We start from the raw sequence: 60,948 nt of genomic DNA on the forward strand, positions 1-60,948 counted from the left end.
GTGTGTCCCAAGTTCCTTAAATAACAATTCAGGTGTCATGGGCAAGGGCACCCTGGCTCCTGCTCTTTTCTGCCCTTCTTGGCAGAGGGAGGCCGTTGGGAGGTGGCCTTGATCCTGTGCTGGGATATCTGTGTTCTCTGCAGCGGGAAAGGAGATCCTGACCGGTACCAAGTCCATTTCAGCAGAGGCTGCCAGGCGGCGCTCACGGGCTCTGGCCCTACAGGGGCGCCACCTGCTGGCAGCTGCTGCAGAGCGCAGCAGCCTGTCGCTGAACTCCCTGAGCGAGGCTGAGGATGCCAGGCCACCCAGCCCCACGCTGCAGCGTGCAGCCAGCGAGGACAACCTGTCCAGCAGCACGGGCCTACTCACGGGCCGCTCCCACCCCATGGTCAAGTGCCCACTAAAGATGGACCCTTCGGACATGATTTAGGAGCCCTACCTGGAACCAGCTATTCTGCCCTTGAGACTGAAGGGGGGGAAGTGGGAATGGGAAACAGAGGTAGGCAGATGGGAATCACGTGGGAACAGGAGCTCAGATGCTCAGGGCTCCTGAGACCCAGAAGCTGGGGCGGGGGTGCCAGACCCAGGCATGGTTTCATTGTCAGACGTGGGTAAGCCCGAGGCACAGCCTCCCACCCTGCACACAACACTATTGCCAAAAACCTGGCAGTGGGGTGTGGAGCCATAAGCAGAGCTCGCTCCTGGGCCACACCTGGGGCGAGGGTATGTTGGATCACTGGAGAGGGGCCAACGGGCCTTTACATCTGGGTTTGCCACTTTGCGATGGCTTTTCCCTCTTCTTTTTTAATAATAAAATCCCATTTGTGTTTCATGGTTGTGTTGGAAACTAGGCCTCATCTAAATGTGGGACAACAGCTGTGACTAATTCGGCCGGCTCCCTTCCGCCTCCCTGAGGTGCTCTGCTCTCCCCAGGCTGGGGACAGGGGTTCTGGCCAGATCCAAGGCCCCTCCCCAGGAAACGCAGGGCTAGAGCAAGGTTCAGTTTATGCCCCATCCCAGCCACCTTCACATTCGCCAAAGACCCCTTCCAGGGGAGAGGCCCCAGCCTGGGGGTGACACCCTCAGAAAACCTGCAGCACAGAGGAGGTAGCCAGACCCTGGAGATCAGGGCTCAGAAATGACCAGCTAAATCCCTCAGCTGCAAGCTGAGCAAACTCCTGCCAGAGGCAGGTACCCTGGTGCCCCAGTTAGTAGCCCACAGACCATTTGCTTTTACCTGTCCTGCTCCAAGTGGGGTGGGGGCTCTCAGGGAAAAACTCAGTGAAGGCCAGGGAACCCCCAAACTTGTGGGATGTCCTGGAGTCCTCTTCCGTGGAGGCTGGTTGGTTCATGCAACCGTTCACCTCTCTGAGCTTCTGCCAACAATGATGGTGCATGCTTGTGCATCCCAGTACTCTGGAAGGCTGAAGCAGGATGGGCACAAATTCATGATTAGCCTGGAAAAGTCAGCAATTTGGCAAGTTTTCATCTCAAAATAAAAATGGGATAGGGTGGGATTTAGCTTAGTGAGAGGGCTTTGAGCTCAACTCTGAGTATTGCAGAGTTTCTGTGTCTCCCTTTAAAAACTTTTTCCCATTGATTTAATTAGGGTGTGAATTTAGGTGCATGTGGTCTATAAATTCACTAATCTCTTTTAATACATAGAGGATATGCTTGGAGCTATATAAACTGTCTTCAAGCAGTAGTAGTTTCTACAGCTAGAGAGAAGAGCTCTGCTCAAACAATGATTATTCTGACATTGTTTTTGTTCTTTTTTGTGTGTGTGTACTAGGGATCAAACTCATGAACTCACACTTGTCAGGCAGGTGCTGTGCCACTGAGCTAAATCCCCAGCCCAAGACTTGAATATTCTTTTTTTGTCTTTTTCATTTTTATTGGTACTGGGGATCGAACTCATGACCGCCTGCTTGCAAGGCAGGTGCTTATGCCGCTGAGCTAAATCCCCAGCCCCAGATTTGAATATTCTTAAAGGATTTCACTACTCAGGAAATTAATGCAAGGAAGTCTCAGCTGATTGCTTACTATTGCATTCTTGTAGGATTAGAACAAGTCATACTGACAAAAATGACTTTTTATTTAAAAATATTGACAGTGGGGTTTTGCTTTTAGCTGTCTATACTTCAGTGGATTTTTCAGTACCTCTTCCTGTGATGGTATACATAGAAATATATAAGGAACCTTGTTTTCAGAGTTAAAAGCCATTTGTTCATGGTTGAAAATTAGCAAATTTCCAGATTCTAGAGTGTTGTGGTTTGGTTTGGCCTTCAATATTAAGTGGGCCATCGTCAAGAAAATAAGGAAAACTGTGACTTGTTTTAAGACTCCCAAATCAAAATAGTTTTGCTATAATACTGTTGAATGTTTCATAGATTATTTTCAGGTTGTACATGTGATACTTCTAATTGGTATCTTCTAATTTAATTTCCAATTGCTATGGATTCTAAATAAGCAGTATTCTTTGGAGTAACTGCTTTGTAGCTAAGTCTGGCTTTTACCTGACAAGATCCATTCAGCATGTATTACCCAGCTCTGACTTGACTCTCCTGCGGCGATGGGAGTGGGAACAGGAGACAGCCAGGGCCAGAGAATGTGAATCACTGTTGGGTAAGAATGGCCTGCCACCAAAAGCCGGTAGTCTGAGGATCTACTTGGAGGATAACAATATGCAACTATGGAGGATTTTCTTTTTGTCTTGTTTTTTTTTTAAAGAGTAGAATATATTTATTGAGAGAAAGAAAGCTTCTGTCTGAGAGAGATGGAAGGAGTCCCAAGTGGGTTGCCCTCTTCTGTCTTGTTTCTGAAATCCAATATTGTTCTCATTGTTTTGTTTTGCTCATTCCATTGTTTTGTTTTTATTCCACGTTCTGTTTTAATTCGTTTTATTTGGTTCTGTTTTGTTAAATTTTATGATGTCTGATGGTATGGGCAGCAATTTTGATTTCTACTGTGGTACTTTGGTAGCAGTTGTTGATATCCCATTATTCTGTTTTGAAGTACTGTATTACTTTCACTGTTTTGTTGGATTGGCTTTATTCTGTTTTATTTTGTTTGGTTTTATTCTCTTTATTTTTAAATTTTATTTATTTATTTTTGAGACAGGGTCTTGCTATGCAGTTCAGGCTGACCTTCACTTCACTTTGTAGCCCAGGCTGGTCTCAAATTTGCATTGATCCTCCTGCCCAGTGCAGCGATTACAAGCATGCGCCAGCACACCTGGGTTTATTCTGGAAAGGAGAGGAAAGGAAAGGAAAGGAAAGGAAAGGAAAGGAAAGGAAAGGAAGAAAGAAAGAAAAGAAAAGAAAAAGAAAGAAAGAAAGAAAGAAGGAAGGGAAGGAAGGAAGGAAGGAAGGAAGGAAGGCAGGCAGGCAGGCAGGCAGGCAGGCAGGCAGGCCTGCCTGCCAGCACTGTTTGGCCTAAGGCCAAGCCAAACCATTAACCCTATTTCCCTTTGTGAAATTGAGTATCTTTAATAAACTAATAAGCACACACACACACAAAAGCTGAGATGTTGTGGGGTGATGGTTGGCCGTCATTTCAGCTGGACACTGAAACAAGACCACTGAACAAGAAAGTTGCAGTCACTTTCCCCAAGCTTTGGGTATGGGATACGCAATAATTATGAATTCCCTACAACCTTCCAATATTAACAAATCTTTCAAGTCCCCGACCACGCCACGAATTGCCTTGAAGAGCCTAAGAGGAACTCTACGTCCCTACCCCATTCTCAGCAAGCCCAGTTACCCTGAGAGACGCTCAGGTAGCTCCAGGCAACGCGCCAGATGAGCGGGTGTCGCCGAGCTCGCCGGGAAGTGTGGCTTTTCCACCGACTCCCCAGAGTCTCTGACGGAGGGTGAGCGCGCCACGGACTACAGCTCCCAGAATACATCGCGCCACCTTCTCGAGAGGCCGCGACTACGAAGTGGGCGGTGGGGTCGACTACGAAGTGGGCGGTGGGGTCGGAGGAGTAGGATCTGCGGAGGAACGCAGAGAAACTCTTCGGCTTTGGGTGGTTGGTACCGATCTTGGCCACCAAGCCTCCCAGGGGACGGCGCATAATGGGAATTGGAAGAGCTGTAAGGACCACAGCCTGTGCTGCGGGCCAGATCGCTTAACGCGCGAGGTGCGATACACAGAGGGGCACAGTCTCGGAAAGACTGGGAATTCTGGGAAGGACGGTGGCCTAGGGCTGGGCTCGCGATTTTAAAAAACGACCGCCTGTAGTTGGGTGAGTAGATGGGGAGACTGAGGCGTCATTATCCTGGGGCCCCATGAGCTTTACTAACCGCTGCTAGAAAATGCCCATCGTATGGAAAGCCGAGACATGGTGGGAAGGAGATGGAGAAGTTCCTCGATGTACCTTAAGCCAGAACCCGTTTGCACTTGCGGGTCGCCGAAGTTGCCATTGCAGAGAAAGAGAAGCAAACATTTTGAGAGGCCTCTGTCTGTAACCCCCAGATAAACGTTGCATTCTAATAACAGGATAGGCCAAACCTTCGAGATAGAGATGACTGCATCTGGCTCCTTTCTTCCAAGGCTGGCAGAAGGTGGGTTTTGGTGTAAAGAGGAGAGAGCTAGTTTTGAGGAGTACTGTTCCAAGTGGAGGAAGCCCTGTTTATGGGCTACTGTGAAGGGAACGGTTTCCACCAGGGAAAGTTGTGTCAAGGAGTAACCAGAGGTCACACCCACTCCCGTAGGCTGAAACCTGTCCGAAAGTAGTCTTGAGTGCTGCCTGGGAAGGGTTTTGGCCACAGTGCCAGGTACCCAGCGTCTTTCTGAAAGGCCCGAAAGGAAATGCCCACCACTGCATTTGAATTACTGGAGAAGCTAGAGAAAGTCCATTAAATTATCCAGAGCTTTGACTTCTCATCAGAATCTCTCCCCTCTATGGAATTTTTAATTTATGGAAATAGATTTTGACTTCTTCAAACAGGTGAAGTGAGCGAAGGTTTGATAACCCTGGGAGCCAAGCATTGTTAAGATGCACCTTTGCCTTCTCCCTTCCCATCTCCCCATCTCTTAGTCTTTCTCTTCTCTTCGTTAGGGAAGATGAGCCTGCTGTGGTCAAAATTCGTATGATCCGGACAGTGCCGTGAAGGAAATGCGTGCAGCCCCAGCACTTTGAGATGGTAGGCAGAATAGGGAGTGATACGTGTGGAAATGTAAACACCGCCCTTCACCCTACTCCTGGTCCCCAGAGGTCTTGATTGCATGGAATACTTTGGGGACTTGGTGACAAGGACCAAGATGTGGTTCCCAGAGAAGACTGCATGGAAAGTAGCAGGGCTTTTTCTCAGCCTCCTAATGTACTGCTGGGAGTACATAAAGGACCTCGGTCTCTAAGTGCTATTGGTGCGCTATCTTGTGGTGACCTGGCAAGAGACAGTACAATTCATTCTGCATTTCCCATTTCAACACATGATCACCATTTGATTTTGTTAATGTGATTTATTTTTCCTATTTTAGGCATTAAAAACCAAGAAGAGCTTGAAAGGTGAGTGGAAGGATGAAACATTACCCTTAAGCCAAATATATATCTTTTTCTTCTTTGGTTCCAAAATAATTTAGACTTATCTTAAGTGTTTCTGTTGAGGAGCTGGTGTAGCCTCATGGGAGAGCACTTGGCTTTGAGAACTGGATTCCATTCCCAAAAAAAAAAAAAAATTCTTGTTGAGAGTCTTGCTGTTTCTCATAAATCTATGGGGAGCCTTCTCTCATAAATCTGAGGGACCTTGGTATGAGCTACCTTTTGATCTTCAGAAAAATTCAAAAATAAGTTAAAATGGAGTTTTAGAAAAACCTTTCTCTCTGGGTGTGGTGGCACATGGAGCTCCAGCACTTAGGAGGCTGAGGCAGGAGGATCATTGCAAGTTTGAGACCAGTCTGGGCTACAGAGTGAGCTCAAGGCCAGCCGGAACTACATAGCAAGACCTGTCTCAGAAAAAGACAAAAAAAAAAAGGGAAGGCCTTCTCATTGGATTCTGTATTATTTGGGGGGGGGTGTTTCTATATCTTGAAGTATATGATTGTGATTAATTAGCTTGGTAAAGACAGAAATGAGAGAACCATCTGTATCTATATTTAGGTTCCCCCAATGTGGCCAGTGAGGAGTCCATTCAGTGCAATGGTTTGGATTTCAGATGAATACAAAAAGGCTTCAGTATGGAAGCCTAGAAATCTTGGTCACTTTGTTGTTGTTGTTGTTCTGAGACAGGGTCTCACTGTGTAGTTCAGGCTGGCCTTGAACTCACTGTATCCGCTAAATGCTTTTGGTGCTCCATTTTATGATGACCTGGGAAGAGACAATACAATTCACTCTGCATTTTCCATTTCAATGCATGTTCACCATTTGATTTTGTTAATGTGATTTATTTTTCCTATTTTAGGCATTAAAAGCCTAAGGCATTTTAGGCATTAAAAACCCTAAGTAAGCACTGTATCCCCAGTCTGGCTTCTGACTCACAGCAGTCCTCCTGCCTCAGCCTCCCAAGTGCTGGACTTACAAGCATGTACCACTACACCCTGCGTGCATAGTTTTTTAAAGAACTACACTAGGCTCTTTCAGAGTCTGGAAAACTGGTTACTGGCTAGTGTGTTGTGGGGAAGGCAGGAAGAAAGGAGATTCCACTGAAACTTTGCTGTCATGTTGGGAGCATTGTTTTACATTTCTATCTTAGGTGGTTCATTTTTGTTTTTTTGTTTTACCTTAGATATTTCAACAGGGCTCATTGCCAGAGAGTTAGAAAACATCTCCTGGTCAATGAAGGCGTAGCTGAGCCTAAGGCTTAACATCTTTGAACTCTGAAGCCCTTAGGGTGTGTCAAGATTTGAGCTGTATAAGCGCTGTTTTCCTCCTGAGATTATGACAGCCCTTTCTGTTCCAGGCTCCATTGATAACGTCCTTGGTGACCTCCTAGGTGAAGACAGTAAGTGCTTCTTCTCCCATATCCCCTGATCTAGTCCTGTTCTTTAACAATTAATTAATTAATTAATTAAAGGCATGGTGGTGGACATTTGTAATCCCAGCACTCCGGCAGGAAGATCACAAATTCTAGCCCAATCTGGACAGTTTAGTGAGACCTTGTTTCAAAAAATTTTTAAAAAAGCTTGAGGATGTATCTCAGAGTAAAGGCCCTGAGTTCAATCCCCAATCCCACCACCACCAGGAAATTGAGGTATAATTCACATGTCAGTTGGTGGGCGTTGTCATGTGGTGGACATTGTCCAAAATCCTAGCACTCTTGAAGCTGACGTAGTGGGGATCACAAGTAGGATGCCAGCCAGGGCTGTGTGGTGAGTTCAAGCCTGAGCTCTACAGGAGGCTCCTTCTCAAAAACAAAAGGAAACAAAAAATTGTTTAAATTAGACCAGGTAAAGAATGGCTGTTATCAAGAAATCAACTAATAACAAATGCTGGAGGGGCTGTGGGGAAAAAGGAACCCTTCTCCACTGTTGGTGGGAGTGCACACTGGTACAACGATTGTGGAAATTCCTCAATAAACTAGGACTAGAGGTCCCATTTACCCCAGCTATTTCCCTTTTGGTTATCTTCCCAAAAGAATTAAAAATATCATACCACAGCGATATGTATGCACCCATGTTTATAGTAGAACAATTTGTAATAACTGGATCTTGGAAACAACCTCAATACCCATAGACTGAGGGATGGATCACATAAGGACAAACTGGAGACATAGGTAAATGGATACAACTTGAGACCATACTCATAAGTGAAATAAATTTGAAATGTATGGACATCATGTTGCTTTCCTAGTGGGAGAAGCTGAAAGAAACAACATATGTGTGTATGTATGTATATAAAAAATAGTTGAGATAGTTACGTTGCTGATTTTCTGAGTTCCCTGAAGAGAAAGATTTGTACTGGTACTCTGACAATCAAATGCAAATGTCTTGTGCTCTGGGTGAATGCTTTAGGGATGATAATCTGCAATGTGTGTACTGTTGTTGCCCCCTGATTATGTGTTTTGAAATTTTGTTTCAGTTTTTTTCTTCTCTTTGAAATAAAATGGATGGGGTTGGGGATTTAGCTCAGCGGCATAAGCACCTGCCTTGCAAGCAGGCGGTTGTGAGTTCGATCCCCGGTACCGATAAAAATGAAAAAGACAAAAAAAAAAAAAAAAAAAGAAAGAAAGAAATAAAATGGATTTGGAAAAAAAAAAACAAAAAAAAGCTGGGTGTGGCATCCCATGGCTATAATCTTAGCACTTGGGAGGCCAAGGCTGGTGGATTGCTGTATGTTTGAAGCCAACCTGGACTACAAAGTCAAGGCCGTTCTGAACTACATAGTGAAACTGCCTCAAAAAGACAGAAGAAAGAAAGGAAAAATAAAATTCACATATCTTAACATTTGCTCTTTTAAAGTGGTGTGCATTTCTTTTGGGAGTCTGAGGCAGGATTGTTGTGAACTTTAGGCAAGCCTGGATTCCATAATGAGTTCAAGGCCAGCCTGAACTACATTCAAGGCCTGTCTCAAAAGAACAAAATAAAGTGTGCAATCCAGTGAAATTTAGAATAAACACTATTCTCTGCATCTTTCCCCTAACCTCTAATCTCAAGCAACCATTTGTTTCCCGTCTGTTGTGGAATGGCCTATTATGAGCTTTTTTTGTCTTTTTGAGACAGGGTCTTGCTACACAGTTCAGGCTGGCCTTCAGCTCACTCTGTAGCCTAGGCTTGTCTCAAACTTGCAGCAGTCCTCCTGCCTCAGCCTCTCCAGTGCTGGAATTAGAGGCATACGGCACCATACCTGGCTCTAGGGCATTTTATTTTTTATTTTATTTTATTTTTTTATTTTTTGGTACTGGGGATCAGATCACAACCACATGCTTGTAAGGCAGACAGGTGTTTATGCCGCTGAGCTAAATCCCCGGTCCTAGGGCATTTTATATAACATGGAATCATACAGTATCTGATGTTTATATCTAGCTTCTTTCATGGAGCACAGTGTCACCAAAATTCATCGATACTCTAGCGTGAATCAGTGTCTCATTCTTTTTTGTGGCTAGGTAATATCCTGTTGTGTGGCTGTATCGTATTTTAACTTGTTCATTAAGTGATGGACATTTGAAGTACTTTTGGATTTTGGCTGTTATTAGTAATACTCTCAGGAAATTTTTTTTTTTTTTTTTGTCTTTTTCATTTTTATCGGTACCAGGGATCGAACTCACGACTGCCTGCTTGCAAGGCAGGCACTTATGCTGCTGAACTAAATCCCCAGCCCCTACTCTCAGGAAAATTTGTGTGGACATCTTTTCAGGTCTTTTGGATATGAGCTAGATGTAGAATATCTGGACCATACAGTTACTCTGTTTAACTTTTTTGAGAAACCTCCAAATTGTTCCTCACAGCAGCAATATCTTTAATGTCCCCACCAGTAATGCAAAATGTGTTGATTTCTCCACATTCTTGCTAATACTTCTCCATCTTTTTTTGGTACCAGGAATTGAACTCCGGACTTTGCCAGGCAGGCACCCTGCCACTGAGCTATATCCCTGCTCCACCCCCTTCTTTGCCCTGTCCATCTTTTTGGTTATGGCTGTCCGTATGAATGTGTCTCACTTGTTGTGCATTTGTCACAGTGACTGGATCCTTTTTTTTGGTTGTTGGGGATCAAGCTCACAATCTTACACTCGCCATTCGAACACTTAGGTAAATCCCCGACTTATTGGGCATTTCTTTAATGACTGACGGGATTGAGCATCTTTTCACATATTGATTTTGCATATATATAATACAAATGCTCTTTGGTTCTGAGACAGGGTCTTGCTCAGTTGCCCAGGCTGGACTCAGACTTGTAACTTTATTTTGTGGTACCAGGAATCAAAGTCAGGACCTTGGACTTGCAGGCAGACGCTCATGCCACTGAGCTACATCCCTGTCTCAAACTTGCAACTTTTACGGGTAGCTGAGTTAGATAGAATTAATATACAGTCAGAGAGAGATCAGGTCCTTGAGGAAGTCAGCACAGAAAAATAAAAACCTGAAAATTGTAGCAAGAGACAAATCAGAAGAGCGCCAGGCCTTAGAATGAAAAAGCAGCCATCAGGCAGGCAGGCAGGCAGGCAGGCAGGCAGTTGTGTGCCTGGAGATAAGCAGCAACTTGGGATTATACTGTAATTACCACCATCTGGCCCAGTAAGTCCAGATAGGTATCAGATGCCAGGCCGGTGACCAGGACACCTGGCTCCCTCCCTTGGTAGAAATGCTTTGTTCTCTCTGCGTAACTCACTGCCCTGTTGGATCGGTATTCGCTAAGTGGCTGTGTGTGTAACCCTGTAGGTAGGCTGTAGTTTGACCCCATTGTGCCTGCATTGTGACCCCTGACAAAGGGTCTCAGTGGCCACTCCTTTGAGGACCTCTCCTGGAAATCCGAAGCTATTCTCTCCTTTTTTCCAATAAAACCATCCTAACTTCTCCCTTGGTTTGCAACTTCATTCCTGGATGTTGTGGGACCACAAACTCGGCACATTTGACATCTAACCGGTCAGGAGTGCTATTTTTCCTGGGTAGTATCTTCAGGAATGCCTCAGATTCCCAGAATATTAAGATTACAGGCATGCGCTACCACACCCAGCTCTATTTGTATAGCTTTGGAGGAATATTTATTCAGACCCCTTGCCCGTCTTAACTGGGCTATTTGGCATTTTCTCATTGAATATTGTGGCTACTGCCCCTTGTCCTGCGTCCATGTTGCTGTACTGAGGAGCATGGCTCCAGGGTCAGGCCAAGCTCTCCAGGGACAGCCAGGCTTAGGTTTCTTCCTTATGCCAGTGAGAACCCACAAAGCATAGGCTCATAGATTCTACCCCACCTTCTTCATTTGGCATTCGTTGGCACCTGGGCTGACTTCCTGGCAATGCTCCAACTCCATCTTCATTCAGGCTTCTCAGGGGCTAATGTTGGAAACTCCTGGTGTCCCTAGAAGGTGAGGGGGACTGCTAGGTGGGGGACTCCATATCCCTTGCATCTCTACTGTGGTTGTCTGGAGTTAAGTGACACCTTTGGGCGGGGCATGGTGGTCATGCCTGTAATGCCAGCACTTAGGAGGCTGAGGCAGGAGGGTCATTGCAAGTTGCAGACCAGGCTGGGCTACAAAGTGAGCTCAAGGCCAGCCTGAACTGAATAGTGAAACCTCATCTCAAAAAGACAAAAAAAAAGTGACATCCTTGATTTTCTTTTTTCCAGCAGTACTCCCTGAGAAGCCTGTTGAACCAGTTCCTTACAATAGAGATGCCCCAGGTGTGCCTCAGAAGCTTGCTTCTTCAAAGCCTAGAGGAAGGTAAACATTGGTTGCCCTGAAGACCCAGGGCCATTTCAGTGCAATGTTCTGCCCCTCCCACTTGGTAGTGCCCACTAGCAATGTCAGGAATTTCCACACCTTCCCTCCATTTCCAGTTACTGAAGGGGTCCAGGAAAATGGAAGGAGATCCGACTTGGAGGTCAGAAGACTCTAGTCCTACATCTGTGACTTGGGCGATTACGTTCCTTTAACTTTAAGATAAGGAAGTCAAGTGGGACATGTCTGTGATCCTGGCACTCAGGAGACAGGAGGATAGCTGTGGGTTCAAGGCTAGCCTGGGCCCCATAGAGAGTTTGAGGTTAGCCTACACTGTGTAGCGAGAGACTGTCTCAGACCACATCTACACACACACACACACACACACACACACACACACACACACACACACACACACACACCAGTAAGGGAACCGGTCCAGATCTGGTAATTTTCAAATTATGTTTGTTCTCCCTATAGAAGATGATAAAGGAGGAGCTTTGTGATGTTTAGAGCAATTACTTGTCTTCTTATCTTTTAACAGTGATTGATTTTGTTTATTTGTTTTGAGACAGGGTCTTGCTATGTAATGCAGACTGGCCTTGAACTCACTGATGTGGCCCAGGCTGGCCTCAAACTCACAGCGATCCTTCTGCCTCAGCCTCCTGAGTGCTGGGATTACAGGCTTGCTCCCCCATGCCTAGCTTGCTAGGTTGATGTTTTGAGACAGGGCCTTGTTATGTCATCCAGGCTGACCTCAAATTTGAAATCCTCCTGGCTTAGTCTGCAAAGTCTGTTTTAGAGCAAAGCAGTACTCATTGGATGCCTTGCGGACTCAAAGCTAAGAACACTGGCCACTGTACTTGCTAAAATTTATCTATTTTAGATAATAGACTGGGGTTAACCCAGGATCTTCACGATAAACTACCTATGTTAACTATCGATCTACTTTGAGATACCTCACTAAATTACCTAGGTGGAACTCAAACTTGTGATCCTCCCACATTACTAGGATAGGCATGTGTCGCTGCTCCCAAATACCAGTGTATTTTTAGGCAGCCTGGGAAATTCTTTTTAGCATATCTGTCTTCCTGAAGAAGTACCTCTAGGGCTGGGGATTTAGCTCAGTAGCACAGGTGCCTGCCTGGCAAGTGCGAGGTCATGAGTTCAATCCCCAGTACCAAAAAAAAAAGTACCTCCAAGTTCCTTTCAACCCTTTAAGCCACTGTTTTTTAACAGTGGTGGTGCTGAAATGGAACACAGGACCTCGCACATGCTAAATATGTGCTCTGTTTCTGAGCTACACCCCTAGCCCCTTAGGTTTCATTTTCTAGGGTCATCCGGTACTCTCAGCATGAGGACTGGTCTCTGTTCTAATCCTTTACAGGTCCTTCCAGGAAGATGAAGACGTCAACACTCTGGGAGGCGTGGCAGGAGGTGACGCTGAGGTGAGTCCAACCCATTTCCCGATTCTCAGCTTTTGGACTTAACCTCAGGAAAATCAAGATTGGTGTGGTGGCCAATAGGCTGCTCACAGAAGTGTTTAGAAGCCTGCAAAGTCCTTTTATTCTTGAAGCAAAGCAGTGCTAAGGGATGCCACATAGACACAAGGCAGTATCTGCCTCCTTTTCCCAGAATGATGAGCTAGACAGTAGAATATTGTCCCTTCCCATGAGAAATTCCACACCATCTGCTCCTGTGATTGGAAAATAGCCTAACATGGGTTCTGTGGTGAACGTCATCTCTCCATTTGGGAGGGATGGGTCTCCATAACTGGGTGGATGTGACTTTGTACCACAGCTCCTGGGTAGAGATGGGGAGAGGTCCTGTTATGGCCATTGGCTGAGCTCTGCCTCTCTGGCCACATGCTCTTACAGAAGCAAGGTGATGGGGCTGGAGTGGTGAGCAATACTGGGCCTGACTACTGTGCCTCTTATCTCTCGCCTCTGTGTCCAACCGCCTGTGGACTTAGGTTTCCGACATCTCAGATCCAGACCCACAGGACTTGCTACAGGCCATAAAGGTAGGGAGAGAGCTTTGTAATTCTCAGGACTAGGGCTGGATGAACCTTTGATATTTTTATTAAGACTTCATCTTCCTGTAAATCTTCCTTTTCATCTTGGGTTTCTGAGGTCTTCCTATAATGAGCACAGAGCTCACCCTGAGCTGTTTCCCTTCTACCCACTCTAGGTATAAATCTTTTTTCCTGCTACCTGGAGACAGAAAGTCTTGCTATAGTCCTCTGGTGAAATGGGACCAGTCCCCTCCTAGGGAATTACCTAGTTGGTCCCCGCTACCCCTGCACCATCTAAAGGGACAGAATGAGATGCCTTCCCTTCTTAGCTCCAGCTTCAGGCTCTTTAACCTCAGTCTGAAATCTTTCTCCCGCAGGCCACCCAGCCATGACCCAAGGCACGCATGACCCACACAATTGCTTTGACACAATTTTGGAAGCCAGTTTTGAGTCTCTCATTCTAGAATCATGAGCCAAGCCTGGACTGGCCTCAGACTCACAGTGACCCTCCTGCCTCTGCTTCCCGAGTGCTGGGGTTACTGGTGTGCACTCCTACATCTGACTCCCACCCCACTCTGGTTCCATTTTCATTCCCAAAGCACCATTTTTCTCAGTTTCCTTTGTTTCTCATCATTCTGCCCCTGGCTGTCTGCGCAGCTGGAGGTTCTCCTCCCTGCTGAAGAATCATCTTCACATTACTGCAGTGAAGGAGCCGACGTAACAAGAGAAAATGTTATATTATTCGAGCTCACAGGTTTTGTTTTGTTCTGTTTTGTTTTTTGGTACTGGGGATCTAACTCACAACCTTGCACTTGCCACACAGGCACTTAGGCCACTGAGCTAAGTCCCCGGCCCCATTTTTTTTTCTCTACGAGGAATTGAACTCAGGACCTTGCACTCATCAGGCAGGCCCTTGTGCCACTTGAGCTCTATCCCTGGCTCCAAGCTCACAGTTTCAGAGGTTCAAGGCCCAAGATGAGGTTGGGGTGGGGACTGCCTGATCTCTGGGAAGGTGGCAGATGGTGCCACAACCTGACCTGTTTTCCCTTGAGGAGGGTGACAGCTGGTGGCACATCATGGCAGAAGCATGTAGAGCAGCAGGTGGTTAGGTCCTGAACCACAGCAGAGAAAAGGAATGGGCGCAGTCACATAGCTCCCTTCCAGGGTAGGGCCTCCAGGGACGGAGACCCCACACATTCCACACAGCTGCTTCCAGCAGCACCCCAGGCCAAGCCTTTCCACATGGTCCGCGGGGTCCCTGGCTCCTTCCCAGGCGTCGCGCTCAGCCCTTCTTGCTGCTCTAGGATCTGGACGACATGGATGCTGATCTCTTTGGTTTGAAGAAATCTCCAGCCTCTGACAGAAGAGCAGCCAAGGGTTCTAGGAAGGAAGAGCTGCCCCACAATCCCAAACCTGCTGGCAAGTTAGCAGTCAGGGAGCAAGGTGAGTGGCAGAGAGTGCCTCAGGCCCCCGAGGGGCCTTGGGATCGCAGAAGCTGCTCAGAAAGAAAAGATGCTCACTGTGGATAGTTGCTGAAGGAGCTTTTTGAGTTAAAAGGGAAATTTGGGCTGGAGGGGTTGTAGTTCTGTGGTAGAGTACCCTTCTAGAGTACATGAAGGCCTGGAGCACAAAGACAACAATAATTTTTTTTTCTAAAATGAAAGTTTTTATTTAAAAAAAATCTGTGGGGGATGATACAAAGAAATAAAAATATAAAAGAAGGGAAATGTACAGTTTTGAAAATCAGAATGACATGTGTATATGTATTTCTAAAAGTACTAACATCAGGTATCAATTCATTAAGGTATTAAATTTCATTTTATGATGTAACAGTTCTTTTTTTTTTTTTTACTGGTACCGGGTATCGAACTCACAACTGCCTGCTCACAAGGCAGATGTTTATGCTGCTGAGCTAAATCCCCAGCCCCAACAGTTCTCTTCAAAAGGCTGATATTCTAGTACACAAATTAACAGCAATGATTTTTTTGCTTTAAATTTGTTTATTTCTTTGTTTGGTTTGGTACTGGGGATTGAACTCACAACTTCCTGCTTGCCAGGCAGGTGTTTATGCTGCTGAGCTAAATCCCTGGTATAACAATGATTTTTTTTACTTTTTTTTTTTTTTTTTTTTTGTCTTTTTCCTTTTTATTGGTACCGGGGATTGAACTCACGACTGCCTGCTTGCAAGGCAGGCACTTAATGCCGCTGAGCTAAATGCCCAACCCACAACAATGATTTTTAAAAAGGAAAATTTGATGGTAGCCTGTCCATCTCCCAAACCTGTGGTTGTTTGGAGCGATTCAGACAAAGGGGCGGGTGTGGCTCCCACCACGCTTGTCGGAAGTATGGGTGAGAACTGGTGGGTTGGGACCCTCCGTGGCTGTGCCCACATCCTTGAGCCTCAGCTTTCTAGGATGAAGTCCTCATCATCCAGGGCCCCCAGTCCAACGTGTAGAGAAGGAGCTTAGACCAGGAAAGACCAGGTCCGGGCTGCTTTCTCTGTTCTTCCTGCAAGGGACACCAGTCCCACCAGAAAGCTTTCTCACTCTCCCTGTAGTTTTGGGCATCAGCACAGGAGGTATTTTATTTTTTTATTTTTTTTATTTTTATCGGTACCAGGAATCGAACTCACAACCACCTGCTTGCAAGGCAGGTGCTTATGCCACTGAGCTAAATTCCCAGCCCCTGCACAGGAGGTGTTCTTTCGGAGGTACCAGAGATTGCCCGGTCCTGCCTCTGGGACACTCCATGTGTTTGTTTGTTTGCTAGCTTGTTTGTGGAACTATGGATTGAACCAAGGGGTTGTGCACTGAACTGCATCCCTGGCCTTTTTATTTTGAGACAGGTCTTGCTAAGACACAAAGTTACCCAGGCTGGGCTCAGATGGGGACACTATGATTTGACAGTCGTCTTCCCTGCCTGTCTGGGGACAAGTTATTGTGTGTATCAAAGGAGGAACAGAGAGCTTCTGCCTCAGTTGAGTTCCTCAGGAATTCTGCAGGAGTTCTAGTGATGTATTGAGGAGCCTAGAGCACAGAGAGCGACCCTTTCCCTTCACAACGTGTAAATGGTTTTCTCCTCCTCTGACGCCTCAGGGGTGTTCCAGGAGCACATGGGCCAACAGAGTCAGGAGGCCCTAGGGTTCTTCCAGCTCCCTCCTCGTGCCCAGCCTCAGCCCTGTCCCAGCATCCCCTGCCACAGCCCCACCCCACCCCATGTGTGCTGGGGGGCTCAGTTAAGCTCAGTGATATCGGCCACAGCGTTGGGCCTTGTTTCCTGAACAAAGTGCCACAGTCTGACTTCTGCTCTCCCCTCTGGTGGTGAGACCTGAAAGACCCATTAGCAAGACTTCTCTCTGATGATGAGGAAGGAATCGTCAAGAATCCTCCAGTGACAGAGAGTAAAACAGCTTCCGATAAGAACCCCAGCACAGTCAGAGATCCAGGTAGGGTAGAGCACTTTTGGGTTTTTTGTATTGGGAATCGAACTCAGGACCTTGTGCTTGCCAGGCAGATAGATGCCTGTGCTGCTAAGGGGTAGGGTGACTTGTTCCTCATTCTGGGAGAGACTCTGCACACAGCAGACAGCAGATAGGGCAGAGTCCTCAGCTGGACAGGACCACAGGTTTCAGGCCTAGGACCAAGAGCTGATCAGTTTCTGGGGGCAGAGAGGTGGGCGCATGGGCCTGGGAGTGGGCTAGGGGCCTAGAGTCCCAAGGGCAGACCTATGCCCCCTGCCCCACTGGAGACTCAGGGTTGCAGAGAGGCCTGTTCAGTCATGGTGGAGGGTAAGAAGGCCACAGGCACAGGACCTTAGTTCTGTCTTTTAGGTATGACTGTTCCTCTAACTCCTGGGGACACCCCCATCCGAAAGAAAGATGAATTGCTATTTGATGACGGGGATGACATCATGGCCACCCTGGGGTTTGGAGACAGCCCCAGCACAGAGAGGAGGCAGACGGGAGACCAGTAAGGATCTGTGTGGGTGGGGGTCCCTGGCCAGGCTGCTGCCGCAGGTCCAGGGAAATATTCAAGGGTGGGTCCTGCAGGGGCCATTTGGGAGCCCTGTGTAGTCACCTACTCCTTCCTCACCTCCCGTCCTGCAGGGAAGGGCCCTGGTCTGCTCGCTCCAAGTTGGATGAGCTTCTGGGTCGAGGCACAGCCACCAAACTCCTAGCCCGCCCAGGAACTGGGGAACACAGGGAGTTCAAGCTAGACAAGAAGTACCAGAGGTCACAGGGTGAGAAGGATGGTCCAGGACTGGAGGGCAGAGGAGGGGGCTCTCACCGAGGTTTTTACAACAGGTAACAAGAAATAACTTCATGTCATGGCACACACATTACATCTGTAACTGCAGCGGAGGTGCCGTGAGATCACTTACCCTTACCCCACCCAGCACCTGCTTGCTCTGTATAGCTGCTTTTGATGTATGAATACACTTGTCACCACTTGTCAAGTTAGCTTAGCTTAGTTTCTCAGCACTGAGAATTGAACCCAGGGCCTTGCATTGAGAGGACATCCCCAGCCCTTTATTTATTTATTTATTTATTTATTTATTTTGTATTTTGAGACAAGATGTAAATTTCCCAGTTGCCAAAGCTTTCTGTTTTCCTGCCTCAGCCTCCTAAAGTCCTGAGATTACAGCCATGCCCCACCATGCCCAGCTCAGCGTAGTTTCTTGACCCTGTGAGAGAGAGCAGGTCACAGTTGGAAAACATGCCCTTGGCCCAGTGTTTCTCACAGCATTGCTCTACTCACCATTGTGTAGGGATTTGTTCTGTGACACACAGCCCACTGGGCTTGGCCTTAGAGGGGGCAAACCCTGGCCAGTTCGTTTTGCTGGCTGATCCTGCGTAGCCCCAGTGATCCCTCTAGGGCAGCCCTACCTTAGCTTCTCTCCTGTGTCAGCTGCTGGTTCAGCATTTCTAGACAGAATCCTTCAGGGGCAAAAGTCGGTCTTCCCAGGGCTGAATACTCACCAGTGGAGGAGCACCTGCCTAGCATGTAACAGGCCTCTTGTTCCATCCCCAGCACTGCCAAAAAAGGAAAAGTTTGGTTCCCTTGTGCCAGATTCTAGAAACAGTCATAGACCCCTTCACTTTCAGACAAAGAAGACAGCTGGGATGATGAAGTCCTCACCTTTGGGGCCTACCAGCCCACCCTGGGCTCCTCTGAGGGCCGGCAGTCCCGCCGACAGTCTGTCAGGTGAGCAGGGCCTGCAGGGAGCTGGGCCTTCGAGACGGGCTGGCCACTGGGAAGACAGGTCCCCACAGCCCACATCCCACCTGACAGCCTTGTGTGGAGCTCCAGGCGCTGGTGCTGAGCACTGCAGAAGAGGGAGGCTCCCCAGAGTCCAGGCTCCCACGGGACACTGAGCCCAGATTCTGCCCTGGCTAGCAGTCCCAGGTTCCCCCCGGGACCGCTGTAAGGTAGATGCTCTGCGTGGAGCCAGAAGGGCCGTGCTATCATTTGGTCTCGGACTAGTGAGTCCATGAACCTGTGGCAGTGGCGGTTGTAGTCTGTTCCTCGTGAGGCTGCTGGTGGAGCTGCTCAGGCCTTCCTGACACTCTGCTCCTCCCGGTTTGCAACAATAGTCAGCGATGAAATTTTCTGAATTTGGAGTTTTTCTCCCAGCATATAGTTTGAACTGTATCTTGAGGTGATTCACGCTTAGGGAAAAATTGTCTGTTTTCATTTGTTTTTCATACATATTTTTTAACATCATGATCTAATTTTATTTATATTTCTGTGAGTACCAGGGATCAAACTCAGGACCTCGCACTTGCCAGGCAGGTGCTATGCTGCTGAGCTATGTCTCCAGCCCCTGTTTCGTTGTCTTTGAGACAAGAGTCTTGCTATGCTATTTAGGTTAATGTTGAACTCAGTATGTAACTGAGGTTGGCCTTGAACTTGTGATTCTTGTGCCTCAGCCTCCCAGCACGTGCCACCACACCTGGCTGTTTCTGTTTTTACTCTTTTGAGACAGGGTCTCACTGTGTAGCCCAGGTTAGTTTTGAGCACACTATGTGGCCCAGGCTGGCCTTGAACTCACAGCAATCCTCCTGCCTCCTAGCCTCCCAAGTGCTGGGATTACAGATGTATACCACCATGCTCGGCTTTATCCAAGATCAGCAGTCAGCCCTGAAGACATCAGCTGTGATAGCCTGTCTTTCCACCTAAATACTTCTCTTCCACATAGATACTATTTCTAGAACATTTTTTTTCCATTGGTGCTAGATTGAAACTAAGGCCTGTCCTCGGTTTCCAAACACATATTGCACCACTGAGCAGCATCCCCTGCCCCTCAGTCCCAGAACCTAAACCTTGGAGCCTCCAGCCCCTGACTGTCGGAAGTGGCTATGTAAATGAGCTGGAAACAAACAGGCTTGTGGGAAACTTTAACACCACTTGATCTAACTGATGTTCTCTGGACCCATATGCCCAAGGCTGTGACTTGACGCTATGCTCTTTGTGGGCACAGTCACCCCTGATTTGTGTGGTAGCAGTCAAAATGTCTCTATTTCTAGGTGTTCTGTAGATAGCACACCACCTGCCACTGCCCTTTCACCCGAGCTGGTCTGAGAGCCACTGCTCGTTGGGCCTCAGGCTGACCGTGCAGCCTGAGGGCATCATGGACTTCGGTCTGTGTGCCTCAGGCACAGAGGGAAAGGCTAGCAGGCGGCTGTGGGCACAGTGGCCTCCCCTGTCTGACACCTTTCGTTTTGTCTTGAAGCAGGTTCTTACCAGAAGGTGGCTCAGACCCCAAGGGAGAGCTGGGCTCCAAGTGGAGCCCTTCAGCCGCTTCTAGCCCCATCCACCCCAGAAGGGGAGGAGCTGAGTGGTTGGGCCTTAAGGATGAAGACTTGGACCTGCTGCCTCCCTGTCCCACCCAAGAGGCCCAAGGAGGAGACTTGGTGATCTGTACACCTCCCGTGAGCCAGCGTGCGACCCCATGCCTGCAGCCTGATCCTCCTCAGCGGCTCTCCTCAGGGACAAAGCTACCAGCTGAGGGTGCCATGTCCCCTGTCAAATCCAGCCAAGCTGCCAAGCTGGAAGCATCCAAAGAGGAAGAGGAAGAGGAAGAGGACTGGCTGAGCCATGTCTTATCTCAGAAGAAGTCCCAGGGTCTGGCCAGAGCGGAGCGCACTGGGGCCTATAAGACCATAGCAGGCTCTGCCCCTTCTGGCAGGTATGGGCTTGGGCTGCTGTGTGAGTGGAGAGAAAGAGCCAGGACCATCAGCTTTGCTACCCTTTCTCTTGAGCACAGCAGGGAGAGGACAGGGCACCCTGTTTTTGAGCTGGGCCCCTGTCCTCAGAGCCCTCAGGCTGGCAGAGAAACCCAGTGTGCACACTGGTGTTTCTGTCACCCAAGCTAGAGTGTGAGCTGAGGTTCCCCTGTGCTTCCAGGGATGTTTGAGAAGACACAGTGGCTGAGGAGCAGCTCCTGGGAGCCACAGAATGGCAGTGCAGTGGACCCGTAAGGGCAGGAGCACAGGCAGAAGGGACCAGCTAAAGGGGTCAGCAAGGCTGAGGTCCAGAGGAAGTAGTGAACTGCCATGCAGTCAACTGAGAGGAGGAGACTTGATGGCTTCTGTGAGGCCAGAGACATCAGCATGTCCTGGAGTTGGTGTGGTGGGAGGTTCACTTTGCCTTAAAGCCAAGGGAAAAGCTCAGACCCAAACACACAGAAATCACAGAAAAGAGAGTGGTTTCAGAGGTGGCCGCCCTGGGCAGCTGAGAAGAGCAGCAGTGCAGGCCCAAACAAAGCCAAGTGGACCCAGACAGGACTTTAAATTTGACATGCCTCCTGTCACTCTATAGACACATGTCACAGTGGACAGTGAGGCGGGAATAGGTCCTGCAAGGGAAAGGTAGCCACAGGCCCTAGGAGCTGAGACTTGGGAGAATTCCCCAAGTTGGTGGCAGGAACAGCAAGGCCGAGGGAAGCAGGGAGGGGCAAGGGGAACCCTGCAGGCTCCATTCTGTGAGCTTGTCTAGGGCTGGCTTCAGCCTAATCTGGGCCTCCTGTGGCCTCCATCTTTAACGTGGACTGTCCACAGCCAACTTGGTGCCAGCATTCAGGAACTCGAGCAGGCAGCTGCTACAAGGACCTTAGGAGGAGCAGCAGCGCAAGAAGCACTGGCCACCAGGCCTGATGCTGCAGGGTATGTCTGGCCCCAGGGCTGAGAGAATGAGTGGGGAGGGGGGCGCTGCCAGGCTCCCACTCCCAGAGGCAGGCACCCCCAGATTGCTGGCTGGCCTTTTTATATTTGCTATCTCTGTCAGGCCCACTGATGACAGAGCTCTTGGAGGCTGTGTCCCCTTTACCAGCTGGGTCCTGTACTTCTAGTAAACTATTAGCCACTGGGCCTTTTTACCCAGTCATTTAAACCTAAAATTTCCCTTTCCCCTGGCGAGACCACTCCTGCTCTCTCTGCATTCTACACAGAACACTGTTCAACTGGCTGCCTTGTCCTTTGTCCCCAGGTCCCCCACAAGTTACAGCCAGCCTGCCTTGGCCCTCTCTGCGGGTGACCTCAAGAGGAGAGCAGCCTCTGGAGATCCTTTTTACGATGGTTTGTTTTCTGCTTTGTTTGGGGCTGGATGAGAAAGAGGTACCTAGATCTCCTTTGGGGCTTGTATTGGTCAGCTTTTCAGCATCATGAGCAAACACTTGAGAAAAAAACTTTAAAAGGAAGCAAGGTTATATGATTCAGAGGGTCCAGTGCATGGTGAGGCAGCACATCATGATGGGGTCACATCATGGTGGGGACCCATGGTGGACAGCACGTGCTGAAGCAGAGCAGCTCAGCTCATGGCGTGCAGGAGGCAGAGAAGAGGAGAGAGAAATCTGCTCTGGTCAACGTGAGTGGGCTTCCCCCTACTCAACCCCTACTCATGCCCTCCTGCTGTATGATGCTGCCCCCACTGAGTCAGTACCGTCCCATCTCTGAAAATACCTTCACAGCCGCATCCAGCGGTGTGCAGTATTGATTTTCTGGGTGCTCCTTAATCCAGCCAAGTTTACAGCCAAAGTTAACATCACAGATCCCCAAAAGATGAGCTCCCATACACACAGGCCCGGAGCCTGGGCTCACCTGAGCTTCTCTCTCATTTCTGTGCTTCTCTGCTGTTGACTTTTCAGAGCCTGCATCTCATTTCCCAAGCTCCCAGGAACCCCCAGGGCTCCCTGTGCCTGTCCAGGTAGGGAGGGGAATAAACAGGAATAGGTCTTGGCCCCAGGGAACAACTCTCCTCGCTCAGAGGCAACTTCAGAGTGGGACATGATAACCTGCCATGCCTGATGTGACAGCAGCCAGCTTACCCTAATGTCTCCCAGCCATGCCCTCCTGAAGTTTTAGCCTCCTGACTTCAGGGAGAGTGGGTGTGACCAGGCCAGCATCAGCAGGGTTTTTGGAGGTAACAGCTAGGCAGGGGCTGCTCCAGACTGCTATTCCATCTGGAAAGCCTCTCCCACCCCTGCCGTCCTGCCATAGCCTCTCCAGTTCTGTCACCTGAGTTGGGAGAGTGGCACACAAGATCAGGTCCCTGGGAGATGGTGGGTGAAGGCAGCTTAGGGAACCAGCATAGTCTCAGCATGTGGTCTTCAGACCTGACAGGCCAGTATCAGAAGCTTTTGTGAGCAGCTAACCATGACTGCTGCTTTTCTCCAGAGCTGGAGGCCCCACTGGGGAAAATGTGGAGCAGGAGGGAGGTTGATTCACTTTCATGACCAGAGCTTAAAGTGACGGCACTGCTAGGGCTGGGAATTTAACTCAACAGCATAAGCACCTGCCTTGCAAGCGTGTGGTCGTGAGTTCGATCCCTGGTACCGATTTAAAAAAAAAAAGATTTTTAAAAGTGACGGCATTGCATTTACAGCCACAGATAAGGGACAAGGCCATGCAATCCCATGAGCAGAGAGCCAGGAAGTAGCCAAGTTCACTTACATACTGCCCTACAGTGGCTTTTGTTTTCTTCCATAGTCTGTGGTCCCAGAGTCTCTAGTGCAAAATCTGCTGCCTAGTACAGGATACCACAAGCCATTCTTGGCAGCCCAGGCACAGCTTCAGAGCAACACTGGCCCGTTGCAGGCTGAGCTGCTACAGAGCCAGGCCCAGCTGGCAGAGCTGGAGACCCAGGTGAGGGCCTCAGGGCACCTGGCGGTGGGGGCTGGAGACAGTGGGCAGTGCAGATGTGGAGAGACCCTGCACCTGAGCTACACTGTGCCTCCACTGCACCTAGGTGCGGAAGCTGGAGCTGGAGCGGGCCCAGCACAAGATGCTGCTCCAGAGTTTGCAGCAGCAGCACCAGGCAGACCTGGAGCTCATCGAGAGTGCACACAGGTACCCACCCTCATCGTGCTCATGGGCTGCATCAGGGCTGGCTTGGATCTCCTCTGAGCTGTAAGACCACAATGACATGCTCTAGGAGATCCTTTAGGGAGGCATTGTTTGAGCAGAAGCCGCATCAAGATGCTAGAGTCATCATATCAGCAACGGGAGGAGCGGCTCCGGAGAGAGAATGAGGAACTATCAGCTCGGTATCTGTCACACTGCTGTGAGGCTGAGCAAGCCCGAGCTGAGCTCACAGCCCAGCACCAGCGCCAATTGGCAGCGGCTGAGCACGAAAAAGACCAGCATATGGAGCGACTCCGGGACCTGCAGTGGTGAGAACAGACTCGGACTGTGGGAGGGGAACCAGCTGTCAAGGATCTACCAAAGGCGAATGGTGCCCATGAAAACCAGGCCGTAGCTCTACAGTCTTAGCCCAGGGCTCCCGCCCTCTCTCTCCCCTCAAGGCGAGGACCGAGGATTGACCCCACTGACCTATTTTCCCTCTGCTGAAGCCAGAGGTGGCTTATACAGAGCTCAGGGGCCCCCTAGCCATCCGGGCAGAGCTTGCCAGCAAGAAAGCACCCCAGGGCCCAGCCAAACATAAGTTAATCCACTCTCCTGCTGACCCATGGAGTCTGTCAACCAGCTCCAGCTGGCAGAGGTGTGCCTGTTGGGCTGGTATGTTGATTGGTTACTTTTGAGGTGAGATTGAAATGAAAGATACCTGTAGACACTGGGAATAGAGAAGGCCCTTTAAGGCTGCCCAAATGGACAGACAAAAAGGGTTATTCACACAGCTTGCTTTCTTTTGTTTTTTGGAGAGCTTCTTTATTTTTGTTTTTTGAGACAGGGTCTCATTATATAGTTCAGGATGGCCTTAAACTCACTTATGTAGCTCAGGCTAGCCTCAAACGAATAGCAGTCCTCCTGCATCAGCCTCCCAAGTGCTGGGATTATGGGGGTGCAGCACCATGCCCAGCACACACAACTTTCTGTTTTCTGTGAAAAGTGCCCTTTACTGAGTAAGAGGACTCTTTGCTGTGTGTGGCACTGAAACTGAGAAAGGTAAGACAGTGCCTGGAGAGGTGGAAGAGGAAGCAGAGGAGCCCCTTGGAGAGCTGTGCCTTCTGTGAAGGGATGCCATGGTCTTTATATGGCCTTGCTCAGAAGGGCCCTGGGTCTCTTCCACTGCTTCCCACAGGGCGTCCATCCTGGAGATGCGCAAAGACCATGATGAGCAGCTGCAGCGGCTGAAGCTGCTGAAGGACCAAGAGATTGATGCCGTCACCAGTGCCACCTCCCACACACGGTTTGTGTGCCGACAACCCTGCCACCCAAGCCCAGGTCTGGACGTCCCCAGGACGAGGTGTTCCATCCTCTTGCAGGTCCCTGAATGGCATCATCGAGCAGATGGAGAAGTTCTCCAGCAGCCTGAACGTGCTGGCCTCCCGCGTGGAAGCCTCGCATCTCACTATGGCGCAGGAGCGGGAGCTGGGCGTCCGGCAGCAGGACAAGCAGCTGCGAGGTACACCCTATCTCCCATCTCCCATAGCCAGGCCCCCTCGGTGGAAAGGAGGGCAAAATGTCTATGCGCCTTCCCCAGTGCTACAGGAGCGGCTGGGCCAGCAGCAGCGGGACATGGAGGAAGAGCGTGGCCGTCTGCAGGAGGTCATCGGGAAGATGGAGGCACACCTGAGTGAGCAGAGCCGGCTCCTAGAGCAGGTGTGCTGCCTCTCCTTACGGTCAGTGCCCTGCTGCTCCGTCCCACTCTTGCCTGGCCTTAGCACTGCCCAGGCGGGCTGTCTACCACCTGCTCCTCGGTCCCCAGCCACGTGGCCACTCTCCATAGTCTTCCCACCGTCAGCTGCACCTCCCTTTCCCCCTTCGATCTGTGACATGGGGACAGACACTCCACTAAATGTCACTTTACCTCCATAACTATGACACACGACACGTGTTTAACTTCTTACATATCATTCATCTTTCATGCATAAGAACCTTATTACATATATTTTGGCCTTGCACTTACCAGGCAGGCATTTGTGCTGCTGACCTACATCCCCAGCCAAGCCTTATTTTAAGAAGAGTACCCTTCGCACTGTTATAATAATGTTACATTAAAAAAAATTAAAATAGGCCAGGCATGGTGGTGTACACCTGTAATCCCAGCACTCAGGAGGCTGAGGCAGGAGGATCATTGCGAGTTGGAGACCAGCCTGGGCTACAAAGTGAGCTCAAGGCCAGTGTGAACCACATGGTGAGACCCTGTCTCAAAAAAAAAAAAAAAAAAGTATATATATATGAAACAATAAAGAAAATTAAAATTACCACTAGGCAGAGATATTCATGGACAGTGATATCCCATGGCCATTCCAACCTAGATACAGATGCTTTTCTATCATGACCACATCTGCATACTCTGACTGGAGCTGTCGAGCACCTCTTCAGGCCAGGCAGTCGGCGTCCTACTTTCTGTCTGCATGTACCCTGAGCCCCAAGCACAGTGATGAGTTCTCCTGTGCTCCTCTGCTTGGCTGATGTGTGACAGGCAGCAGAGCCCCAGAGTTGGTGATTTAGGAAGGGATGTGACTGTCCTTTGCACTAGCCATGATGTAGCTGGAGACCCCTGAGCCCAGGCCAGGTCTCTCAGGTACCTCCAACTTCGCTCAGGAGTTGTAGATAGGTTTGCACAGCTCCTTGAGGACCAGCCATGCCAGCTCCAGCATCAGGAGCTGGCCCTGAGCCCTGCCGTGTACCCTGCAGGAACGCTGGCGAGTGAACGCGGAGCGGTCCAAGGCAGAGTCCATGCAGCGTGCCCTGGAGGAGCAGAGGAAGGTGATGGTCCAGCAGATCACCATGGAGAGGGAGGAGCTGGAAAGGGTCAAGGTGAGTCCAGCACCACATCCATTGCTGACCCCAGCACAATGCACAGGGACACTCACACCATGCACCTGCCCTCGAATCCAGAGTGCCTTGCTGGAGGAGCAGAAGTCAGTCATGCATAAGTGTGGGGAGGAGCAGCGGCGCCTAGCCGTGGAGTGGGCAGAGTTCTCCACGCAGCAGAAGCTGAGTAAAGAGCGAGCAGAGCGTGAGATGGAACGAGCACTGCAGGTGGACACCCAGCGGGAGGGCACCATCATCAGCCTGGCCAAGGTAGGACCCAGTGCCTCCAGGACAGCCCCAGTTTTTCTGGGAGCATCAGCTTCCAGGCCTAGAAATTTCAGTGGTACCTCGATTCGCACTCAATCCTCTCCATGATTCTGGTTGCAAACCAAAGTGGAGGAGAACTGAATCAGATTCTTTCATGAGGTCACATTGAACCTAACCACAGAGTCTGTCAGTACCCATCCCACTTGGTTTGCCAACAGAACTGTGGAGAAAATCAAGTTTGTGAACTGAAGTACCACTGTAAGGTCACTGCAATAAGAATACAGGAACCAGCTGGGCTTGGTGGCACAGCCTGTAATCCCAGCTCCTCACGAAATTGAAGGAGAAGGATCGCAAAGTCAATGACCAGCTGGGCTGTTTAATGAGACCATGTTTCAAGCTGCGTGCTGGAGTGCTTACCTAGCTCGCTTAGGTCCTGGGGTCAATCTTTAGGATCCAAAAAGAATTAAAACAGTGGTTCCCTCATTGCAATAACTTCTTTGCATTGTTTAAGGCAGTTCTTGCACATTTCCCTCAGTCTACATTGGTTCTCATAACAGACATTTTTGGTTTGGTTTGGTTGTTTTGTTTTGTTTTGAGACCGGGTCTCACTACATAGTTCTGGCTGGCCCTGCACTCACTATGAAGCCAGCAGTGGATTTGAACTGATGGCCATGGTGATCTTTCTGTCTCAGTCTCCCCAGTGCTGGGATTTCAGGCGTGTGCCACCATGCCTGGCATGACAGGCATTTTAGAGACATGGTGGGGCTAGAGAGTAGCTCAGTGGTAGAGCACTTGCCTAGCATGCTTGGGGCCCTGGTTCAATCCCTAGTACCACAAAAAAAAAAGAAAGAAAGAAAGAAACTGCAGTTCAGAAATAGGCCTGCAGTGGTTACACTGCTGTGAGGATCACCTGACCTGGCCCCAGGCCTGGGACCCATTCTGGAAGCCACTGCCCCTCCGAGAGGCAGGACAGGCAGGGCGACCTTATAGGTTTTGCACCGAGTCTGGGACAGCCCCCAGGAGGCGAGACAAAGGTTGTGCCTTCCCTAGGAGCGGGCAGAACTGAAGGTCAGGGCCAGCGAACTCCGGGTCAAGGAGAAGCAGTTGGCAACTGAGAGGGAAGCGGTGGAGCGGGAGCGGCAAGAGCTGCAGCTGGAGAAGGAGAATGTTAAGGCCACAGCCCTGAGCCTGCAGCTGCGAGCTGAGGAAGTGGAGCACTTGAGCGAGGTACGGCTGGACAGGTCCAGGGCTTGGGCCACCAAGTGACCCCACCTATTCCTAATCCAGCAGGCTCCTTGCAGGTGGCCTCCAAGAAGTACAAGGAAGGCGAGCTTGCACTGCACAAGGCCCGACAGATGCAGTCCGAGCAGCAGGCCAGGCTGCAGGTCCTGCAGAGGCAGCAGGAGCGGCTTCGGCAGCAGGAAGAGCATGTGCACCAGGTACCCCACCCCCACCACCCCAGCCCCTGTGCCCACTGCCAGCTGCTGAGTCCTGTCTTGGGTTGGGTGTAGGAACACCTGAGTCTGGCCCAGCAGAGGCTACAGCTCGACCATGTGCGACAGGACCTGCCTTGCTGCCCCTCAGAGCTTTCTCCCAGGGCCCAGGGCCCAGCGCACTCCAGCCTTCGTGGTAAGTGGCTCCAGGAGAAAGAACAGCTCAGCTGGCCCACCTCAGGGCTTCAGGCGGACTCAGCAGGGCCTCCAGCCATTTGAGTTAGGAGCAGCTGGGTGTCCCCACCCCACCCCCTCCCCGTACTGGGAATCAAACTCAGAACCTTGCACTTGCCAGGCAGGCATTTACGCCCCTGAGCTACATCCCTGGCTCAGGCAGCTGTTTTGTTTTGTTTGTCGTTTTGAGACAGGGTCTCACTATGCAGCTCCGGCTGGCCTTAAGCTGACTTTGTAGTCTAGGCTGGTCTTGAAACAATCTTCCTACCTTAGCCTTCCGAGTGCTGGGATTACAGAGGTGAGCCACCAGCTAGGCAGCTGAATTTTAAAGTTACCATGTTACTGCGTGCAGTTGTGTGTGCACGCGTGCATGTACAGACGAGCACATAGCACTGGGGATGAAACCTCAGAGCATTCTACCACTAAGCGACATGCTCAGGACCCTCTCCCTCTCTGTATTTGTTAACTGGAGATAGGGTCTCAGTACTAAGCTACCCAGGGTGGGTTAAACTTGGAATCTTCCTGCCCTGAAAGATGTATAATACCAACCCCGCATCTTGTTAGTGTTTCTGTTTTGTTTTGTCTTTTTATAGTGGGGATTGAACTCAGAGTCTTTATGCCTACCTACTTCTCTAGACCTGTTTTTATTTTGAGAGAGTCTAGTGTGCTAGGCATGTAATCATACAGGCTGGTAATCCTAGCACTCAGGAGGCTGAGACAGGAGGATTACTGCAAATTCAAGGCCAGCCTGGACTACACAGTGAGTTCAAAGCCAGCCTAAACTACATAGAGAAACCCTGTCTCAAAAAGACAAAAAAGTAAAACACATTATGGTGTCTAATATTTTGTTTACTTATTTATTTTCCAGTACTGAAGACTGAACCCAGGGCCTTCACACTGAGCTATATTCCCAGTCTTTTTTTTCTTGTTTTGAGACAGGCTTTCACTAAGTTCCCCAGGCTCAAACGAATGCTTCTCCTGTCTTAGCCTCCTGGAATATGCTACCACACCTGGCTTAGTGTATAAGGTTGTTTTGTCTTATTTTATTTATTTATTTTGGTTTTCTGAGATAGGGTGTTGTCATGCAGTTCAGGCTTGCCTGTTGTCTTGGACTCACTATGTATTCCAGGCTTGCCTCAAACTCACAGCAGTCCTCCTGCCTCAGCCTCCCACATGCTGGGATTATAGGCTTGCTCTACCACACTGGTTTGTGGGAGGACCGAAGTGGGGGAAGCAGCCGTGCTGCCTGGTTTCCGACCACACCCTACCCCGGCTTCTTCCTCATAGCTTCCTCCACCTACGTGGCTCCTGCCCTCTCTTCCCATCAGCACAGCCAGCTCTTGGCCAGCCCTGGCCCTGCACACCTTCTTGCCAAGCTGGTCCTGCTGAAACACACAGCGGAGCAGGTGAGCATGTCCCTGGACTCAGGTCACTCTGGTCACACTTGCAGAGTCCTTCCAGCTCAGGGCAGAGGCAGCAAGGCTGGGAGAAGACAGACTGCTTAGTGCGTAATTCCTGAGACCTCTGCCTTAGGCCAGGTTCCCGACAAAGCACCTGGCAAAAGTCCTCTGCATCACACTGCAAGTGACCACTGGTAATAGTGACAGCGGCTGTCACTCAGCGTGTCCTGTATGCTCAGCTCAGTGCCAGTGGCTTTATATGCCTCGTAAGCTTCACTTGGACATAAGGAAACTGAGGCTTAGAGACAGAATGATGTGCTGCTAAGTGGCCCTTGGAGGACAGATCACGGCCATCTCATTCCTTACCTGGCCGCTTTGTGCTCCCTGCTGCCTCCCAGAGTCAGGGAGTAGGTAGGGAGGGTGCCCAGTTAGGGCTGGCCAAGCAGGATCTAGGTCCCCTCTCAGTGCAGAGAGCTGTGAGCTGGTATCTGAATCTGCCTGGCAGGACCGGGACTTCCTGGAGAATGAACAGTTCTTCCTGGAGGCTCTGAAGAAGGCACCCTACAATCTGCCCTCCCACTCGGCCTAAGATTGGCAGCTATGCCCTCAGTGCGGTGCGAAGACCCAGCAGCTCCCACAAACCCCCAGCTCTCAGTGAGGTGTGCACTAAGGCTGGCACTGCCCAGGCACTTACAGGGCTTCACAGAGACAGGGTGCCAGCGTATTGTCCACAAGAGCTGCAGCTCATGCCTCAGACTCAGGGGTGGGGCAGGAGGCCAGGCAATCTAGGGGTCCAAGGAGGCAGGGCCCCCCAGCCCGACAGCTGTACACCCTGCCCTGATCTGCAGTGGGTCTCTGTGCCTGGGCCTCATCCATGGTGGGGCCTTTTCTCCAGGGATGCTGTAGGCAGACTTCCATCCCTACCCAGCAGGGACACAGAATAGCCTTCTGGGTGGCCTGGTGGGGACAGGGAAGGTGCTATGCCCAACCAGAGTCCTCTACACAGTGTGCTGGATTCCTGGGATTCAGTCCCTCAAACTCGCTTCTCTCCCTGGTTACACAAGGTCCACCCCTCATTTCCACACTGCCCAAGTCGCCACCTGGGCTCCACCATCATCCACGCACCATCAGGGAAGGGAGCAGAGCTATGGGCAGTGGTGAGTGTGGGAGGGACAGAGCAGGAAGCCAGCCCCAGCCTCTGTCCCAGGCGGGAGGAAGGTAGTGATGGGAACCTGTGAGGGGCCACTGACACCCAGGCTGCTGTTGGTTGCGTGCCTTTGCCATCTGCCATGTGCAGGCTCTGTGCCAAGTCCAGTAGAGAGCGGTTGGGAAAGGGGGCAGGGGGCTAGTGAGCAGGAGGACAGAAGAGAAGTGCCCTGTGGGTGGGATAGAAGTGGCACCATTTGTATCTCTGCCCTTCAGAAGAGCTCTCCGAGGGACCTTATTTATTTGCCAACAGTTCACAGCTCTGGTGTCCGATATATTAAACTGCTATATTCTTTTTGTATTCCCGTTTTTTGGTTTTGTTTTGTTTTTGTGGTGCTGGAGATCAAACCCTAGGCCTTGTGTGTGCTGGGCAAGTGCTCTGCCACGGCGCTGTCCCCAGCCCCTCACTGAAGAGCTTTGCAAACCACATTTGCATTTATGAAAACCCACTGTGGCTGGAGGGTGGGGACAGAGGAAGGATTAGAAGATTGTTTGCAAGGGACAAAAGGCGGGACTATCCCCAGCACAGTGGTGAGCTGTCACACAAAAGTGCTCCCTCGGCACCCAGTGCTGGACATGGGTCAGAAAGGAAGATGCTTGGGATGGGGATTTAGCTCAGGGGCATAAAGCCCCTGCCTTGCAACCGTGTGGTCATGATTTGGATCCTTGTTACTGATTTAAAAAAAAAAAGGAAGAAAGATGCATGACAAGGTAGGAAGGGTCAAGGAGGACCCACAGCTGTGTGGCTGCATAGTGTTGCTACCAGTGAGGAGCTACTGCCCGTAGGACGGCCAAGCAGAGACATCCCACTGATACTTGGTGATGACACTTTCCTTATCTCTGTCACCACGGGCACTAAGATGTGACAGGAAGCCCGATTATCCCCTTACATTGCCTCTCTCCAGACTGGATACCTGCTTTTTCTCCTTAAAAATTGTAACAACTCACGGTCATGCTTCTTTCAGTTACTTTCAGAGCAATCTTAGTAGAAAGTAATAAAGAAAACATTGGTACCCAGTTCCAAGGCTCATTTGTATATACTGTTTGCTTCAAGTTGATCCACAAATCAAGCATGGGTCTTTCAAAGGGCAGCACTGCAAAGGCCCTGTGCCTAGGGGCTTTGTGGACCTGGACCTCAAGTAAACACCAGGCCTTCCCACCTCTGCCTGGATACCATGTGTCATAAGCTGTAGAAGGGCTAGGCTGGGGTGGCCTTAGAGACATACAGAAGAGCATCCAGCAACAAAAGTAAAACAGTAAAAGGAACCACGAGGTAAACGCAGTCCAGTTCTTACATACTGCTCATGCAGCAAGAATTGCACAGTAAACAGCAGCTCTTTAGGGGCAGGACTGGCCTGGCCGCTGCTGGCCTGTGGCCTCCTCATGCCTTACCAGAGAGCAGTGTGCAGCGGGTGGATTAGAGGTGATGAGAGGTTTAGCTTTTTGGCTGTATGGTCACCTCCTACTGAATGGAGAGATGCTAATTCTTCGGTGCCAGAGCAACTGACCCTGCCCACAGCTTCATCTCAGGGTGTCAGGGAAGGCATCTGGGTCAGATCATTTCTGTGGCCCATTCCCTGGGCCACAGAGGGAAGTGTAGAAAGCATAAGTGACCACGTGTGCAATGGTCCTGTGGCCTGAGGAACTGGGTGTGCAGAGGAAATGGTGGTCTGCTGCGCTAGGCTCATATTCTAGGGCAGAGCGTGGGGGCTGGGCAGAAGAGGATGGGAATCACTTGGGCTCACCTTGTTAGAAATGGATTCCGAGGACAATGCAGATCCATAAAAGACACAATCTGCTCCCATGTCCTTAACCAGGTCCCTGCTGCTGCTGTGTGGTTAGCGGCAAACTGCAGATGATGGAGAAGAGCTACACTTATACCAGGGCCAGTACTATGTTAATTCAGATCTAACAACCCTGGTATTACTTTTTTTTGAGGGGCAGGGTCCTGCAAGTGAGAGAACTACAAGGGTAACAGGATGGAAGGTCACAATCTGGAATTTAAATCCAAGCATTTAGAGTCCAGAATCCGAGTGCGGACTCCACTCCTTCCCGTCCCTCACCCCTGGTTTGCACGGCCGGGAGCTCAGGATGTCTCACTCACGGTGCAGCGACCCATAGACACACAGACCCGTCCCGGTTCTGGGCGCTCCCGGGCTGTTCACCCCCTGGTGCCCGTACGTCGCTCTGGCCAGCCCCGCACCAGGCACTTGCTGATCCCGCGGCCCGGCCCGCGCAGGCGGAAGGCGCTGAGGCCCCGGAAGGAGGAGTCCAGGGCTCAGGCGCTGCCGCAGCCACCTCTCGGGGTCCTCGCGGCGGCGGGCCGGGGAAGATGGCGGCGCCCTGGTGGCGAGCCGTGCTATGCAGGAGTCGGGGATGGCGAAGCTTCAGCACCTCGGGTGAGGGATCCGGGGCCCCGGGAGCTCTTAGTCCCCTGTCTGAGACAGGCCGCGCCCCTGGGGATCGGATCGGAGCCACCGTAACCCCCCTCTCTGCGCGCAGCTGCCCGGTGCCGCCGGACGCCCCCGCTGGGGCCGATGCCCAACCAGGACATCGACGTGAGCAACCTGGAGCGGCTAGAGAAATACCGGAGCTTCGACCGCTACCGGCGCCGAGCGGAGGAGGAGGCGCGGGCCCCGCACTGGTGGCGAACCTACCAGGAACATTTTGGGGAGAAGACAGGTGCAGAGCGTCGGGAGCCGGAGCTGTGGGCATCCGGCACGGATTTTGGGTCGGAGGCCGCTGGCGGCACGCTCCCCCCCACCAGCGAGCGAGCCTGGCGGGCGCTCTTGCGCGCCTGGGGCCTGGGAGGGTTAGGGTTAGGGTTAGGGTTAGGGTTCGGGTTCCCTAACCCTAACCGTAACCCTAACCCTCCGTGCCCTGTTGGCCAAGTAGACCTGCAACGAGTTTCACACGTTTTGCGCTCACCAGGCAGGCACTTATGCCACTGAGCTAAACCCCCGGCCTCCAGCTTCTGAAATGCATATTTCTAAGCTCCTTTCCTGACAGCTTCCCCATTCCTCATTGGTCCCCCTTTGTGTTCCTTAAGGACTCTGCACCCATATCCCTGGCCATGCTGTGTCTAGCTGCCTTTTTTCGCCTTTCCGCGGATCATAAACACTCAGCAGTTGGGGATTCTGATAGTCTTGCTCACCTTTGGGTCCTTGCACGCTCAGTGCCTGGCACCATGTGTCCTTTGTTAAGTGAAATTAAAGCTCTGAGCAAGGTGACTCAAGAAAGGATGCAGGGTTTAAGGAACGTACCAAGTACATCCATTTTTATGTGGAGTGTGGTGGTTTTCACATGTAACCCCAGGAGATTCACCATGAGTTTGAGGCCATCCTAAACTACATAGTGAGACCTTGTCTCAAAAAACAACAAAATGAACCAGGTGTGATGGTGTACTTCTGTAGTCCCAGCACTCAGGAGGCTGAGGCAGCAGGATCATTGCAAATTCCTGACCAGCCTGGACTGTGTAGTAAGACCCTGTCTCAAAAAAAAAAAAAAAAAAGACATAAAAAAATAAAACCGTAGGTGTAGGGGCTGGGGATTTAGCTCAGCAGCATCAGTGCCTGCCTTGCAAGCAGGCAGTCGTGAGTTCAATCCCTAGTACCAATAAAAAGGAAAAAGACAAAAAAAAAAAAAAAAAAAATTGACAGCCAGGGATTTAGCTCAGTGGCTCAAGTGCTTGCCTGATAAACACAAAGTTGTGAGTTCAATCCTGGTACCAAACCAAAAAAAAAAAAAAGAAGAAGAAATTCTTGTTCAGGGCTGGGGATTTAGTCAGCGGCATAAGCACCTACCTTGCAAGCAGGCAGTCATGAGTTCGATCCCCGGTACCGATAAAAAGGAAAAAGACCAAAAAAAAACCGTAGGTGTGTGTGTCCATAGCTAGCTGCAATCCTACTTGTAATTAGAATGATCCTATTTCTCGATTTCCCATGCCTTAAAAAAGATAGTGTGGCATGGTTTAGGAAACTCCAAAACCACCTTTCCTTATGTGTGATTTGCTAACAGCAGGGCTCTCTTCAGATGTGGGGGCCGACTGTAGAGTCTCTTTCTTTTATGAATCAAAGGGAAATAAATCTCCAGCAGCAGACCTAGAGGGCTGGATAGGGACAGCTTAACCCAGCGAATCAATCCTGCTTTCAATGCATCTTCCTTCCCCAGACCCTAAAGACAAAATTGACATCGGGCTGCCTCCACCCAAGATCTGCCGAGCGCAGAGGCTGCTGGAACGCAAACGAATCCGCCAGGAGCTTCGAGCCAGCGTGGAGGAGGAACGCGCAGCCCGCCTCCGCACAGGTAGGCCTCCAAGGAGGGGCGCCTCTCCGTCCCTGTCCCCACTCTGCATCCGACTTCTCGTTCCTTTCTAGCCAGTGTTTCTCTTGAGGCTGTGCGTGAGGAATGGGAAAGGACCTGTGGCCCCTACCACAAGCAGCGACTGGCTGAGTATTGCGGCTTGTACAGAGACCTGTTCCATGGTGCCACTTTCGTGCCCTGGGTTCCCCTGCGCGTGGCCTATGCTGTGAATGAGGTGGACCTGATGCCTGTGTACTATGGCAATGAAGTGACTCCCACCGAGGTAGGTGCTACTCTGTCCTTTTCCCTGCCTTGTTGATCCACATTGCAGTGTCACAGACATGGCCCAGGTTTAGGTTTCCTGGAAAATCAAACATGAGAGTTACAGATACAGTAACATGAAACATAGGAGAAAGAAGATCCATTTTTGCATGTTCCTGGGACTGCTCACTGGTTTTGGAGGGACTTTCCAGGCTCTGTCCCTTGGTACATGGTCCATTTTATGGTTCAGATTTTAGAACAGGCAGCTCTACAGGTCCCTCCTGGCAGCATCTCTTGGCCTGTGTACTTCTGTGAGGGGCTGTCAGGGGCCGCCTGAGACTCCAGCTCTCAGGAAAGGCATTCTGTTCACAGAGGCTTGTCTGTCCCTGCTGGGGGTGGCAGCTTGCCTGTTCTCTTTCCACCAGGCTTCCCAGGCCCCAGAGGTGACCTATGAGGCAGACAAGGACTCCATGTGGACACTGCTTCTCGCCAACCTGGGTAGGTGTCTGAGACCCTCCCAGCCTCCTGCCTCTTCCTCCCCTGAGCCAGGAAGCCGAGGAGGGCAGGGCGTAGCGCTCCAGTTCCTCCTCCTTCCACAGAGGGTCTGTGGGGCCAGTGGTCAGGGTGTGTTTCCATGCAGATGGACACCTGCGGGACCCAGATGCCGAGTACCTCCACTGGCTGGTGTGAGTATCTGGTGGGACAGAGCAAGGGTGTACAGAGACCCCGGAACCTTGCAAGGGGATGCATCATAGACTGACCATGGGATTGATTTTTGTTTTGAGACAGGGTCTCACTATGTAGTGCAGGTTGGCATTGAACTCATTTATGTAGCCCAGGCTGGTCTCAAACTCATGGGGCTCCTGACTCGACCTCCCAAGTACTAGGATTATAGGTGTGCACCAGTTTGCCTGGCTTAGACCATGGGATTCCGCACTAGCCTCTCAGCCCAGGCAGTGACCCTTCCCCTGTGCCTGGTGGTGCGGCCCTGTGATCCAGCGTACACTTGGCAGGTGCAGAAGAGGGCAGTGGGCCTCAGCTGGTCCGTACATGTAACACTAGGATGAACTGCTGTGTGTCTTCCTACCCTGAGGGGTGCTAGGACAGAGGGATGAGGACTGGGAGAGGCCACCAGCAGCTGTGACATCCCCAAACCCTTTTCAGGAAGTCCAACATGGGCTGCCCTTTTTTCTCAATGGCTTTGGTTCTGAGCATCAGGCAGCAGCAGAGGTCAGGCAGGTGCCCCCAACTTTGGGACTTGGAGGTAACTGAAGCCAGGAGCTGGGAGACTGGTTCCTGTCATTGTTATTCAGCAGTAGGTATCTACCTGTGCAGCTTGAGTGGCCACACCAGTACCATGCTGGGCAGACTCTCCCTGGTAAGACCCCAGAGTTCTAAGAAAAGATAAAAGCGACCAGCGGTGATCCAGCTTTCCAGCCTGAGTGGCAGGGCACACCCAAGTCCTGGGGCCAGGCAGAGAAGTTGTGTGGCCAAGCTGTATCCTGCCAGTCCAGAGCCCTAGTCCTTGCCTCTGAGCCCCTTTGCTCCCTGCACCTGTTTGCAGGACATTTGTGGGGGTTACAGAGCTTATCCTGTGTGAATCTGTCCCCTCAGGGAAGGACTTTACCCTCACAGGCCAGAGATGCCCTTGGCACCTCCCTCCTGTGGCAATTAATAGATTCTTGCCTTCTACCAGAACCAACATCCCAGGTAATAGCGTGGCTGAAGGACAGGAGACGTGTCCCTACCTGCCCCCCTTCCCTGCCCAAGGCTCCGGTTTCCACCGCTTCGCCTTCCTGCTCTTCAAGCAGGACAAGCCCATCGACTTCTCCAAGGATACTCGCCCCTCACCCTGGTAATCGTTAGGCCAGTTCCCCGGCCCTGTTCTCTCTCGTGACCTAGGTCTTGAGACTGGCGGGAAAGACTTCCAGTATTGATGACGAGGGTGGGAGAGGGCAGAGTTCGGTCACCCCCTCTGAATTCCCAGCTGTCCCCATCTTCTGACAGCTACCAGCTGGCCCAGAGGACCTTCCACACCTTTGATTTCTACAAGAAACACCAGGAAGCCATGACTCCTGCTGGCCTGGCCTTCTTCCAGTGCCGCTGGGATGACTCTGTCACCTATACCTTCCACCAGCTTCTGGGTAAGGGAAGGGGGGTCTAGGAAGTGGGGGGATAGTGCCCAGCTGGACCCCGCCAGGGACAGGCAAGGAGTCTGTCCTATCCCTGGGCCTTCACTCTTGCAGACATGCGGGAGCCCGTGTTTGAGTTTGTCCGGCCGCCCGCTTACCACCCAAAGCAGAAGCGCTTCCCCCACCGGCAGCCCCTGCGCTACCTGGACCGGTACAGGGACAGTCATGAGCCTGCCTATGGCATCTACTGAGGCACCGTGGTATTGCCCCTCCAGAGGGCCTCTCTCTGAGGTCTGTGCCTTGCCTGAGGTAGCCCGACCCACCGTGAGCCCCTCCTGTCAGGCCCAGGTCTTGGAATGAAGGACACTGCCGTGGGGGCAGGTAGAGAGGTGTGAATAAAGATTTCTGCTATCTCTGGACTGAGTCTGCATCCCAGGAATAGCAGAAAGCACCAGAAGGGGGCTGCCTCCCAGTCCTCTGCCACCCTCCCCGTCCCCCCAGGCAGTCGGGCCCTGCCCTGTGATCCAGTGGCTGAAGAGGATGAGGCCTGCTGGTCTCCTAAGCTCCTTCAAGAGATTGCTCAGAGCCGCTGCACAGCTCTGTGCTGAGCGCTTGCATGGCGTGGCGTGCGCCAGGCCTTGCCCTTGATGCACAACAACAAAGAATAAAAAATAAAAGACACCTGTGTGCTGGCAGGCTGCATCCTGTCCCGTTCCCCCCAACACACACACACGCACACGCGCGCGCACACACACACACACACACACACACACACACACACGCCTTGGATGAGCAGCCCTGACTGCTCACAGAGACTTCAGATATAATCACCCCTCGGCCAGGATGCCCTGACCCCCACTGGGTAGTTGTGTTTCTCCCCCCACATGAAGGCCACTGGTAGCAGGTGACAGGGAGATCTGTCATGTTTTCCAGAATTCAGGGCACTTCACAGACAACACAGTGCTTACGGCATTGTAGGGAGAAGCTGCCCTGGCCACATCACCTGGCCAGACACTGCCTGGAGGCCGGGTACTGCTCAGAGCCCCTTTGACTGCTCAGTGGAGGGGAGGGATATCCAAGTTACTCCAGCCCAGGGACTCATCTCAAGGGAGTCGCATAAGAAGGGGAGCTAGGCTGGGGATTTAGCTCAGCGGCATGAGCGCCTGCCTTGCAAGCAGGCAGTCAGTTCAATCCCTGGTCCCAGTAAAAAAGAAAAAGACAAAAAAAAAAAAAGAAAGGGAGCTGAATGTATTGGTGTCTGTTAAAGAGGGTTTACTGGTGAGGTGGCCTGGTCCTCTAATCCCAGCTAGGGAAGCTGAGGCAAAAGGACCAGGTCAGCTTGGGCAACAGCAGGAGACCCTGACTCAGGAAAGAGGTGGGGAAACTTCCACTGTTAATAGTTTTCTCTCTTGGTAACCAGAAACTTCCAATTTGTTGACTTCAGAAGAACCAAAAGTATGCATAAGCCAGAGACATACCCCAATTTGGAGAGTTCCTGAAACCCACCTCCAGGAAGAAGTGCAACAGAGCACCTGGGGTCAGGAGAGGACTTTTATGGAGTACCCTCCCCACGGGCAGCAGTTAGTTGCAGGAAGGCCATTCAGAGAAGCCACCAGATAGCTCTAGGTGCCCACATGCCCAGTGGGGTTCCTAAACCTCTGGTGGTTTGTTTTTGTTTTGTCCCTGACAACCTCACTATGAAGCCTTGGCTGGCCCTGAACTCCTGATCCTCCTTCTACCCTCCCCCCAAACTTTGGGATTACAGGCATAGGCCACCATGCCCAACCTGCAAGGCTCTGGCCTCCAGAGGCCAAGGCCCTATCCCAGCAAGAGCCAGGCTGAGGGCCTAAGCAAGCAGGATGAAGGTGCCAGGGGTGTCCTGGGCACTTGCAGGCAGCAGGTCAGCGGACATGGGAGCAGGGCCACCCCAGGCCTGCAAGCACCAATGAGCCTCTGGGCGGGGCCCTGGCTCCTTCCGCGACAGTCCGGCCCTCGCAGTCACCCGCCCCGCCCGCTGCCTCCGCCATGGCTGCAAAGCTCATGGAGGACAAGCTGACCTGTTCCATCTGCCTAAGCCTCTACCAGGACCCGGTGACGCTGCCTTGTGGTCACAGCTTCTGCGCAGCCTGCATTCGGAGCTCGCGGCGCTGCTGCGAGGCCTGCCCTGACTGCCGCGAGCCCTTCTCCGAAGGCGCCGGCGAGCCACGCCGCAATGTGGCGCTCAGCGGGGTGTTGGAGGCGCTGCATCTCGATCCCCCGGAGCCCGGCCCCGAACCTCGTACCGCCACACGCTGTCCCCGCCACGGTCGGCCGCTCGAGCTCTTCTGCCGCACCCAGGGCCACTGTGTGTGCAGCGCGTGCACCGTGCACGACTGCCGCCTCCACGAGCTGGCGCTGTTGGACGTGGAGCGCCGGGAGCGAGAGGTGACACTACCGGGCGGGGCGCCTCTCCGCAGGGAATGTCGTGGGCAGGGGCGACATGAGCTTCCGGGGTCCAGGAACCCATGCTTAGTGCTGAGACTCGAGGGTCTATCCATACGACTGGGGTAACCAGCCCACCAGTGTCCAGCGTTGCAGGAGTGCTCCCGGCCCCCCGGGTGAAAGCAAAGCCCAGGTATTGGGCAGTGCTGGCGGCTGAAAAGCAGTAGGTGCCCCTGAGGGTTCCTCATCAATAAATTGCGGGGGCGGTGGGGAGGTGCGTATTGGCAGAGACGTCAGCTGTGATCTCTGCCCTGAGAGACTTAAAGATCGCCGTGAGGAGTCAGTGAACCCAAATGGGTTGCAATATGCAGTAAAGAAAGCGTGCAACACTTTAAGAGACAACAGAGTGATCCTGCTTGGAGGGCAGGTAAGACAGAAGGATCTGAGGAAGTGGCCAAGTGGCAGCGTGGGCTGCTCAGATGGGAAGGAAAGGACAGGCCTGCTGGGGGCAGATGGGTGAGGATCTGGAGCAGATCCTTCAGTCAGCAGGGCCGGACCAGGAAGGGCCTGTGGGCCATGTGAGGAGCTGGCTCTTCCTCCTGGGGAGTCCCTGGGGTCCATTGCAGGTTTGGTCAGGACAGTAAGTTAACAGAGAGTCCACTTCTCTGAGGCCATTTCCTCGTGGTAGTTGTGGTCACTACCTCACAGTGCTGTTGGGTGGAGCAGAAGCCAGTAGTGAGGCCTTAGGAGGAGATCAAGTCCTCAGGTGGCCAGGGTCAGGGCTGCTAGCATCAGCCAGGTCTGACCTCTCATGAGGGCACACTGCATCCTCAAGAGATTTAGGGCACAAGCAGGTATGGCCCCCTGCTTCGCCTTGCCTGTTTGTCAGAGGCTCTGGGTCATCACCCCTCCTTCCCCGCAGGGTGACCTGAGCCAGCATTATGCTTCCTGCTTGTTGACTGGGGAGCTGGAGGAGAGATTGTGGCCCGGCTCGCTCAGCCTGAAGGCAGTAATAGGGCTAGAAGTTGGATCTTTTTTTTTTTTTTTTTTTGTCTTTTTGCGTTTTATCGGTACCGGGGATCAAACTCACGGCTGCCTGCTTGCAAGGCAGGCACTTATGCCGCTGAGCTAAATCCCCAGCCCAAGAAGTTGGATCTTTAGCTCTCTGGGTCTCCTGCTTAGTTCTGGCTTTGTGCTGAGGCTGCTGGCCTAGTTGATAGCATCTGAAGAAACTTCAGAGTCAATCCTGTCCTTTTTTTTGTTGCTCAACCCCTGGGTGGGCCCTGCAGGCTCAGCTGAGAGCCAAGCTGGAGGTCACCCAGCAGCAGGCCACTCAGGCCAACGTCCAACTCCAAGAGCTGCAGCAGCAAAGGAGCCAGATCCAGGTACTGGGCCTGTCGGTCACCCCACCACATCTCACTGCCCTCAGGATGCCCCTGAGACACAGGCTGTAGGTATGAGCCGCTATCTTGAAAATGCTTCCTTGGGGGCTGGGGATTTAGCTCAGTGGCATAAGCGCCTGCCTTGCAAGTGCGCAGCTGTGAGTTTTTTCCCTGGTACCAACTAAAAAAAAAAGAAAAATTGCTTCCTGGCAGCAGAAAGTGAGGGCCCCAGCAGTAAGCCCAGCCCCAGAGAGCAAAGGTTCCAGGGACCCTGGCTCCCCACATCCCACCCCTTAGTCCAGTACATAGCCCCGGCCTGCCTTGGTGTGGTGCAGGGCCTGGCCACCCTGAGGCCCCTCCTGCGCCACACAGAACTCGGCCTGCACCATGCGCTCAGTGGTCTCCGGAAAGTTCAGCAGCCTGCTGCAAGCCCTGGAGTTGCTTCGGATCTCAGCACTCAGAGACATTGAAACAGCTGAGACCCGGGTGCTGGCACCAGCCCTGGACAAGGAGCAGCAGTTGCAGGGCCACCTGGAGGCCCTGGCTCAATATGGCAAGAGGGTCCAGGAGCTCCTGGAGCAGGTGGATGACCAGACTTTCTTCCAGGTACCAGGCCTTGGGTGGTGGGCTGGGGCCTCGTTTCTATCCTCGTGCACCCGCTTAACGTCTCCATCCCTGGGGCTCAGGAATTGCAGCAGCTCTCTGAGCCCCCGGAACCCTTTGGGCCACTGACTCCTCTGCAATGGGACGAAGATCAACAGCTGGGCAACCTGAAGGACTTAGTGAGAGAGCTGTGTGGCCTCCTCCTGGAAGAGGCGTCCCCTCCCGAGGCACCAGCCAAGACTGCCAACACGAACCCCGTGGGTGAGGCTGACCTCAAGTCTTCCTTGTCCTTTTGGGCCTGGCTGGGGAAAAAATAGGATGGGACTCATTCCCACTCCCCTAACCCTGTCTTGTTCCCCAGAGGCCCCAGATCCCCTGGTACAGGTCCCAAGCGTGGTGTGTCCACTGCGGAGGAAACTCTGGCAGAGTAAGGAGGTCCAGTGCCTATGTGTACCTGTGCATGTGTGAGTACGTGTGTACACCTGCCTGTGTGTATACACGTGTACGCTGGGACAGGGAGTGCTGTGTCTGTGCTGTCCGTGGTTTCTGTTCCATGGCCCTTTCTGTACACACCTGTAGCAGGACATTCTGGTCCATGTCTGCCCCGAAGCAGCCAGCATAGAGTGTCAAACTGCAGGTTTGGGATTTTTTTGTGTGTGTGTGTCCATTTTTTGTCTTTTTTGAGACAGGGTCTCTCTGTGCAGTTCAGGCTGGCCTTGAGCTCACTTTGTAGCCCAGGCTGGCCTCAGTCTTGCAAAGATGTTCCTCCTTAGCCTCCCAACTGCTGGGATGACAGGCTTGTGCCACCACACCCAGTTTAAACTACAGGTTCAAAAGCTGGGCATGGTGGCACATACCTATCATCTTAGCACTCTGAGAGGCTGAGAGAAGGAGGACTGAAAGTTTGAATTCAGCCTGAGCAATCTACCAATGTAGTGTGACCCTGTGTTAAAAAACAAAACGGGGCTGGTGTATAGCTGAATGCAAAGGCCCTGTGGTCACTTTGCCAAAGGGGAAAAAAGAGATGACGTTAAGACATGTGACATCTAAGAAGAAGAAGAAAGACTACCTGAGAGCCATCAATATTTTTCCGTTGATTACCAAGTTCGTTTATCTCTCTGGGCCTCAGTTTTTGTCCTCTACACCAATGAGGATTCCACCCCAATGTCACAGTGAGGTTGGAACGTGTGCCCTGCTCACCCTCTATGCCTGGGCAGTGGACCTGTGGTTGCTCTCTCCCTTCTGTGGACGGGTTGCCTACTTCTGCCCATCTCTCCTCAATAGATTATCGAAATCTGACCTTTGATCCAGATAGCGCCAACCACCACTTCCACCTGTCCTGCCAGGGCCAGCGGGTGACGCACCGTCGCCAGTCTCAGGGCCCAGCCCAGCCGGGCAGCTTCAAGCTCTGGCAGGTGCAGTGTGCCCAGAGCTTCCAGAAGGGGCACCACTACTGGGAGGTGCACATCTCCAACCATTCAGTGACTCTGGGAGTCGCCTACCCAGACCTGCCTCGACAGAAGCTGGGCACCAACACGGACAACATTGGCCAAGAGTCCTGCTCCTGGGGCTTTTGCATCCAAGAGGACAGTGTCCTGGCCCGGCACAATGGGGACACCCAGCGCCTCCCCAGGGTGTCTGCACGGCTCCTGGGCATGGATTTGGACCTGGCCCGTGGCTGCCTCACCTTCTACAGCCTGGAGCCGCAGGTCCAGCTCCTGCACACCTTCCACGCCCTCTTCAGCCGGCCCCTCTACCCTGTCTTTTGGCTCCTGGAGGGCAGGACCCTCACCTTGTGCCATCAGCGTGGGGCCCAGCTCCCTCCAGCGCTGCAGGAAGAAGCCTCAGTGCCCAGCTGAGGAAGCTGTGGGGCAGCGCTTTGGGCTGACAGGCACATTATGCCCGTGTGCCCAAGAGCTGCCCAGCCTGGCCTGGGATATAGTGATTCAAAGAGAAATATTCTAATGACGGTCAGAGGACTCACGGTGTTCGAAGGAATGACTCCTGGCCTCTTTTCTTTGTTGCATGTGTTTTTCTTGTATGGTACCAGGGATTGAACCCTAGGCCTTTGGCCTTTGCAGTGACCTACAACCCCAGTCTTTTTTTTTTTTTTTTTTTTTTTTTTGAGACAGAGTCTTCCTAAGTGCTAAATTGTCCAGGTGAATTGTCCTGCCTCAGCCTCCTGGAGCGCTGGGATTACAGGTGTGTGCCACCAGTCTCAGCTGGCCTCTATGGTTTTTGTTTTTACACTGTAAACATGTACAGTTTATCTTCCATCAAATGTATCTCAATAAAACTGTAGAAAATGAAGTGAACTTAAATAAGGGGGAAGAAGTGATGGTCTCAGATCCAGCATGTGTTCTCTCCCACTCACCCAAATTCCTCGCTCGCCAGCCCTGGGTTCCTCCTCCTCTGGCTTCCTATCTAGCTCCCACAGACAGGCTGAAGGGCACCAGTCTGCAGGCATGGAGCAACCATGAGGGACATGTCCCAGGAGGCTGTGAGCTCAGGTGGACCTCAGAGGATCGCAGCAAATATAGAAAGGACAGGCAGGGTCTTGGTTGGGCAGACATTATGTCCTGGAGCGTGGGGTCAAGACTGGATGAGGCCTGGAACCACAGCTCATGGGTCCCCAGGTGGAGCATATTGTCAGCAGGTGGTCTTGCTGGTGCACAGTGACCTCCATTGACTCAGAGAGGGAGTGGGGATGACCCATACCTGTAATCCTGGCATTTGGGAAGCTGAAGCTGGAGGATCACTGAGCTCAAGGCCAACCTGGGCTGCATAATCCAGTTCAAATCCAGTCTGAACTACATAGTGAGACCTTGTCTCAAAAAAAAAAAAAAAAAAAAAAAAAAAACAACAGGGGCTGGGAGTTTAGCTCAGCAGCATAAGCATCTGCCTTGCAAGTGCGTGGTTAAGAGTTTGATCCCTGGTACTGATAAAAAAAAAAAATATTTACCACTATTGGACATTTAAGGTATTTTTGGGTAGCCATGCTCTGTGGGCATATCTGTAATCCTAGCATTCAGGTGGCTAGAGCAGGAGGAACTATCTAGCAAGACTCTGTCTCAAACCAATATATATATATGTATATATATAAAACATTGGCATGATGAGTATTTTGGAGCAGAAAGCCTTGGACATATTTATGGTTGTGTACTTTTTTTTTTTTTTTTTTTTTGATAAAGGGTCACACTTTGCAATTCAGGCTGGCCTTGAACTTGCTTATGTAGCCCAGGCTGGCCTAGAACTCACCATGATCCTCCTGCCTCAGCCTCCCGAATGCTAGGATTACAGGCATGTGCCACCACGCTCGGCTCTATGGTTATATACTTAACCTAAATTCCTAAAGTAGAATTATTTGTCAGGAAACAGTGAACATTTGAATTTTTTTAAATTTTCTTTTACTTGTTTCTGTAATACTAGGAGTTGCACCTGGGGCCTCCACACCAGGCTATATCTACAACCCTTTTTATTTGTTATTTCAAGACAGGGTTTCACTAAGTTTTCCTGGTAGGAATTGAATTTGTGGTGGATCCTCCCTGTCTCAGCCTTCCAGAGTGCTGAGAATATAGGCATGTACCATCCTACTGGCTGCTCCTACCGTTCTAAAAGCAGGTCACAGAGAGCAGTAGGAGTGGGAGCCCTGTGTCTCCCAGAAGCTCTTGCCCCATCTACACCACCCTCTCTGATGGATGCATCATCTCCGCTAGGCCAGTTGCACTGGTGTTAGAGTAAAAAGGGCACCAAGACAGTGACACAGGAACATGCTTGAGTCACCTGTGGGTATCACTGGCTTCTCCGCCCCATACACTGGCGCTCCTCCCTGCCTTCTGGACCTGGGGAATGGATATTTGAGACAGGAGGGAGAGAGGATTTAAACGAGAGGGCCCTGTGGGCCAGAGGGGTTGGAGGGAGCTGGACTAGAGGCCAGGCGGGCGAGGGCCAGGGAAGACAGGGGTTTGATCTTTTCCAGGCGGGAAAGGGGACAGAATGGTAATTGGGAAGTGTGCTGCGGTGACCTCAGACAGGCTGTTCAGAGACCTGAAGCCAGCACTTTCGATTCTCAGGGTCCCTAAACCAGGAATGGAGCCTGAACAGAGACCCTGGCAGATGCTCAGCAGCCTACTTTGGGAAGCGCCAGTGTACTGACTTTCCAGGCCCAAAGCCAGCAGGCATGCTGGCACAGGCCTGGATTTCCAGCATTCTGGGAAGCTGAAGCAGGAGGGTTCCAAGTCGAGCCCAGCCTGAGCCACCCAGTGCAAATGCCCTGGATTTGATCCCTGGTACTAGGGGAAAAAAATAAGTACAGAGGGGCTTGGGATTTAGCTCAGTGGCATAAGCACCTGCCTTGCAAGCAGGTGGTCGTGAGTTCAATCCCTGGTACCAATAAAAATGAAAAAGACAAAAAAAAAAAAAAAAAAAAAAAAAAGTACAAGGAAAGGAAGGCCTGAGACTCAGGACAGGAGGAACTGATCGCCAGAGGGAAATGATGAAACCCTGGAACAGGAGCACAAATGTCTATGAAACTGCTCAAGGGGGGACTGGGGATTTAGCTCAGCGGCATAAGTGCCTGCCTAGCAAGCAGGCAGTAGTGAGTTCGATCCCCGGTACCGATAAAAAGGAAAAAGATAAAAAAAAAAAAAATTAAAAAAAAAGAAACTGCTCAAGGCTCCTAGGCATGTGATTCAGCGATGTCATAAAAACCCTTAAGAGCCAAAGCAGGTCACCACTGCAGAGCAGAAGCCTGAAGCACATGGGTCTGCTGTCTCCTATTTTTTGTCATACTCCTGGAATTGTTTACTCCTTAACCTAATGTATTAATTTGATATAAATACAAACTCCCCGCCCCCTTTTTTTCAGTATCAAGGATGAAATCCAGGGCTTTCACACTGAGCTACATCTCCACATTTTGTTATTTGTTTTGTTTTGCTGTTTGTTTTGAGTCAGGATTTCACTAAGATGCTAAACTGCCCAGGCTGGGCTGGGCTTGCTGTCCTCCTGCCTCAGCCTCTTGAGTGATGGGATTACAAGGGCTCACCACCACACCACACCACACCACACCAGGATTGGCTTGGTTTTGTTTCTTTTTGACACAACTATGAACAGGTTCTGGCAAAGCTCAGAAGTTGCCTTTGTCCCTAGGAACTGCTGCATTTCAGAAAGACTGCAGACTCCAGGTAGCAGCTGTGAGACTGTGGTTATGGGAGTGAACTATTATTAAGACGCCAGCGTCCTTCAGGGCATGGAGCTTCACATCGGCAGAGCTACTTGGGAGACAGAGGCAAGAGGGTCACTTGAGGCCCTGAGTTTGAGACTGGTGTGGCCCATATGGAGAGACCTCAAGGAAAGAAGGAAGGAAGGAAGGAAGGAAGGAAGGAAGGAAGGAAGGAAGGAAGGAAGGCTGGGCTGCGGGTTCAAGGCCCATCTGAACACATAGCCAAGAATCTGGCTCAAAACACCAGAAAGAAGCCAAATGTGGTGGTGCATGCCTGTAATTCCAGCTCTCTTAGAGGCTGAGGCAAGAGGATCAAAGTGCGTTCAAGGCCGAGGATTTAGCTCAGTGGCATAAAAGTGCCTGCCTTGCGGGCGTGCCATCGTGAGTTCGATCCCCAGTACCAAAAGCAAAAACACAAAGTGAGTTCAAGGCCAGCCTGGGCTGCATAAGCAAGTTCAAAGCCAATCTGTTCTACACACTGAGACCCTGTCTCAAAAACACCAAAAAGAAAAGAAAAACCAAAATGAAGGGGAAAAAAAGAAGGGGTGGGAGATGAGGGGTGGGGAGGCACCACCACCCTGACAGCATATTCCCATGCTTTCCCCTTGGGGGAGCAAATCTTTCTGAGTGGAGCATTGGCAGAACAGGTCTCTAGGTACCCCTCAGTTTGAGAGCACCCCCTTCAGAGCCAGGCAGATCTATGGTGTCAGCAAACCCAAGTGCCCGGCTGCCAAATCAGAGTGGGGTGGAGTTGGGCCCCTGGTCTCCCACTGGACCCTTCTTGGGTCAGGCGTGCCCAAGGCTCCCCGGGAAACCGGTGCCTAGAACTCATCTGCCCTCCTGCCAAGCTGGGTGCGCTCAGGCCGCTCCCTCTGCTGCTCCTTTGGTCCCCTCTCAGCCACCCAAGCCCTAGCAGCCTGCCTGTGACAGCCCAGCGCAAATGTCCCTGGTGTAATCCCCAACCTTTCAGTTCCACGTTGTAGCATTTACCGTGTCTGCTTTACATAATCCCCAGCCTCCTCCGTAATTCCCATACAGGGATTGGACCTCTCTTTTGGCACTTTTTTCCTGAGGGAGAGGTGAGTGAGTCCTCACAGAACTCATGTTAACTCTATCTTTCCTTTTTTCTTTTTACATTTTTTTCTTTCTTCCTTCCTTCCTTTCTTTCTTTCTTTCTTTTTTTTTTTTTTTTTTTTTTTTGTACCAGGGATCAAACTCATGACCTCGAGCTTGCCAGACAGGCACTTGTGCCCTGAGCTAAATCCCCAGCCCTAATTTTTTAAAAATTTCTGAGACAGGGTCTCACTATGTATTCCAGGCTGGCTTTGAGCTCACTATGTAGCCCAGGCTGGCCTCCAACTCACAGAGATTCTCCTGCCTCAGCCTCCCAGTGTTGGATAACAGGTATGCACCACCACACCCAGCTTTTTCCTCTTTTGGCAGTATTGGAGATTGAACCCAGTCCCTTTGCACTGAGCTACATTCCCAGCCCTTTATTTTTTATTTTAAGAGAGTCTCACTGAGTCTCTAAATTGCCCAGGCTGGGCTCAAACTCTCAGTCCTCCTGCCTCAGTCTTGGGACTTTTGTCAAAATCTTACCCCACAAGGGTTAAGGGAATGGGGCTTTCAGAGATGACAAGATCATGAGAGTGGAGCCCTCATCGATGAGACTGGTAACTTATATGGGGACCCCAGACAGCTCACCAGCCCTCTTTCTACCACATGAAAACACAAGGTGAGGTGAGCCATTTGCCCAGCAAGGGGCCCTCGCCAACACAGGCCGAGCCACTAATCTCAGCTCCCACCCTCCAAAAGGAGATATCACCCAGCCTCTGCTCTGGGTCACAGTGGCGGAGACTGCAGCAAGGGTTATTCTCTGCAGGCCAAGCTCCCCAGGACACTGGTGCCTGTGTCACTCCCACAGAAGAGCTCCACCCCCATCACCCACAAAGCCTCATATGGATGGATGGACAGATGGACAGATGGATGGACAGCTGAGCTCAGGGGAGAGGCAGCAAGAAACACAGGCTGGGGCCTGGGAAGGGTTTGAAGGGCAGAGCCCGATGTGTGCACAGGAAGTAGGGCTGGGGAAAATCCCCTGCCTTCCTGTGGACAGGGGAGTAAGAGATTCCTCCGAGAGGGGAAACTGACAAGGGCCAGGCTTTAGCCAACATCCTCAGCTGAGGGACGCAGTCCCTTAGGAATGCTGGATAATACCAAGTGACAGTTTTGATTGTCACAACTGAGTGGCACTCCTAGCACCAAATGGGTGGGCCCATGGGTGACACTCACCATCCAACATCCCCCAATCCAGCTGCCCAACAAAGGGAACCTGAAAACCATTGGATTGTACACTTTATTTTTTTTTTGTCTTTTTCTTTTTTATTGGTACCGGGGATCGAACTCACGACCACCTGCTTGCAAGGCAGGTGCTTATGCCACCGAGCTAAATCCCCAGCCCCAATTGTACGCTTTATTTATTCATTAACAGATTTATTTGCAGCACTGAAAACGGAGGCCAGGGGTATTCTACTACTAGCTACATTCAAGCTTTTATATTCTGAGACAGTCTTGCTAAGTTGCCCATCCTGCACTCAAACTTGTAACCCTCTTGTCTCACCCCCTCAGAGTGCTGGGATCATAGCCACGGAGGCCTGCACCTGACTGGATAGAATACTTTAAATGCTCAAATTGTATGGTAGTGAATTAATATTCATAAAGCTGCTTTAAAAAAAAAAAAACTTTCCAGCAGGGCATGGTGGTGCATACCTGTAATCCCTGTATTTGGGAGGCTGAGGCAGGAGGATCACTGCAAGTTCGAGACCAGCCTGCGCTACTAAGTGATCTCAAGGTTAGCCTGAACTGCATAGTGAGACTCTGTCTCAAAATTAAATAAATTAATTAATTAACTTTTAAAAAGCCTTCCAGGCTGAGGATACAACTCAGTAGTAGAGCACTTGCCTAACAGGTATGAGGCCCTGGGCCAGGAGTTCTATCGGCCATAGCGGTTTGCAACTGTAATCTCAGCACCTCAAGAGGCTGAGGCAGAAATATCATTGCAAGTTCAAGGCCAGCCTGCACCACATAGTGAGACCCTATCTCAAAAAAAAAAAAATGGCTAGAGATTGTGGCTCAGGGCAATGGCCCTGCCTTGTACCCCTGGTACCCTACATGTGCTCACACATACATTTGCACACACAAGCGAGGAAGTTTGGGCTACGAGTGCGACTCAGTAGCAGTTCATGTGCTTAGCTTTTGCAAGGCCCTGTATTCTATTCCCAACACACACCAAAAAAAGTCTGACACAGAGCAGAGGGCATGTGACAACAGAGACAGATACTGGAGTAGTGTATATACACCCCAAGGAATACCAGGATTTGCCAGCCAACAGCAGAAGCTGGGGGGCAGGCCTGGGACAGATTCCCCCTCATCTCTTCCCGCAGGACACACCTCTACGGACACCTCGATTTCAGTTCTGGATTCCTGTACCATGAGAATATGATCCTCACTTATTTTTGCAGCACTGAGAATGGAACACAGGGCCTTGCACAGCCCGGACAGTGATCTACTGCTGGGCCACATTCCCGGTCTGGACCTTTGTTCCTTCTATACCACCCAGGTTTTACTACTCTTAAAGCACCTGGTTTGTGTCAGGCACTAATTAAGGTCCCCTTCCTGTGGCAGATCCTGATGTGAACAGACCCTGAGGTCTCCTGGAGAGGTCCTCCTGCCCAGCACCTCCCACCCTCCCACCTATCCCTTCCCACCCCAGGGTCTCACCTGTCGCTGAGAGGCGAGCCCTGGAGGACCTGGGCACCTCCTCTCTGTGTTGTCCCCGTCCCCGTACCTCGTCCTGAGGAGGCCCTGCCATCGTCTCCATCCCCACAATCTCCATCAATCTGCACCTCCCAGAGGGCAGAGAGCCAAGTGACAGGTGCTGACTGCTAATGCAGATGCCCTGGGGTTAAGCGATGACCGAGATGGACTCTGTAGCCCTCCAGCAGTTCCCATGCCAGTGCACAGAGACGACAGGACAGCGTGAAGCTCCTGCTCAGCCTACCCAGGATGTCTCCAAAGGGGTTACCACCGCCCATCTGGAGAGAGGCGGGTAAGTCACATGGCTTCTCTGGCCTCCATAGCTGCCTCAAAACAGCCTGAGTTTCTAGAGATGGGTCACCTCAGGGTATGGCACCTGGGAGGCATTTATTAGATCTGAGTGTTCTTTCTTTCTTTCCAGGGAAGCTGTCAGGGGCTTGGCACAGTATCCTTACAAAGTATACATTTTTTTTTTCCAAGAAGGGTTCCACTATGTTACCTGGGCTGGCCTTGACTCTCTGGGTTCAAGGGATCCTCGTTACACAGCCTCCAGAATAGTGGAGACTATGGGCACATGCCCAGTGATCCTCCTGCCTCAGCCTTCTGAGTGCTGAGATTACAGATGTGCACCATTATAACTGGCTCAAAAAACTTTATAGTAGCTTTAAAGTTACAGAAAAGCTATGTCAAGAATACCAAGTCCCTATATATCCTACACCTGATTCTCTCTTTAGTTAACATCTTAGATTCTATGGTAATTAGTGAAAAAAATGAAAGAATGAACCCAGACTTGGTGGCATGGGCTTGTAATTACTGCACTCTGGGAGGCCAAGGCAGGAGACACAAATTTGGGCCCAGCGTGGCCAACCTGAAGATTCAGTGAAATCCTGTCTCAAAATAATTTTCGTAGTGTATATTGGCACATTCCTATAATCTCAGCACTTCGGAGGCCAAGGCAAGGAGCACTGCTGCAAATTCAAGTCTACATAGCAAATGCAGTCTCAAAAAAAATTTTTTTTTAAAGGTTAAATCCCCAGAATCACAAAAAAGGGGGGGGAGGGGTAGGCGGCTTTGAGGAGGTACTCATCAGGTATTTTGGAGACACAGGATTGATCTGATGTTTTTCTCATCAGGCAGGAGTTGTACGTTTGAGGGAGGAAGACATCACATGAGAGGCCGAGCTATTGCTGTGATTTATCACTGTCGATGCTGACCTTGACCACCCTGGGTAGTGTTGTTAGTCCTGCTCCTCTGTTAAGCGGTTCTTGTATTTCCTTCCCGTCCCAGTGCACAGATGCCGCATGAGGAGTGGAAATTAGCTCCAACTTGGAGAACCTACAATGGGAAATGTGTCTGTTCTACCCTCACTGGTTCATTTATTCAGTTACTTATTACTACCACCATGGACTCACAGTTACAAACCAGTAGTTCTCTCTCTCTCTCTGGTAGTATTAAGGATTAAACTCAGTCTTTTAAACAATCTCGGTCTTTTTTTTTCATCTTACATTTTGAGCCAGGGTCTTGCAAAGTGGCCCTGGCTGGGCTGGAATTTTTGAGACCCCTACTCAGTCTCCCGGAGTGCTGAGATTACAAGCACCATGCTTGGCTCCCAGCCCTTTTTTACTGAGACAAAGGCGCTCTCTAAATTAGGCTGGCCTTGAAATTTCCATCTTTCTGCCTCAGTCTCCCAAATTGCTGGGATGATGGCCACACACCCCAGGAATTCAACCTTGCTGAGTATAACTTGCAATAAGACATACTATAGCCAGGAGTGATGGTGCATGCTGTAATCCCAGCCCTCAGGAGGCCGAGGCAGGAATATCACTGCAAGTTCGAGGCCAGCCTGGGCTACATAATGAACTGAAGGCAAAAAAGACATACCGTTTAGTGTATGCACTTAGGCAAGTCTTAACCACTGCCTCTTCTTGGGGAGCCCCAGTGTTTGTCTAGGTGCACCACAGGTGCGGGGGAGTGTTCGAGGACCGGAACTGCATTCCTCGGATCTGGCACTCGGAGCATGACATAACTTCCCATTTCAGGTCTAGAAAAGCCCAAGTTCCCCGCCAGGGCTAAATAGAGTCGCTAAGGGGCAAAAACAGACACACATCAGCAATTATTTCCTCTGAGTAAGCGGCTCAGGAACTTTGCTAACTGTGCCAGTGAGGGGTCTGGAGTGCAAGGTGCCGCCTGTAGTGACACAGTCGCCCGCCAGCCCTCCGGAGCCCAGGCCATGCCAGGAGTGGGGGTTGGAGGGTGAACTCCCTCCCAGCCTCCCGCCTGGGCGCCCCTGGCTTTCTTGCCCTGGCCTCCTTCTTTGCACACTGGCAGCGCGGACTGAGGCACCCAGGATCCCCTCGGAGTTGCGCAGGGCTGCTACGCTGGGGGCGGGCCGCGCCGAGGCCGGAGGCGGAGGGGGTCGGACCCTTGGCTTCAGCCCCAGGGGGCGGTGCAGGGCGCGAGCGGTCTGGGTCCCTCCCAGGCGCACGCAGAACAGGCGACGCCCGGGGCCGCGGAGTCATGGACGGCAGCGGGCCCTTCGGCTGCCCCATCTGCCTGGAGCCGCTCCGGGAGCCGGTGACGCTGCCCTGCGGCCACAACTTCTGCCTCGCCTGCCTGGGCGCGCTCTGGCCGCACCGCAGCGCGGGAGGCGCGGGTGGCTCCGGAGGGGCAGCCCGCTGCCCGCTGTGCCAGGAGCCCTTCCCCGACGGCCTGCAGCTCCGCAAGAACCACACGCTGTCCGAGTTGCTGCAGCTCCGCCACGGATCCGGACCCGGGCCTATGCCCACCCCGGCTCCCACCCCGGCCCGGTGCCCAACGCCGGAGCCCTCGGCGCCCAGCGCGCCGCCCAGCGCCACGGAGCCGTCGGCCCCCAGCGCGCCCCCGTCCTGGGCGCCAGCAGAGGAGCCCGTGCACTGCGACGCGTGCCCGGAGGGCGCGGCCCTGCCCGCCGCGCTCTCCTGCCTCACCTGCCTCGCGTCCTTCTGCCCCGCGCACCTGGGCCCGCATGAGCGCAGTCCCGCGCTGCGCGGGCACCGCCTGGTGCCGCCGCTGCGCAGGCTGGAGGAGAGCCTGTGCCCGCGTCACCTGCGGCCTCTGGAGCGCTACTGTCGCGCCGAACGCTTGTGCCTGTGTGAGGCCTGCGCTGCCCAGGAACACCGCGGCCACGAGCTCGTGTCGCTGGAGCAGGAGCGCGCGCTTCAGGAGGTGGGGAGCGGGATCCTGGGAGGCCGGGTAGCCCCTGCCCTTCTGGGCTCGGGTCTTAATTTTCTCCTCTCCCTGAGGAGCTTTGCAGTCCTTCCAGTGTCATCTCCTCTTGGAGGTGGAGATGGAAAGAGTGGGAAGGAGGGACCAGTGACAAGCCCTAAAGGACAGGAAGGGCAGGCAGGGGACACCGGGGGTCTTTGGGGTGCAAGGCAGGCGGAAGCTGTTTTAGGTCCTCCAGCCTGGCTGTGTGGGCTGGAATCTGCTGCATCCCAAAACCTAGCTGATGTGATGGGCGCAGTTCTGATTTGCCCTGGGTGGAGGCAGCCGTTTTGGATGGGTGTGGCCCATGACAGGAGTGCCACCGGCAGTGGGGCTGGGCACATAGATCCTCAGTGTTCTGCCTTCTGGGCTGTGGTGGGAACATGTGCGCGGTCCACTACCTCCTCCCCCAGTTTCCTTTGGCCTGCAGCCTAGTGTTGGCGCCTCTGGCCTTGGGATTTTCCGTCTCTCCTGCCTGGAGCAGTGACTCATAACACCCAGGGGATTTGCCCGGAATCCCCTTTTTTCAGGCTTGGACTGGGGACACAGAATTTTTGGGAACAGCGATCCCTTCCTGTGCTTTTCACCTTCATAACCTCTTACTCTCTCTTACTCCACTGGAGGAAATTCTCAAAGAAATCTGAGCAAAATTGGGATCCACAGATGGCCCCCTGGGGCCGGGCTGGTGGAGGGGAGGCAGGTGAACACAATTAGCCTGGCCTCTCACCAGGAATTCATCCAGGAATGGCACAGCCCGGGCAGCCCGGGCTCTAGACACCTCAGGCATGATATAGGACATCATGGCCACACTGACCCCTTGGTCATCCCTCCATTCTCCCCGGCAAGTCCCAGGACCCTGGCACAGGGCTGGGGCGTCTGCCAGCCGCCACACTCAGGGAGGATGTTGCCCGCAGGCTGAACAGCCCAAAGTCCTGAGCGCTGTGGAGGACCGCATGGATGAGCTGGCTGCTGGCATCGCACAGTCCCGACGCACGGTGGCCCTCATCAAGGTCAGACGCTCCCCCAACTGCCGGTGCATCTCTTCAGGGGCCTGGCAGTGTGAGCTCAGCAGAATGCGGTACTCACTGAGCACTAGCATCTCCCTGGTCTGCCAGATCCAGGACGGGCTCGGCTTGGCCCCTCTGTCCCCTGAAGAGGACACCTGGATGCCTGGCCTCTGAGAAGAATGGGGCCAAAGGCCAGGCTTGTTCTTTACCCCACATTGGTGCCTCCATTACACCTGTGCAGAGTGCAGCTGTGGCAGAGAGGGAGCGAGTAAGCCAGCTGTTTGCTGAGGCTGTGGCCACCCTGCAGAGCTTCCAGAAGGAGGTGCTGGGCTTCATTGAGGAGGGTGAGGTCCTCATGCTGGGTCGCTCCCAGGGAGACCTTCGGCGACAAGAGGAACAGCGCAGCCGCTTGAGCAGGGCCCGCCAGAGCCTCAGTCAGGTCCCTGAGGCGGACTCCGTCAGCTTCCTGCAGGTGAGAGCAACATGTGGGCCACGGAGGGAGCAGAAGGGGAGAGGATGAAGGGAGGCGGTGATGCCCAGCCTGCTGGGGTTGTCTGCCATCCTGGTGGTGCTGTCCCTTCCAGCCAGGAAGAGCTGTGGCAAGCAGAGCTTTAATGGGTACTTGTCTGGTACAGGAGTTTCTGGCACTACGGCTGGCCCTGGAGGAGGGGTGCGGCCCTGGGCCCAGCCCCCCAAGGGAGCTCAGCTTCACCAAGTCATCCCAAGCTGTCCGGGCAGTGAGAGACGTGCTGGCCTCAGCCTGTGCCAGCCAGTGGGAGCAGCTGCGGGAACAGGGTGGTGACCAGGATGGACTGCAAAAGCTGGGCTCAGAAGGTACCTGCTCCCCAGATGACTCACTCATCCTCCTCCAGGCTCCCCACACAGGCCCCCGGGCCTGGCGTCCATCCAGGGGTAAAAAAAAGAAACTGCTTGGCACCACCCTGTGATGAACAGACTGCTCTTTAGCCACAGCCAGGAGGGCAGAGGAGACTCTTCCTAGCCCACTGTCCTGCTTTACAGGGGCCGAAGTCCAGTGGGCAAGGGGGGAAAGCCACGGAACTCAGGCAGCAGCATGCATGGGAACACAGGGTGCTATACTTGGGTGTGTGCCTGTTTCCAGGTAACTCTGGGATTTGGAGGAAAGAGAGGGGCAAGAATTGCAGTCACAGGTTTAGGAGCAGGCATGGTGCCCAGCAGCCTGGCCATGGGCAGTCTAGGGAGATATTTTCCCACCATGTCCCTCTGCAGCTGATGCCGAGTCTCAGGACCCCGATAGCACCAACCTCCTGCAGAGTGACGCACCCAGGGACTATTTCCTCAAGTGTAAGTGCATATGGAGAGCCCTCCTGCACCCATGGAGGCTGCTCAGGCTCAGGCTGCTCAAAGGTGCTAGAGGGATCCTGGGGTGGCAGAGTCATTGCAGGGGTGGTCTCCAGTTGAGGTGTGCTGTTGCAAAGGAGGGGCCCCGTTTGGGGGAGGTGAGCACCTTTGGGGGACTGTTCCATCTGAGCTGGTTCTGAGCTCGCGTCTCTCCTTCCATTTGTGTGGTCAGTTGCCTATATCGTGGACTTGGACAGTGATACAGCAGACAAGTTCTTGCAGCTGTTTGGAACCAAAGGTGTCAAAAGGGTACTGTGTCCCATCAACTACCCCGAGTCACCTACCCGCTTCACCCATTGCGAGCAGGTGCTGGGTGAAGGCGCCATGGACAGAGGCACCTATTACTGGGAGGTAGAGATCATCGAGGGCTGGGTCAGCATGGGGGTCATGGCCGAAGGCTTCTCCCCACAAGAGCCCTATGACCGGGGCCGGCTGGGTCGCAACGCGCATTCCTGCTGCCTGCAGTGGAATGGACGCAACTTCTCTGTCTGGTTCCACGGGCTGGAAGCGGCCCTGCCCCACAACTTCTCGCCCACAGTTGGGATCTGCCTGGAGTACGCCGACCGTGCCCTGGCCTTCTATACTGTGCACGATGGCAAGATGAGCCTCCTGCGGCGGCTGAAGGCATCTCGGCCACGCCGGAGCGGCGCCTTGGCCTCCCCCACTGACCCCTTCCAGAGCCGCCTGGACAGCCACTTTGCAGGGCTGTTCACCCACAGGCTCAAGCCTGCCTTCTTCCTGGAGAGTGTGGATGCCCATGTACAGATTGGACCTCTCAAGAAGTCCTGTATAACTGTGCTGAAGAGGAGGTGATGCAGGCCGGCCACCTCCTGCAGCCACCCTGGTGTGCGTAGGCTTGCGTCTGGGTTCCATCTTGTCCCCAAGGAAGGCATCAGCCTTAGAGTCCACACAAAAGGCCTCCACCTGGCTCTCAGGGAGGAGGCCCCCCCACCAAACCTTGTTTTGGGGAGAGTGAATTTAAGCTGGGACAGATCCAACCCTCTCCTTTTCTAGGTTTCTAGAACAATGCCTGGCACACAATAGGTGCGCAATAAACATTTGTTGAGTGAAGGATCCCTTTTTCACCCCTTTCCCTAGCCACCAAGAATTCAGACTCCTTAACTTTCTTTTTTCCTTTTTTTCTGAACTCAAGGCCTTTGCACTGAGCTACATTTTTAGTGCTTTTATTTTGGGACAAGGTCTTGCTAAGTTGCTCGGGTTGGGTTTGAATTTGAGAGCTCAGCCCCCCAGAGCACTGGGATTGTAGACATGGGCCACGTTGCCCAGCTTCTCAGCTTTGCAGGGCTGGCAGGTGGGAAAAGTCTCTCACCTAGGAGAAGGGGACTGAAACAGGGTGCCTCAAGGGACTTCCGCTCCCTGATTCTCGGCAGGGTAGACAGAAGTGGGTTCTCCCATAGGGTCCAGCCACAGGGCCCTGGTGTTGTCCTGGTTGCCCCAGTGTTTGCTTTGAATGGCCTGGCTCCCGCTGCTGTTTTCATGCCTGAGCCCACAGCCAGTTCTGGGCCCGCCTTTTGCTGGCTGTGCCCAGAATTAAACATAGACTTCAAGCCCCAAGAGCAGGGCAGGACCCCTGGGTGTGGCCAAGGAAGCTGGAGACCTGGGCTTCCTTCGCATACGCCATCTCAGCCTATGGAGAGACACAGCCAAGACCATCCCAGGGTGTGGCTGGAGCCCAGCACAGTGTCCTCAGTCCGCCAGCTGTGTGCCTCCACAGTGCTGGTTCTCCAGCTGGGCTCCCGGGACCCTGTGCTGCAGGAGAGCCTCTGGCTGGCTTTCAAGAGTTGCCCTCTCAGCCTGGGTTACAAATGAACTCAAGACCAGGCTGAACTGCGGAGCAAGACCCTGTCTCAAAGAGAGAAAAAAAGTTGCCCTTTGCTGCCCCCAATTCTCCTGCCCAGCCTGCATTGCCCCTGAGTCCAGCCGAGCTGCCTGCTTGGGTTCTCCATGGTCCAGATGTACCCTGAGTAGATCCAGAGGGCAAGCAGCAGAGAGGCTTCCTAGCCGCCAGCCAAGGTCAGAGGGGACAATGGGTGAGTTATGCAGCCAGACAGCAAGGCCATACAAGTCCTGCCCCAGCCGCCTCCCTCAGCAGCTAAAAATATCCCCTCCCGCAGAGCAGGCCTGGGCCCTAGCAGCCAGGATGTTGTTTTTCCAGGTGGGGCCTCCCTGATCCTGGGGCTTTGTGTTCTGAACCCGTTCCTGTGGCAGCCACAGGTCCCAAGGTTCAGGTCACTCTCCAAGGCAGTAAGTGGGAAGCTGCTCCACCAGCGGGGGCCAAGAGGGCTTCCTAGACCCCTTCCCCACCAGCTGCCACCTCCCACCATCCAGCCCAGCCCTAGGCCACCCGCCCTGTCCCATCTCCCCCACCTTGGCACCCCACATGCTGCCCTTTTGGAGCCCTCTGCTCCCTGACCTGAAGGAAGTTCTGACATGTCAGGACACAGGAGCTTGACAGCCAAGGGCCTGCCTAGCTGATCACATTAATGGCCACAGCCTCACAGGGTGCCACTTACAGAGTGACTTCTAGCTCAAGACTGTCTGGCATGGGACTGTGAAAACCAGTGTCTCTGTTTGTTTGTTTGTTTTGATACAGGGTCTCCCCAGTCCAGGCTGGTCTCGAATTCAGCAGTCCTCCTGCCTCAGCCTCCCAAGTGTTGAAATTTAGGCATACGCCACCATACGTGGTTCCTTCAACATTTTCATCAGAGAATATGTTGTGTTTCTTTCAAGATTGCTTGAAAAAGAAAGATGGTTTAAAAAAAAAATGTTAGAGAACCATAGATCTAGTTGGGATGTTGCCATTAATAGGTAGAAAAGCTTAGGCCAAGAGGTGGGAAGGAGCCCACTGAGCTGCCCAACCCAAGATGCCATGGCAGAGGTGTGCTCTGCACTTGGAGACGTCTAAACACACATGTGCTCACAGCCCTGCTTCCCAGCCTCCCAACCTGTGTGAGACCTGTTCTCAGCCAGCCTCAGTTCCCACGCTGCAAGCCTGGCAGGGCTGCCCGAGGGTCTGCGGACTCAGACACTCCCACTGCCAGAGCCCCCAGCAGTCCCAGACAACTGCAGCTGAGGGGTGGAGGCTGGGGTTATGGTGCTGCAAGCTGAATACAGTTCCTTGGGGCCAGGCTCGGAGCCAGCCTCCACTTGAGCTCTGTGTCTGTGGGAAAACAAGCTGCAGAGCTCTCAACAACTGGCTGAGAAATGGCCTCAGCACTGTTCCCCTGTAGGCAGCCACAGAGGTCCTGCAGCCTTCACTGCCCAGGGCCTCCCCAAGCTCTAGGAGGCAAGAGGCCCATTGTCCTCTCCTGGCCCTCCTCTGTGCCTTCCCAAGTCCCAAGGAACACTCCTCTCCTCCCAGGCAGAGAGGGTGAGGCTGACCTGAGGCTGGACCAAGATCATTTGAAGTTGTCTCTATTGGGCTCAAGCTTGTTTTTTGTCCCAGGCAAGGAAAGAGCATCGCACTGCAAGGTCAGTGTCCCGTTCAGCCCCACACCCAGCACGTACTGCCCGTATTCATGGTCTGGAACACAAGACTGGGCCCTTTCTGAGCCAGGCAGCAGGGCTGGGGCCATGCTGGGGGTACAGTGCTTGTCAAGCCTGTAAGAAGTTCAGTGTCTTTACCAAAAGTCCTTTAGAAAAGGGACAACAGACGGAGCTCATGCCACCGACACAGGCTCAGCAGTAGACAGAGCTAGGCCAGGAGCAGGCAGGCAATAGTCTTTGGCAATTTGTGTACCTTAAATAACATTAAAAATCTGAATTTTACTTCATAATATCTCTGATTCGCTTTAATATAAAAACAATGGTTTCTTGTTTTTTGGAGAATGGTTTTTTGTTTTTTGTTTTGTTCAGACAAGGTCTTCCTACATAATTCAGGCTGGCCTTGAAATCACTATGCAGCCTGGGCTGGCCTCAAACTAAGCGATCCTCCTGCCTTAGCCTCCTGTGTTCTGGGATATAGGCATGTGCACAGTGCCTGGCTTGGAGAACTGTTTTATCCACAAATTCTGTGTAGCTCAGTCGTAGAGTGTGTGCATAGTATACACTCAACCCTGGGTTTAATTCCTAC

The 60,948-nt window shown here is 52.1% G+C and overlaps 4 protein-coding genes and 2 long non-coding RNA genes across 29 annotated transcripts; 4 read left to right on the forward strand and 2 right to left on the reverse strand.

Moving 5' to 3' along the window:
- The first annotated feature begins 3,952 nt into the window (after positions 1-3,952).
- On the forward strand, positions 3,953-32,105 carry Fbf1 (Fas binding factor 1). Of its 19 annotated transcripts, XR_010045180.1 has the most exons (32): positions 3,959-4,246; positions 4,501-4,565; positions 5,063-5,147; positions 5,485-5,512; positions 6,903-6,944; positions 11,224-11,317; positions 12,702-12,762; positions 13,287-13,337; positions 14,633-14,771; positions 16,654-16,773; positions 17,158-17,296; positions 17,434-17,567; positions 18,433-18,532; positions 20,061-20,516; positions 21,388-21,492; positions 21,815-21,903; positions 22,473-22,531; positions 23,314-23,469; positions 23,573-23,673; positions 23,790-23,996; positions 24,866-24,973; positions 25,050-25,189; positions 25,268-25,386; positions 26,428-26,550; positions 26,632-26,817; positions 27,865-28,041; positions 28,116-28,253; positions 28,326-28,443; positions 29,769-29,887; positions 30,387-30,540; positions 30,946-31,038; positions 31,304-32,105. XR_010045180.1 is itself a non-coding variant. In XM_013151965.2 (30 exons), the coding sequence occupies exons 3-30, from the start codon at positions 5,145-5,147 to the stop codon at positions 30,468-30,470; spliced, it is 3,396 nt and encodes a 1,131-aa protein (XP_013007419.2). In that variant the 5' UTR covers positions 3,953-4,141; positions 4,501-4,565; positions 5,063-5,144; the 3' UTR covers positions 30,471-32,105. The 19 variants fall into 19 exon arrangements, 14 of the variants coding, with proteins under 14 accessions (XP_013007419.2, XP_013007438.2, XP_013007433.2 ...); XR_010045179.1 differs by having other exon boundaries at positions 30,387-31,038; XR_001201195.2 differs by having other exon boundaries at positions 30,946-32,105.
- On the reverse strand, positions 24,467-33,333 carry LOC106027667 (uncharacterized). Of its 4 annotated transcripts, none has more exons than XR_010045185.1 (3): positions 33,192-33,333; positions 32,833-32,936; positions 24,467-24,923 (listed from the first exon to the last, which is right to left on the reverse strand). It is a non-coding gene; the product is annotated as an uncharacterized LOC106027667 (long non-coding RNA). The 4 variants fall into 4 exon arrangements; XR_010045183.1 differs by having other exon boundaries at positions 24,467-29,963; XR_001201238.3 differs by having other exon boundaries at positions 33,151-33,318.
- A 16-nt stretch (positions 33,334-33,349) lies between these two features.
- On the forward strand, positions 33,350-38,463 carry Mrpl38 (mitochondrial ribosomal protein L38). Its single transcript, XM_003461427.5, has 9 exons — positions 33,350-33,486; positions 33,590-33,769; positions 35,258-35,392; positions 35,464-35,672; positions 36,076-36,148; positions 36,291-36,336; positions 37,347-37,505; positions 37,658-37,794; positions 37,897-38,463. Exons 1-9 carry the CDS (start codon positions 33,420-33,422, stop codon positions 38,031-38,033), a joined length of 1,143 nt encoding a protein of 380 aa, XP_003461475.2. The 5' UTR covers positions 33,350-33,419; the 3' UTR covers positions 38,034-38,463.
- Positions 38,464-39,640: 1,177 nt separating this feature from the next.
- Positions 39,641-44,498, forward strand: Trim65 (tripartite motif containing 65). Of its 2 annotated transcripts, none has more exons than XM_003461426.5 (6): positions 39,641-40,206; positions 41,493-41,588; positions 41,958-42,191; positions 42,272-42,449; positions 42,550-42,615; positions 43,473-44,498. In XM_003461426.5, exons 1-6 carry the CDS (start codon positions 39,808-39,810, stop codon positions 44,045-44,047), a joined length of 1,548 nt encoding a protein of 515 aa, XP_003461474.1. In that variant the 5' UTR covers positions 39,641-39,807; the 3' UTR covers positions 44,048-44,498. The 2 variants fall into 2 exon arrangements, with proteins under 2 accessions (XP_003461474.1, XP_013007519.1); XM_013152065.3 differs by having other exon boundaries at positions 42,272-42,445; positions 42,550-42,652.
- Positions 44,499-49,753: 5,255 nt separating this feature from the next.
- Positions 49,754-54,330, reverse strand: LOC106027671 (uncharacterized). Its single transcript, XR_001201244.3, has 3 exons — positions 54,192-54,330; positions 53,107-53,307; positions 49,754-52,560 (listed from the first exon to the last, which is right to left on the reverse strand). It is a non-coding gene; the product is annotated as an uncharacterized LOC106027671 (long non-coding RNA).
- Trim47 (tripartite motif containing 47) lies at positions 53,339-60,652 on the forward strand. 2 transcript variants are annotated; one of them, XR_010045182.1, is made up of 7 exons: positions 53,339-54,429; positions 55,383-55,478; positions 55,717-55,947; positions 56,111-56,309; positions 56,724-56,798; positions 57,028-58,906; positions 59,470-60,652. XR_010045182.1 is itself a non-coding variant. In XM_003461425.5 (6 exons), the coding sequence occupies exons 1-6, from the start codon at positions 53,743-53,745 to the stop codon at positions 57,666-57,668; spliced, it is 1,929 nt and encodes a 642-aa protein (XP_003461473.2). In that variant the 5' UTR covers positions 53,339-53,742; the 3' UTR covers positions 57,669-60,652. The 2 variants fall into 2 exon arrangements, 1 of the variants encoding a protein (XP_003461473.2); XM_003461425.5 differs by having other exon boundaries at positions 57,028-60,652.
- The last annotated feature ends 296 nt before the right edge of the window (positions 60,653-60,948 follow it).

This window comes from Cavia porcellus, unplaced genomic scaffold (assembly GCF_034190915.1).
Source record: "Cavia porcellus strain 051 isolate PalLab524CR breed Dunkin Hartley unplaced genomic scaffold, mCavPor4.1 scaffold_32, whole genome shotgun sequence".
Taxonomy (NCBI): domain Eukaryota; kingdom Metazoa; phylum Chordata; class Mammalia; order Rodentia; family Caviidae; genus Cavia; species Cavia porcellus.

Bases quoted from the DNA above. Each gene is read 5' to 3' on its own strand.
- Fbf1 (XM_013151965.2), top strand. The intron at 21,904-22,472 runs GTTTGTTTTCTG...TTGACTTTTCAG, and splicing joins TGGAGATCCTTTTTACGATG to AGCCTGCATCTCATTTCCCA. The intron at 26,818-27,864 runs GTAGGACCCAGT...TGCCTTCCCTAG, and splicing joins CCATCATCAGCCTGGCCAAG to GAGCGGGCAGAACTGAAGGT.
- Mrpl38 (XM_003461427.5), top strand. From the start codon at position 33,420: ATGGCGGCGCCCTGGTGGCGAGCCGTGCTATGCAGGAGTCGGGGATGG. The intron at 35,673-36,075 runs GTAGGTGCTACT...TCTTTCCACCAG, and splicing joins ATGAAGTGACTCCCACCGAG to GCTTCCCAGGCCCCAGAGGT. The intron at 36,337-37,346 runs GTGAGTATCTGG...GCCTTCTACCAG, and splicing joins GAGTACCTCCACTGGCTGGT to AACCAACATCCCAGGTAATA.
- Trim65 (XM_013152065.3), top strand. From the start codon at position 39,808: ATGGCTGCAAAGCTCATGGAGGACAAGCTGACCTGTTCCATCTGCCTA. The intron at 40,207-41,492 runs GTGACACTACCG...TGGGCCCTGCAG, and splicing joins TGGAGCGCCGGGAGCGAGAG to GCTCAGCTGAGAGCCAAGCT. The intron at 42,653-43,472 runs GTGAGTACGTGT...TCTCCTCAATAG, and splicing joins CTATGTGTACCTGTGCATGT to ATTATCGAAATCTGACCTTT.
- Trim47 (XM_003461425.5), top strand. From the start codon at position 53,743: ATGGACGGCAGCGGGCCCTTCGGCTGCCCCATCTGCCTGGAGCCGCTC. The intron at 54,430-55,382 runs GTGGGGAGCGGG...TGTTGCCCGCAG, and splicing joins AGGAGCGCGCGCTTCAGGAG to GCTGAACAGCCCAAAGTCCT. The intron at 56,310-56,723 runs GTACCTGCTCCC...GTCCCTCTGCAG, and splicing joins GCAAAAGCTGGGCTCAGAAG to CTGATGCCGAGTCTCAGGAC.